At 39.7% G+C, this 72,089-nt stretch overlaps 1 protein-coding gene across 1 annotated transcript; it reads left to right on the top strand.

The window, feature by feature from the left end:
• The first annotated feature begins 25,130 nt into the window (after nt 1-25,130).
• Nucleotides 25,131-64,624, top strand: LOC141335119 (NACHT, LRR and PYD domains-containing protein 3-like). Its single transcript, XM_073840439.1, has 10 exons — nt 25,131-25,180; nt 26,303-26,389; nt 26,518-26,667; nt 26,818-26,931; nt 27,478-29,286; nt 29,644-29,814; nt 42,649-42,819; nt 62,028-62,198; nt 63,802-63,980; nt 64,269-64,624. Coding segments are annotated over exons 1-10 (2,904 nt in total). The 3' UTR covers nt 64,271-64,624.
• Nucleotides 64,625-72,089: the final 7,465 nt, after the last annotated feature.

Raw genomic sequence — 72,089 nt, 5'->3', positions numbered from 1 at the left:
AGGGCACTGGAATTCATCTCTGTCTGTGATCAGCCACCAGACAAGAGGGATAAATAGACCTCGGCCCTCAGGCACACGAGGATAGGGTTCTCAACCGCTGCCTGTCATATGACCAGTGCAGGGGGAGAAGTGCTCCTCGGCCCTCAGGCACGCGAGGAGAAGTGGTGGTCCTTTGTCTGCGTTACAGCCAGTACAAGAGGGACACGAGAAGTGCCTGGTGATCTTGCCAGGGCACTGGAATTCATCTCTGTCTGTCATCCACCACCAGACAGGAGGGATAAATAGACCTCGGCCCTCAGACACACGAGGATAGGGTTCTCAACCGCTGCCTGTCATATGACCAGTGCAGGGGGAGAAAGGCTCCTCGGCCCTTGGGCACACGAGGAGAGATGGTGGTCCTTTGTCTGCGTTACAGCCAGTACAAGAGGGACACGAGAAGTGCCTGGTGATCTTGCCAGGGCACTGGAATTCATCTCTGTCTGTCATCCACCACCAGACAGGAGGGATAAATAGACCTCGGCCCTCAGACACACGAGGATAGGGTTCTCAACCGCTGCCTGTCATAAGACCAGCACAGGGGGAGAAATGCTCCTCGGCCCTTAGGCACGCGAGGAGAGATAGTGGTCCTTTGTCTGCATTACAGCCAGTACAAGAGGGACGCAAGAAGTGCCTGGTGATCTTGCCAGGGCACTGGAATTCATCTCTGTCTGTGATCAGCCACCAGACAAGAGGGATAAATAGACCTCGGCCCTCAGGCACACGAGGATAGGGTTCTCAACCGCTGCCTGTCATATGACCAGTGCAGGGGGAGAAGTGCTCCTCGGCCCTCAGGCACGCGAGGAGAAGTGGTAGTCCATTGTCTGCGTTACAGCCAGTACAAGAGGGACATAGGGAGTGCCTGGTGATGTTGCCAGGGCACTGGAATTCATCTCTGTCTGTGATCAACCATCAGACACGAGGAATACAGGCCTCGGCCCTCGGGCACACGAGGCAGGATAACACACCACTTGCCTGGGAGGTGCCAGGCCAAGATGGTGGGGATACATCTCCTGTCTGGGGACCTGCCAGACCAGGAGGAACAATTATTGAGGAGAATCATACGCCTTTGTCTGGGGAGATTGCCAGAGCGAAAGGGGTAGAATCTCTTTTCCTTGTTAGAAGGAAAGCGCCTTTTTGACCTCTTGAGCCTAGCTTTTTTGCTAGGGCTGAAAGATGACTGAGCCTGGAGTGGCTCTGAGGTCTAGTTCGTAGAATCTGACGAACGTAAGAGGTGAGGACCAACCCGCCGCACTGCAGATGTCCTGGATCGGGACACCTGCCATCAGAGCTTTGGAGGCTGCGATGCCTCGAGTTGAGTGAGCCTTGACTCCCATCTGGGATGGGAGACCAGAGGACTCATATGCAGTAGAGATGGCATCAACGATCCACTTACTGATAGAAGGCTTGGAAGCCGGGCATCCCCTCTTAGGGGGGCCGAAACAGACAAACAGTTGCTCTGATTTACGCCACAGGGCAGTTCTGTGGACATAAGTGTCTAGTGCTCTTACTGGACACATTAAATTATACTTCCTCTGGTCGTGCTCCACGAATGGAGGAGGATAGAACGCTTGAAGCGTTATTGGCTGTGGTGTTGTTGATGGGACCTTGGGTACGTACCCAGCTATTGGGTAGTGAAACGCTTTGGCCAGCCCTGGGGCAAAGTCAAGGTATGAAGGGGCCACTGAAAAGGGCCTGCAGGTCCCCGACTCTCTAAAGAGAGGTTAGCGCCAGCAGCAGTGCTGTTTTTAAGGTAAGCCTCCGATCGGAGGCCTCCTCCAGAGGCTAGAAGGGAGGCTTACACAGCGCCTCCAACACCACAACTAAGTCCCATGTAGGGACTCTCGGTCTTGCACGAGGCCTCAGCCTGAGTGCACCGCGGAGGAAACGTGAGACGTAGCCAGTACGGGGCTACTAGCAGCAGCCGTACTCCGTACCGGCACACTCTTTCCAGAACTCCCGGGAGCAGAGCGATCGGGGGAAAAGCGTACAGACGAAGCCTCGGCCAGGTCTGTACCCTCGACAGGACGTCTGCTCCCACATTGAGATGTCCAGGAATGTGAACTGCTCTCAATGAGAGAAGCTTCCCTTGTGACCACAAGATGATCTGGTACGTCAGCTTGCATAAGGGACGTGAACGCAGACCTCCCTGGTGGTTTATGTAATAGACTACCGCAGTGTTGTCCGTGCGGACCAGCACGTGACGGTTTCTTAGGTCTGGAAGGAAATGCTTCAGAGCCAGGAACACAGCCAGCATTTCTAGGCAATTTATGTGCCAAGAGTGATGCTGGTCGTTCCACAGGCCACGGGCGGAGCGGCCACTCATGACCGCTCCCCACCCGGTGAGGGATGCATCTGTCGCTAGCGTGACGTGGCGGCAAGGAGCTCCCAGCACTGGACCTTGTGATAGGAACCAGGGCTTTTTCCACATGACTAAGGCACGTAGGCAGCGCCGCGTGACCTTGATCTTGCGGAATGGGTTCCCCCTCTGGGAAAACCCTTTGGTTTTGAGCCACCACTGCAGTGGTCTCATGTACAGCAGTCCAAGAGGTATCACATTGGATGCGGCTGCCATAGGACCTAACAGTATTTGGAACTGTTTGACAGTGAGTAGCAGGCCTAGCTTTGAGAGCGCTAGGCCGAACGGAAGAACTCTGTATTGGTAAGCTTTGCCCCTGAAAGCGAACCTGAGAAACTTCCGATGTTGAGGAAGGATGGAGATGTGAAAGTATGCGTCCTTCAGATCTATCGTGACAAACCAGTCCTCGGACCTGATTTGAGACACGACCTGTCTGACAGTCAATATTTTGAACTTCAGTTTTCTGACTGAGAGGTTTAGCTGTCTGAGATCAAAATGGGCCGCAGGCCCCCATCCTTCTTGGGAACAATGAAGTACCGGCTGTAGAACCCGGATTCTCTGTGTTGAGGAGGGACCACCTCGATGGCCTCCTTCCTCAGGAGAGTGTTCACTTCCTGTTCCAATACCAGAACCTGCTCGGGGCTTACGAGAGTAGGAAATACCCCGCTGAAAGGTGGCGGTTTGGCGCCGAATTGAATGCAATAGCCTTTCTCTACAGTACGCAGGACCCACGTAGAAATATTTGGCAGTAGTTTCCACGCTGCCAGAAATTCTACTAAGGGAACCAGCCTCTCGAGACTGGTTTCTGGATTTATTTGAGGAGCTAACTCGGTGACCTGTAACAGTGAACTGGCAGGATGCACCTGAAGTAAGCGCTCTAGAGACCCCCGTGGGGGTGGCGAACTCTCTGGTTCCGCTGCGTTTCCGGGCGGAGAGACCGGAGAATGATGTTCGCGGGAGACTGCCGCGCCCTGTAACACTGGCAGGGTTAGCTGACGAATCTCATGAGGGCCCTGAGGAGAGGTGGCCACCGCAAAAGACGGTGGGGCACCTGACTCCTCGAGAGGGGCTGCCCTCATTGGCCCTGTGGTACCGCCGTCAGGGCCGTTTAGCCGAGGACCTCTTAGACTGAAGCACGACCCTCAGATCGGGCTTAGTCTTTGAAGCCCCCAGTCAGGAGTGTTGCCAATCCCGCCCTCTAGGTCTCACCGGAGGGAAACGGGCTGCAATGCTCCTAATATGAGCCTCTTATGTGAGGAGCTGGTACACGGCTGGGGTTTCTATGCTCCCGTCCAGCAACCCCGACACGTGTACAACTTGCCCATCAAGCCTGAAGTTATTTTAGGCGGCCTGGAAAGCAAGGACGGAACTTTTAAGGATGATGCCAGGCTGGGTGACAGATAGCTGACTAGCGTCTGTTCAACCCGCGGCATCATCTTTTCTTTCTAGTTTTTCCCCTGATCTAGACAGCTCAGTGTGCAGATCGGGGAAGAACAGAAAGCTCCGATTTGGAAGTGCTAACTTAGCTACTGCATAGTCAGCACATCCAACAACTCCTCATACCGAGGCGATCAGGGGGGGCGGTTGAATACTTTTGACACGTTCTCCACATCAACCTCCTCGGAGGAAGATAGGGGAAATGTTGAAAACTCTTTCTGGATGGAAGTAGCCGCATTGCGGGCTTCCTTATCCAGTAGGGGGTTTACCGATCCACCAGATAGGGAAGGAGATAGGGGATCACCCGTCTCAACTCCCTCCAGCAGATATAGCTGCGAACCCCATGAGTGCAGCTGCCGCTCCGCCTCGACGGAAGCGGGGCCAGACCCGCAGGGAACGCTGACGAAAAGCCCCCTCCTCAAAGAGGGCTTTCCGGGAACGGAGCAACCGCAGCGGCATTCGCTCGCACTGCGGGCAGCCAGCCCCTTCAAGGGCTGACCTAGCGTGCTCCGCTCCCAGCAGACCATACATAGATCGTGTGTATCCCCACCAACAATGAAACGTTGGCAGGGAGGGACACACTTTCTATGTGGCTGCTGAACCGCCTTTCTTCTTTCGTTCTAAAAAGAACGTTTTTCCCCCAGGCATACTGCTCAAATAAAAGTAGTGCAAACTGGCACTGAAAAACAGCAGTATGGGACAGACAGACAATAGACATAGAGCGCTCTCGCTGAATGACAAAAGCTGACGCCGGCTCCAAACGCACGTGCTTTTATACTTCCTGGTCGATGCCTGTGACGTCACTCCCGTTTCTCATTGGACGTTGGACTATGACTCAGAGTGCGGCCCGCCAATGGCGTTCCCCATAGCATTTCAGGACGCAGTGTAGAGTTCCCGGAAGGGAACCCTAGAGAGATACAAGTGTAAAACACAGATAAACCCAATGCAAAAACACATAGCTAACATGTAACACATGATTCTGGGTATGGACATGACATCTAAAGTTCAGTAGTTTTGAATAAACAAAGATTTTCTGTTTCTGCTTCAGGACCAGCAAAGATGGAAACTTCTACTCAGAATCTGACAGAGGAGATGATCATGGAACTGGTGTAGAAAGGGACTATGGCAGAGCGGAAGACCCTCATGGAAGGTGGAAGAACAAAGAATGAAGGACGACAATGTGGATTTATTAAGAAGTTTGTAAAGAATGTGTTAACAGGAGCCAGAGACGGGACACAATAAAAACAGATGCAAAGAGGACAAAACAACATTTCTTCTTCTTTCTTTGATAGCATTTAATGCATATTTTTGTATTAATAAGTGCAGCACTGCTCTGTTTACAGCGGTCATAAGCGCCACCTGCTGTCAGAGAGAGAATTTGTATTTTTAGAATCATCACTGAGACTGTTTGCTCTAAATCTTAAAATTAAAAATAAAATAAAGCAAATAAACATCTTGTTCATTCATAATGTTTTGTCTCTTGCTTAAAGATTAAAGAAAAAAATTGCGCCAATTTGCGTGTCTAGTTTGATACACATTGAAAAAAACAGATGAAATTGTTAGTAAATGCAGAAAATCCTGTCTTATTGTAATGCGCCATTAACATACAGTAGTAGAAGAATCAGTGTCGCAATCAGTGAGGAATGCAGGTGACTTCCGCGTTCATATTTCTCCTGAAGGACGTGTGCTCTTTAATGTGTTTGATATTTTTAACCAAATGGTTTCGATTCTTTTCGTGTTGTCTGTGGTTGATTTGATCATTTGTGTTAACATAAGACTGAGTGTCGTTCTGCTGTTTCTCCGACTCTCAGGATCCGTTCAACTCAATTATTTGTTTGTCATTTCCACCCAGAGTAAGTGTTGGAGATTCATCATTCTCTTCTGTCTGTTCAGCTTCATCATGGATGACACACAAACACCCCGAAATCAAGATTTGTCTCCTGGATGCAGGTACGAACTATATTACCACTTTGTAATAAAAATGCCTGTTTTGCAGTGTGTCACAACATTTTAGCTACATTTTAAAAACATTTTATTGTCTCATAACTTAAAGTAAACATTTGTTTTAATATTGTGTTAGGCAATACTTATAACGTGAAAGTAACGTGTGTCCCATATTTGTTATTAGTGTTCTGCATTTCTCTCATCAAGTGCACACACAGAGCAGACTGACTCTCTAACCATTAGACCACGACTGCCCTCCATTTAGCTCTGTTTATTAATATATTAGCTGTATAATTTCAAAACACATAGGGTTTCTAGGGTCCATGAATAATTAACATGATCAAAACTTTGCTGAAATCTATTGTATGCAACTTCATGTTTTTTTTTAAGTATTTTGCTGTGAAATCTTTCATCATTTATTCTAATGCAAATGTAGTAATAACGTTTATATTGTTAGTAATGATTCTTTTTTTGTCATGTTAAACGTGTTGTGATCTGCTGAGATACAAACATTTACAGGCAGATTATTTCAACATTTCAACATACACATAATAATGCTTTACAACATTTTAAACATGGATGTCAGATTTATTTAAATACATGTCATTAAATTTGTTCAACAGAAGAGATCAGAGCCAGAGCTGTTTTGTTTATATTTTTATTGTTTTTTTATTATTGTTTTTTATTATTATTATTTGTATTATATTAATTTTATTAGGGTATTTGTATTCAAATGAGTTGTTATGGCAGAGAGTCTATGAAAGAACTTTAGTTTATGGATTGTGTATCAACATAGTAAACATGAAAGGTGATTTTTTTTTTTTTTTTTATCCAAATATTAATACAGTAATTCGAAGGATTCTCTGTTATAGCCAGGCACGGACTGGCCAGAACCGGAAGGGCACTGCCTGCCCTGTTTTTTAAATTATTTATTTATTTATTTTTTTATTTTATATTATTGCTATATTTCTATATAATTACCTGCTGAATGTACTAAAGCGATTATTTCCAAATTTGCCATTCAATAATAAATCTCTAGTAATAAGTCATGAATCAGAGCAGGGTGGAAGACCTATATTATTTTCTATTGTAAAGTTACAGTAGTAATTTAGCAGACAAAATAAATCATACCATTTTATTAATATAGGTTTAGAGAGAGCTAGGGCAGACAACAACACAACCCTTACGAAAATTAACAATCATTTTACTATAACCCAAAAGACAATGGTTACTATTGCAGTGTTTCCCCTAGGTTTACAGCTTCGCCACTTTTTTCCTGGTGCTTTAGCCTTCTTTGTGTAGTGGCAAAAACATTTATTTCAGTGAAAAAATAAGTCCAAAACTCTTTATTTCAACATTTTGAACAATAGGGCCTTTCTTTTCCTTTTTTCAGAAATTCTTGTGTTTTAATTTTGCTGATAATCAAATGAAAGCATAAACATTCATTTATTTTTAATCGATTGAAAAATAAACCATTTTATTTATGGCAAACAAACAGAGGTTTACTGTTAAAATTAATATATGGATTATTCAGTTAAAAAAGTTTTAATAATAATTGTAGTATTTTTTGTTCAATTAAGTGGTTAATCTAGTTGTAAAATGTATTTTTCATAATTTAATTGTTTTATTCAAATTATTTAAATAGGAATGTAATACACCCCTACGTTATACTGTACAAAAGTAAAACAAGACTAAAATAGTTCTGTTACATGTTAAACTGTACTTTTATTTTGACAGGTTGCCATAAAGTTTCTGTGTGTATGTATACAGTATGATATGATGCTAGTTTTCTCGAACGAAATGGTACAATTGACATGAAGTGACATCTAGAGATTGAGTTTATCAGTTCATGTGAGATTCAAAGGCCAAAAATTACCGGTAGCCTCTCAACAAAGCATCTCCGCCATTCATACATACAGAGGCAAACGAAACATGCAGGATTCATATTTAAATGGTCTTTTCAGTATTCACAGACACTAGTCAATATCACAATTCGAATTAAGTGACAGACCAACTTTTGATTTACTGAACCAAAAATAGCCGAATTCTGTGCCATTCACACTGCTTTTGTCTAACTGTGGTAACAAATTAACCATAGTTTTGCCATTGTTTCTACACAAACCATAGTTTAGCCATATAATATATAGTACAAATAAATACAAATGGTAATCCATTTGCCAAAAAAACATGGCTACTGTACTTTTACTATACTAAAATCATGGTTAATTTTTTTCACCTTGCTACATGTACTGTGTTAGACAAACCCAGACTTGTCATAGCATTTACATATTATTGTTTTTTTTTTTGTTGATTTTGATTTTTTATATTGTCCTCATTTGTAAGTCACTTTGATAAAAGCGTCTGCTAAATGACTAAATCATTAAATGCAAATGTAAATGTAAGGGAAAAATTCCACCCCTGGTTATAGTTCAGTTCATCAGAAGAGATCAGAACTAGAGCCCAGCTCTGTGTTCATGATGAATGACGAGTCTATAGGTGATCAACAAAATTTCACGTACAATATTTCATGAACAGATATAAATGAAATATTTGTTATGGTGTTTTATCATGTGATTATTTCAGTATTTTATCTTATATTTTAACATTTGCTCACACAAAGAGACATGTCTATGACAGTAACTAGTGTACCTTTAATCTCTCTCTGTTATAGTTCAGTTCACCAGAAGAAATCAGAACCAGAGCCCAGCTGTGTGTCTATGAGGAGTGATGAATCTTTGGGTCATCCAGTTAATTTTAAGAGCGATGATACAAGGCTTAACCTTAAGTGTTACTTTTTTTTTTTTTTTTTTAAATATATGATTATAGTAAGATGTTTTAAACTAAACTGTCATATTATACAGCACTATATTAAATAAAAATGTGCAGAAGTGTGGCTAGAAAAAGCAGTAAATCTAATGACAACAAGCAGATATAGAGCACAGAGTGAAATTATTTAAATTATATTTATGTCATTATTTCGAAGAGAGGACTCAAATGCAGAATGTTAGTGATGGTTATTTATTGAACAAAGGTCAATGACAAGAGATGGTGAGGAGGGGGTGAACACAGTCCAAAACAATAGGCAGGGAGATACTTGTAGACAGGCTGACGGTGAGGATGACAACTGAGTCCAGGCTACAGACCAGTGGTGAGCAGAGCTGGCTAGAAACTGGAAGTAGCAGCTGGGCCAGACAGGAACCTGAGTGGAAGTTACTCCCACAGGTAATGTTCACATCTAGCAGAGAGAGCGGACCAGGAGCACAGTCAGCAGGACAGGACAGGACAGGACAGGACAGGACAGGACAGGACAGGACAGGACAGGACAGGACAGGACAGGACAAAAGAAAACAAACAACTTGACAGTATTTAACTGAAAATCTAATAGCAGTCAAGCAGTAAACTAGACCGTTGAACACAGAGGTAGAATACACACAATAAACTGGCGAAGACAAGAGGGAAGGTGCACGCTTATAAAGGGGACAGGATACATGAGGACCAGGTGAGAACACTCATACAAACGAGGACCAAATGAAAGGAACAGGTGACGAGGCACAAAGTAGCTCCACACTTCATTGGTAGACTTCCAAGGGCCCTGACATTTAAAACGAGACATTGAGAACTCAGAAAAAGCACCGGTAGTTTATTTACAAGTAGATTTATACAGACATCTTCCACCAGGAACAGACCGGTCGCCGCCATCTTAAATGTAGTCACGATAAGTCGAGTGTCGAGCACGAAGGAAACTACAACCTGATCCGTTGATAACCTGATAAATTCCTTGGTGCTCGACACTCGACTTATCGTGACTAAGTTCAGGATGGCGGCGACCGGATTTTCTTTCCCAGGTACTGTCTGTATAAATCTACTTGTAAATAAACTACCGGTGCTTTTTCTGAGTTCTCAACGTCTCGTTTTAAATGTCAGGGCCCTTGGAAGTCTACCAATGAAGTGTGGAGCTACTTTGTGCCTCGTAAATGGCGTAAAACAGTGATTTATTTACATGGCTATTCCGATGCCCTGTTGACTCTCACTGACAACCTGTTGTGAGCATCGGCTAACTGACCCCAGATTTCGGACAGCTGGACACAAACCGAGATGAGATATGCAAGGTACGTTCACACTCGGTATCATGATTCAATACACTTTAGGTCAAAATCACACCGGAGTTCTCCTTTAAGGTCATGAGAGAAATATCACCAATGTTTGATTTGTTTCTTGATTTAAGGTCAGTCCTGCCACCAAAACCTGTCTTTAAAAAATATGATCGGTCTATGAATCAACCACAGGACAACACATATCCTGGGGTCCATTCTTCGTACCTCGCTAACTAAGTTAGCTGTATTTGATTGTTGACGATTTTGCGTGAACTTGGATCGCTCGGTTCTTCGAAGCTCATCCGGGACTTGCTGTCATAGCAACAGGTGCGCAAGCTTAAACCTGCTCTGGAGCAGGTTTATTTCATGTAAACAGGATTTAGGCTGCGCTCTTGGCGGGTTATGATTGGTTGAAATGGCGAGGTCATATCTGATTGGTTAAAGAGCACGACTGACGCGGACTGACTCATGTGGGAGAAGAAAAGTATCTTGCAAGAAAGTGTAAGAAACAAATATATATATACATACTACCGTTCAAAAGTTTGGGGTCAGTACATTTTTTTTTTTTTTTTAAGAAATTAATACTTTTATTCACCAAGGATGTATTAAGTTAATAATTAAAAATGTATTAAAAGTTAATAATAAATAATTTACATTGTTATATATATATATATATTTGCGGGGAAATCACAGGTTCCAAAAATATTTGGCAGCACAACTGTTGATATTATGATAATCCAACATTGATCATTCTAATAATAAATCAGCATATTAGAATGATTTCTGAAGGATCATGTGACACTTAAGACTGGAGTAACAGCTGATAAAAATTCAGCTTTTCATCACAGGAATAAATTCTATTTTAAAGTATGTAAAAAAAAAAAAAACATATCAAGGAAAAAACATGTAACATGGGCAGCATTAACGCATTTAATTTGTTCACTACTTTTTGCCAGCCCTCTCTCCTTACTTTTCCAGCCTTTGCAGTTTTCCCTTGCGTTTTAATTAAACTCTGAAACTCCTGAAATCCCTCAATCAAGAGTTCTTCCTCTAGAAAAATACTGAGCGCGCTCCTTCGTCATGTTCGCCGACCAATCAAAGAGTTGCCGATCAATGTTTCTACTATCGATACGTAGCCCCTTTTAAGCCACCCAGTGATCTCAAATAACTTCATCCAGCTATACTAATCATCAACAACAGGTGCGTTCGGAGAACCGGAATAGCGAGCTCATAGTTAGCGCGATGATTTGATCTTGGATGTGTCATTTGATCTTGGATGTAGTAAGCGAGGTACGAAGAACGGACCCCTGGTGTCAGGTAAGCAGTGGTATTTTTTTTAATGCAACACATTACTCAAATACATCATTAATAATGGACGTATTTATGGACCCCATGATATGTTCAGAAAACAAAAAAGACATTTGCTCTGTACTTTACCTCTGTAACTCATGTAATGTGATATTTTAATTTTACAGACATGAAGTTTTACCACGAATGCAGACACGCAACAACACCATCAAACGCAATTTATGCCTGCTACCCTACATGTTTGTTTAACAGATTATTAAAACAACATGACAGCACTGACAACTGTGACTAATCATCAAACTCTTTAAATCACGAGCAAAATATTTAATCATACCTTTAGCCTCAGTAAAGCTGCAATCTTCTCTCCTCAGCAGTAACTCTTTCCATTCTTTTCTGAACTTTCTACTAAGGTCATTTTCGAATGCCAACTTGATCAGATGCGCTTTTCGTCTATGCAACATGTTGCGTCGGTGCTCAGAAAATACATTCTTCAACGTTGAGAAAGAGTTCTCGCACATAGCAGTCGAGGCCCCAAATGTTAGTGCGTGTTTTAGGGCAGTCAGCACCACTGGCATGGCTTGGAAAACGCCAGAGTAATTTGAAAGAAGTTTGACCAAAGTAATGTTTTCATGTAACCTTATGCTATTGCAGATTAAAATCCTTAGCCTCATTAAAATAGTTATTGCATTCATAGGAAGCTGCCATTCGAGGATTGTTAAAACCTTGATCTGTGGCGTTATTGGGTTTTATTTGTTGCAATTCTGCAGCAGTCCTTTGCGATTAAGACCGGTCGCACCTTCTGAAAAGCTCATTATCATCCAATGCTTCTAAAATGTTTCTGTTCCGACCGAGGCAGACAGCCATTTTAGGATAGTTTTAGGACTTGATCTTAGTGACTTAGGAGTCCTCTCCACTACTCCTAACATTTCGCAGATTTAGGAGCTAGTTTTAGTGCTAAAACGCTTTGTGAAATACTCTTAGAGCAAAAATTAGGAGTCCTAAATTTAGGATTGTTTTAAGCATTACTTTTAAGATTTTCTCCTAAATCGCTAAGTTATGAGGCTACTTTTATCCTTAAGATCTTTTAGGAACAGGGGCCAGAATTTGGTGATGTGCATGCGCAGGCAGCACAGGCTTGCGGTGCAGAAGAACGAGTCAAGTATAAATCGGCCTAAATAATTTTTAAATCACAAAATCCTAACCTTCCTAAAATTGATGTTGCTGGCGATCGCCTCGGAACTTAAACGTTTTAGAAACACTCTGCATGTATATGCACGCATATTCATACACAATTTTTTTTAGTCATGGAGGTTATTCCAGCTCCAAATTTTCATTGTATTATATTCTACTTTGGGCAAGAAGTAACAGCCGTCCAGTTTGGTTTTGTTTTACGTATCTCGCTATCAGCCATGATTATTCAATAATGAATAGAAAAAAGCCTTATATGTCGGCACCGATAGCCTAGCGGTTAGTGCGTCAGTATATAGCGTAACTCTGCTCGAAGCTCCCTAAGTTCAATTCCCCTTTCGAAATGTTTTGCTGCTCACCCCTTCTCTTCACCAAATTATTTTGTGTTAGTTCTCCGTTATTCTCTGTCATTAAAAGCATAAAAAGCTCTTTAAAAAAGTCTGTTTACATGCGGGGTGTAACGGTACGCTAAAATCGTATTCGGTTCGGTACAGTGTCTTGGAGAGCTCGGTTCGGTTCATTTTCGGTACAAAAAAATAACTTACAAAATCTTTATTTTGAAAAGCTGCCAATACACAATAGAATTCTTGCATAAAATAAATAAAAGCGACACATTTGGGTGATATTTTACATAATATTTTTTTAAGGCTCTGAAATGAAGCGGTTGCAATAAATGTTGTTATCATTATACAAATTAGAGTGTTTATAAATGGTTATGGCGATTCATGTTACATTTGCATATTGTATTTTATGAATGAAAGCAAAACTGGCAAGTTGAATCTCTGTCTTGTTTTATTTAATGTTATCACAGGATAGTTAAATATAGGCTGTGTGTGGGGAAAAAAAGTGCGTGAAATAAGACCACAAAAATCTGTTAATGTGTTAATGGTCTAAACATATAAATTTGGACTATATTTTTTTAGATACATACGTTTATAAGTATTTTATATGTATTTAAATTTGAAAGTAAAATAAATTACAATATTTATTTATGTTAAATCATAATCTGCGTGACGCTGCCGTTAATTTGCTTTGATGACGTTCCAGGGCATTCCAAATGAGCGATTATTTTCAGCGAAGGCCAGCGAAGGGAGCAGTGAACACTGCGTAGGGACCCAGTCGATCGGAACGCACCCAAAGAGTATAGAATGTCAGTATTTGTTCTTTGACGCACCTTAACCAAAGTCCTTTTAAGACAAGTCATGTCACTCGGCGGCCATCTTTGAAACGCCTCTCGGGCATACAAGTGCAGCTCCTATCTCTTTGAATGGGGAAACATCTAATTCTCCAAAACTGTTCGCTAAACTTACGATTAAATTTCATATTTGAAATCTCCAAAGAAATCCAACAAGAACAGCCTCATAAATATAGTTCCTTGTGCTTGAATAGCGTTAAAAAAACGCTTATTTTTCCGGCTAGATGAGCCAGTGCGCATGCGCAGTACTGAACGCACGTCTTAGAGCACCGGCTGTTTCTATAGCAACCAGGACTTCTAACGGCAGATGCAGTGACGCGCTGACTTTACTAATCAACGATTGGCTCTTTCACTAAGAAGGCGGAGCTTCACGGCCATGATGACCGTTTCATTCTTCCCCATTCAAAACTACACGAGTGACATGTCTTTGGTATTCTATAGTCTTTGCCTTAACCAAAGTGCGAGTTTTACTGTTCGTCACTCAATAGCGTCCATGCGGGAACTCGCCTAGGAACATTGTTCCGCTGCGCTTAATATCACGCTAGTAATAAATGTATATTATTTAATGAAAAAAAATATACCGAAACGGTACGCAAGTGGACCGAACCGAACAGGCCGTACCGAAACGGTTCAATACATCCCCGTGAACCGTTACACCCCTAATATGAGCTAATTGTTTATTATAAGAAGCACACAGGTAAAAGGCTGTCAATCATTTGAACACTTGTTTAATATGTGACACTTGCCCTGTATTTTAAATTCTTTATTTGAATGTGGCAACATTTTTGCTAACTTTTTAAAACTTTATTTGAATATGGCAACATTTACAACAATATTTCTATGAATAAATGTCTGACAGAGACTCCTCCCCTATCAGCCAATCACTGTAAGCATAGTTAGTGAGCATGCTGACATCATCCATAGTAACAAGGTCAACCCCGCCCTTACTCTTAGCTGAAGACTTCTCTCTCTACCAGTGTGGCCAGATTGGGCTTCTTTTGATCGGCTTGGACCGGAGAATAACGCATTGGGCGGGTAGACTAAATTTGGGCTGCTTTAAAAAAATAAAAGCCGCCCAATGAGCTGCTTTTTTTCTTCGCTTTTATCATTAGTCATTGTTATTTTAATACCTTCGAGCTCAAAGTATCACAGTAATATAATGTGTAGTGCAGTCATCAACTCATTTTTCCTTAACGCAACCCTTACTGGTTTAGTTTAACAGAGACCTGTCAATCAACTTACGTCTTTAACGTTAGTGAGATGTGATGACTTGTGAGTGACGGGGTTTTGGCCCTATAATGGGCAAGATTTTGATTATGCAGCTTATTCATATATTCATTTTAAGTAATTGCATGGCAAAGTGGCCTAAATATAAGTTACACGATAAAAAGTCTTAAGTGGATTACACGTGATGAGATTTGGGGTCCGAAACGCCCCCGCTACTTTCCAGCGCCTTGTAAATAGGGTGTTGTCTGGATTATCTGGCTGTGAGGCCTATTTGGATGACATGGTTTTGTATAGCTCGTCCTGGGCAGATCATCTAGTTAAAATCAGGGAATTATTTGTCCGTTTGACTAAGGCTTCTTTAACTTTAAATCTGGCAAAATGTGAGTTTGGGAAAGCTACTGTTACTTACTTAGGTAAAGTAGTGGGTAGTGGACAGGTTCGACCAATTGAAGCCTAGATTGAATCAATTTGTGCCTTCCCAGTACCTGCAAATCGTCGAGAATTGCGTAGGTTTCTGGGAATGGCTGGTTATTATCGTGGATTTTGTCCAAATTTTGCATCTATTGTAGCACCCCTGACCGACCTTGTAAGTACCAAAGTGCCTTTTGAATGGACCACCGTTTCTCAGCAGGCCTTCGATGGAGCAAAAGCCTTGTTGGCTAGCGCTCCTGTGCTTGTTACACCAGACTTTTCCCAACCTTTTTGTTTGGCTGTAGATGCCAGTGAAACAGGAGTTGGGGCTGTACTCCTTCAGAAGAGCCAGGAAGGTATAGAGCATCCAATTTGTTATTTTTCAAAAAAGTTTAATCCTCATCAGAGGGTTTATTCTGTAGTAGAGAAGGAAGCACTCGCCCTTGTTCTGGCTGTGCAACATTTCGAAGTCTATTTGGGATCGTCCGCCAGCCCCATTATTGTTTATACGGACCATAATCCTCTAGTGTTTTTACATCGGATGAAAAATCTTAATCAAAGAATAATGAGATGGAGTCTCATCTCGCAACCATTCACACTTGACATTAAACACATCCGGGGTAGTGATAATATAATTGCGGATGCCCTATCCCGAGCATGAGTTTTTTTGTCTATTTTTCCCTATTCGTTCCTCTTTCTATCCTGTTTCCTAGGGCCCAGGAAGCGGAAATTGAAGTGGAAGTGAATCGGGATCTGTTGAAGATCCCCCCCATCCCCATTTCTCATATACTGTATTCCTTTGGGGAATATTTTTGTGGGGGAGGTGTTACGCCTGCCTATTGCCCCCTTCTGGCTTTGCTGTAAGTGCAATCGCTAGCTGGGCAACAGGTGACATTAATCACTGATTAAGCCTCTGGGAGAGTCACGATGATAAAAGCCTGGTATGTCTTTTGGTTGGGCTCTCTCAGGTGTTGCGTTTGTTTTGTGTTTTTGTCCTCCCTTTTCTTAGTTTTCCCATTAAATACTCGCGCGTGTATAATTTATTTTACAACCCCTAGACGTTTAGTTTTGTTATGTAACTTTTTTTCCCCATTTTGGTAAATAAATGGAGTTTTCCCCAAAAATGTGGTGTTGTGCCTGTTTTGTGTTGCGGCTCATGAGCCAGCCGTAACAACTTCTAAATATAATTGTAACTGAAATAAGAAAACGTGGGTGTGTGCATGAACGTAAATGTCAGCTACATTACATTTGTTTCTCATCACTTTATTGTGCACTTTTTGCACAGAAATTAGCATATTTTTACTGTGGACATTGAAAATGATGCGTTTTTCCCAGGGTTAAAGTCATCGGTTAATTTCCATCTATCTATCTATCTATCTATCTATCTATCTATCTATCTATCTATCTATCTATCTATCTATCTATCTTCAAACCTTATCTATCTATCTATCTATCTATCTATCTATCTATCTATCTATCTATCGTCAAACCTTATCTATCTATCTATCTATCTATCTATCTATCTATCTATCTATCTATCTATCTATCTTCAAACCTTATCTATCTATCTATCTATCTATCTATCGTCAAACCTTATCTATCTATCTATCTATCTATCTATCTATCTATCTATCTATCTATCTATCTATCTATCTATCTTTCTATCTATCTATCTATCTATCTATCTATCTATCTATCTTCAAACCTTATCTATCTATCTATCTATCTATCTATCTATCTATCTATCTATCTATCTATCTATCTTCAAACCTTATCTATCTATCTATCTATCTATCTATCTATCTATCTATCTATCTATCTATCTATCTATCTATCTATCTATCTATCTATCTATCTATCTATCTATATATCTATCTTCAAACCTTATCTATCTATCTATCTATCTATCTATCTATCTATCTATCTTCAAACCTTATCTATCTATCTATCTATCTATCTATCTATCTATCTTCAAACCTTATCTATCTATCTATCTATCTATCTATCTATCTATCTATCTATCTATCTATCTATCTATCTATCTATCTATTTATCTTCAAACCTTATCTATCTATCTATCTATCTATCTATCTATCTATCTATCTATCTATCTATCTATCTATCTATCTATCTATCTTCAAACCTTATCTATCTATCTATCTATCTATCTATCTATCTATCTATCTATCTATCTATCTATCTATCTATCTTCAAACCTTATCTATCTATCTATCTATCTATCTATCTATCTATCTATCTATCTATCTATCTATCTATCTATCTATCTATCTATCTATCTATCTATTGTGACGGGCGTCCCGAGGAGCTATCAGCGTCGCCCTGGCAACACACGAGCACCAGCTGGAACCACTCACCGTGAGCCAATCGGTCACGGCCCCACCGGCTTTATAAGCAGACTCACAGAACAAGAGGATTGAGAATCATCTCCGATGCAGCGTGAGACTTACCTGATCTTGTGTCATTCTTCCCACAGACTCGCCGTGACCGCTTGGCTCCCCACTTCCGGGTTGCACGCACCGGGGTTACAGCACTCTCTCTTGCACAAACCCCTTCACTGGCCACCGTCACTGGGAAGCTCACCTACCAGGAGGAACTCACCGCACTGCCACAAAGACGACGACATCACCGCACCTTCCACCCGTATTATTCATTCTTGTTGCACCTATCTAATAAATCCACCCTCCGGGGCTCACCAAACTCTTGTCTTGTTGTTGTTGTTCCCCGCCCGGCCACACTATCTATCTTCAAACCTTATCTATCTATCTATCTATCTATTAGTGATGCACGGATGGCGGTTATATCCGCGGGCGCTGCGGATAATCCGCGGGTCGGGTGGGTCGGGTAATAAAAAAATGCATTCTGATTATTTGCGGGTGGGTCGCGGGTGGATGAGATAAATCAATAATGATGCAAATATTAACGTGTTTTAAACGTTAACGTGTTTTAAATATGTTTTTCATCAGGCAGAGACGATTTCATTTGTGTGCGTGTGTGTGTTTGCTTGTTCTAAGTTTTTGGTGACAGAAATGTTGACATTCCATATAAAGTTTGAAGGGAGTTATGCCTGTGCTAATGCTATTGAGCACGGTAATGCAGCGGTGTAGTGCATTGGTCGCTTTGCGTTTACCCACGTCTCTGATGCGCATCATTCAGAAGTGTCCTGCATTAGCCAAAATCATGACAGTCCAACACATGAATAGCTAATTCAGTCGCATGTTAATAAATTGAAATATTCCCTAAAAACACCCAGTAAAGACAGTGATGTGGTCAGGACCGTGGCGCCGGCTTCTTTTGAAATATATTTGACGATTTTGCCTGATGCGTCCATGCTGCCTGTTCATTCTTACGCGAAAGCATGTCAGGCTAGGCGCGCAGTGGTAGGCTATAATTATTATTGATTACTTATTTGAATCAGTAGATTATAATGAAAACAATACCTTACAAATGAAAAGAAGCAGATTTTTACGCTCAGACCTTTCTTAAACTGGTGAACCCCTGCAAACTTCAGTCCAAGCATGCGTTCAAATACTAAGTTCAGAGCGGCTCTAATAGAGAGAAAACCCGACCGATTTTGTCAGAGATTGCGGAGAGTCGCATCCAGATGTCAGTTAACGTTATTCTTTTCTGCATGGATTTGGCTTAAAATCATGAGTGATAAACGTACAAGTGTGCAGCGATTTGCAGATCAGCTGAATCAATCTGCTGTTAACATGAACCATCAATTTATCATATCATCATGCAAAACTAAGAATTACAATAAGTGTAATATGACGATCGGGTGCGGGTCGGGTGCGGTTATCTAAATCAGAGAAAAATATAGGTGCGGGTGGGTGGCGGGCGGATAATTTATTTGAAGCTGCGGATTCGGGTGACGATTGAGCCCATCCGCGCATCTCTACTATCTATCTATCTATCTATCTTGAAACCTTATCTATCTATCTATCTATCTATCTATCTATCTATCTATCTATCTATCTATCTATCTATCTTCAAACCTTATCTATCTATCTATCTATCTATCTATCTATCTTCAAACCTTATCTATCTATCTATCTATCTATCTATCTATCTATCTATCTATCTGCTAAAATCATGCTAGCGACTTGCTAGTACTGCTAAAATCATGCTAGCGACTTGCTAGTCATGCTAAAATCATGTTAGCGACTTGCTAGTCATGCTAAATAATGCTAAAATCATGCTAGCGACTTGGTAGTCATGCTAAAATAATGCTAAAATCATGCTAGCGACTTGCTAGTCGTGCTAAAATCATGCTAGAGACTTGCTAGTCGTGCTAAAATCATGCTAGCGACTTGCTAGTAATGCTAAAATCATGCTAACGACTTGCTAGTCTTGCTAAAATCATGCTAGCGACTTCCTAGTCTTACTAAAATCATGCTAGCGACTTGCTAGTCATGCTAAAATCATGCTAGCGACTTGCTAGTCATGGTAAAATAATGCTAGCGACTTGCTAGTAATGCTAAAATCATGCTAACGACTTGCTAGTCATGGTAAAATAATGCTAGCGATTTGCTAGTAATGCTAAAATCATGCTAGAGACTTGCTAGTCATGGTAAAATAATGCTAGCGACTTGCTAGTCATGGTAAAATAATGCTAACGACTTGCTAGTAATGCTAAAATCATGCTAGAGACTTGCTAGTCGTGCTAAAATCATGCTAACGACTTGCTAGTCTTACTAAAATCATGCTAGCGACTTGCTAGTCATGCTAAAATCATGCTAGCGACTTGCTAGTCATGCTAAAATAATGCTAAAATCATGCTAGCGACTTGCTAGTCATGCTAAAATCATGCTAGCGACTTGTTAGTCATGCTAAATAATGCTAAAATCATGCTAGCAATTTGCTAGTCATGCTAAAGTAATGCTAGCGACTTGCTAGTCATGTTAAAATAATGTTAAAATCATGCTAGCGACTTGCTAGTCTTGCTTAAATAATGCTAGCAACCGCATAGCAACCGTATAGCAACACCTTAGCAACCACCCTGGGTACCTTAGCAACCGCATAGCAACACCTTAGCATCTATTCACATTCAAACTATTTATATATTCTAACTATTTATATCTATAAATCTATCTATTTTCAAACTATTTATATCTATCTAGCCTATCTATCTTCAAACTTTATTAATCAAACTAAAACTATTTCAAACTGAAAACCTTTAAACTTTCTTTAAACTAAAAGCTTTTAAAACTACTTAAAACTTACTGGCTAGGCTTTCTCAAGCCAACTTAAAGTTTGCTAACAAACTTTTTATCTAGTTTTGTCATTATTCCTTTTTCAAAGAGATAAAAATGGTCCTTATCAACCTTGACATGGCAATAAAATTCTCATTGTTTTGGCAGTTAAAATTTGGGCTGGTTTTTGTTGAAGTGGGCGGGTTTTGGTGAGCTTTTGGGCTGGAAATCGTCAAGCTGATCTGGCAACACTGCTCTCTACTGCTTAGTAAAAGTTTGTCTCAGCAGCTTTGTTAAAAGGTTTTAAGAGAAAACTCTTAGCTAAAAACTTTTACTGCTATTTATGAGAACTCTTAGTGGTAAGATAAAATGTTTTGTGAATGCGGGCCCAGATGTGCTAATACATTAGCCACATTTAAATGCAGACTCAAAACTCATCTGTTCAGTTGTGCATTTATTGAATGAGCACTGTGCTGCATCCGAACAGATTGCATTATTTTATGTATAATCATTTTACTGTATTAATTAATTTTAAATCATTTTTTTAAATCATCTTAAATGTTCTTAAATTTTGTTTTTATTGTTGTGATTATTATAAATATGTATGATTTTTATGCTATTATGGTTTTAATTATTTTTATGTACAGCACTTTGAATTACCATTGTGTATGAAATGTGCTATTTAAATAAACTTGCCTTGCCTTTAACCATTTTATGTATTATTTATTTATGTTTGTATTAGCACTGTATAAAGAAAAGACTAAGAGAGATTATATTTTTTACAAGGCAATAAGGTTAGATATAAGATAAAGTTCAAACAGAAAGAGAATTTAAATAAATGTCTTTTGCGAGCAGTGCACATTTGGAGAGAGTGGTTATGGGCTAAGCACCAATCAATGAAAGCGATTTTGAACCTAAAAAAGCTGATTGGTCGAAAATATGTTGAGGACCAATGCATATCCTCCAAATGCATCTAAACCGAGAAGCCCCTGTCTGCAGCCTGCAGATCGAGGCGGGGCTGAATCTGGGGCGGGGCTGCACGTGTCGCCCCGCCCACATGCCTTCTCATTGGTTGTAGATATATTAATAATGTCGAGATAACGTTACTCCCACAACTCATCTCATTTAACATTACTCCCACAACTCATCTCATTGGTGGCAAAGTAATGACGTTGAATACATTATGAAGTTAAGGGAAATGAAATAGCAGATAAAATAGCAAAAGAAGTTATTAAAAATAATCAAATTGATTTTACAGTTATTATTAGAGGAACAAAATTATTATAAAAAATAAATTAAAGAAACAATGGCAACAACAATGGAAAGAAAATAGGAAAGGACGATGGTTTCATAAGATTCAAAGGAGAGTGGGAGAAATAAGGTGTACAGAGAGGAATAGGCGAGAAGAGACAAAAATATCAAGGCTTCGGTTTGGACACACGGGATTAAATGGAACATTACTGAAAATAGGTAAACATGGCACAGGGAAATGTCAATATTGCGGGCATGAAGAAAGAGTGGAATACCTCATATTAGAGTGCAGGAAATATGAAACTGAAAGAAGACATTGACTTTGGAGCATAATATGGAATTACCCAATATAACCAAAAGATGGCAGCACAGGATTATTTATTATGCAGCTGCCTTTTAAACTCCCTTAATTTTTCAAGACGTCTTGCTTTTCGATTTATTATAAAATTACTAGTATAATAAATTGTAGTACTTTTACCGTCCTTAAGTATATAGTATAGGAAGTGCAGAAAATCATTAAGCTCACACACAAACAGCCTATACTAATATATAGTTCACTACAAATACATTAAATAATTATGGTATAATAATTAAATAATGCACTCAATCAGTGTGCGAATTATACCTTGACAATCGGGGGGGTCAGCTTTTTATAGTTGTTTTTGTACAAGCGTGTACAAAATAGATATTGTGTGCAAAACTAATATATATGCGATATGTTAAATACTAGACATGCAGTTTGCTTTTCCAACGAGCATTATCCAGGGTTCAACGCTAAGGATTTTTTCTACTGGCCCAATCGGGCCAGTGGTTCAGATTTTTACTTGCCCTGCCAAAATTTTCACTGGCCCAACCAACCAACCAACCAACCAAAAAAAAAAAAAGAAAGTTAGTAGTTATTTTTAGCCACATTTTAAATAATGTGTCAAAAGCCAAATATAACTGTATATTTCCTTAAATACAGCTGACCCCCCTAATTAATGCTTTATCCCCCCTGAAGGACATAAACACAAGATGTAGGAGGGGTCTTCCTTGTAAATAGTGGTAAATTGTTCGCACTGATCTGTATCTTAAATATTACTCATAGTAAAAATTGTAAATTAATATAAATATAAAATTAACCTGTGACCACCCCTATAAGGGTTCATACCAATCGCCCCAGCAGCCTAAGCGGGAAAATTTAGTCTGCTGAATAGGAAGCCTACCGATAGACACGGTGAGTGTTCAAGACGCCTTTTCTTGTTATACGAACTTATATACTATACTTTTCAAACATTGCCTAAAAGTAAAGTAAAATTAGACCACCCATCACTCATGTTTTATATTTGTAATAGACGTCTATGCTCGGAAGTTAAACAGTGACAGAGTAAACGCGATCTTTCATAATCATCAATTTATCAGTCAAATAGGGATGTGAACTTCTTACCCAGCGTTTCCCATACATAGACTTTACTTGGGCAAAAACGAGGCAGCTGCCCTCTCTAGCGGCTTGTTCCGTTGTTCGATCGCTCTGGTTTCACTCTCTCCCCCTGTCTCTATCATCACTGCACGGCGACACACCCGCTCAATATTCCCCTCTATGTGCATTCTGCCTATATACGTTACTGATAATCAGGGCTCGACAATGTGAATCGATAGGAATATTAAATATTTTATAAAATGTAATAACATCTTTTAAGTTTTATCTTGAACTCTAAAATCTATTGATCTATTAACCATACTTGTTCCCGCTGTAGTTTTGTTACTCTAAATTTAGTCTGAATCATTTAAGCTCTTTTTTGCCATCAGCTTGTCAGATGTTTGGTCCAGTTATTGTCAATCATAGCAATGAATCGCGCATATTTAGCCGAATTACTCTATTTTTTTAAACTGGCATCTGTCATTCTTGAAACGGTATACATGGACATTTGATCCTCTTAGACAAACAACACTTTTCTTCGATTGTGAATGGATTATGTAGAGAAAACGAACAAAGTACGCTCATATTACGGCACAGTACAGTTGACCAGAAATGCCTTAGCTGGCTTGACTAAACAAGGAAGTAATCCGATATGGTCAATTAATAGCGAAATTAGAAGAAATTAAAATGTTTCATTTTAGTAGATATACTTCGGGAAGGGTCAACATATTGTTATAGGGTGTTATTTCAATTTCTTAGAGAAATTAATGTATTTGAGCACAGAGGACCCAGACTGCTGTTTCGCATGTCACTAAGATCGGGAGTGAGAATCAGAAATAACTGTGAACATTATTATCTTAAATAAATAACAGTGAACTTCATTTATGTGTCGTCATAATTCATTCATGTGTCATTAATGTTTGTATTTATAAACAACTCTGATGTTTAACAACACTTTTCTATTTATTAATTTAATAACATAAGGATAGTGGACACTCTTGCTGATAATTTTCCACATTTATGTATCTTATTAACAATTAAGACAATAATAAAAAAAAAGCTGTAAATAAACACCACTGGTTTACATTGCATAACATGCTTGTAAATGTATGTAACCTTGGACCACAAACCAGTCATAAGCGTACGTTTTAATTGAGATTTGTACACATCTGAAAGCTGAATAAATAAGCAAAGGATTCAGCGTTTATATTAAACGTATAATTCATAAGTATAGTTTCCAACTGCATTTGGCGTCATTCCATTTCACTAACCAATGAGATGAGTTGTGGGAGGGATGTTGCGTCGACGTCATTAATTTACCTCCTACCAATGAGAAGGCATGTGGGCGGGGCGACACGTGCAGCCCCACCCCAAATTCAGCCCCGCCTCAATCTGCAGGCTGCAGACAGGTGCACTTGTCTAAACCCAGGCGTGCCGTAGGTGGCCTGAAAAGTGAAGCCAAAAGTTTTCGATCGCCCCCCGGTGGCTGGCTGCAGTATAGGTCATAAACCCCGCCCTCTCCATGTAATCTAATGGGACGAGAGCCAAACTAAATAAGCGAATTACACAGCAAATAATTTTTTTCCAAAGGTGATTTCCATCGTGTGAGGTAGTTCTTATAATGCTGATTTCTGCTCAGGTGTTCGTTTTTCTAATAAGTTTGCTTTTAAGTAGTTATTTGATGCTATAAAAACGGGGTGTGGTGTCATGATTGTGATCGTGCGATTGGGTCTGCGGGAGTTTGGGCGGGACTTTGACACCGCGGCTCCGCCTCACGACTCTACTGCGCATGCTCTGGCTCCAAATGACGTAACTTCCCCCAAGATGGTAGCGGCCATATTGAGCTGTTTAGGCTTCACTTTTCTATAGTGGAAAGAAGCGGAAACGCGTTGTCCATATTTTTTTACAGTCTATGGTCTAAACCTGCGCTTGCTATGACGCACTGTCACGATTTAATGCACTTGTTAATGCCGGATCTTTAAACACAAATACCGGAACAGAATCTGGCAGGCTTTGGCTCAAAAAGAGTAAGTGTTGGAGATCTCACTTCTGTCTGTTCAGCTTCATCATGGATGACACACAAACACCCCGAAATCAACATTTGTCTCCAGGATGCAGGTACTTTGAAAACAAACTATTACCCCTTTGTGATAAAAATGCTTGTTTTGCAGTGTGTTACAACATTTTAGCTATATTTTAAAAACCTCTTATTTTCTCATAACTTACAGTAAACACGTTTGTTTTAATAATCATAATGTGAAAGTGAAAGTGACGTGTGGCCATTAACTGTTAGACCACGACTGCCCTCCATTTAGCTCTGTTTATATTAACTGTATTATATTTGATACGCAAATGTCTAGGGTCTATAAATTATCAATATGATCAAAATGTTGCTGTATAAACCTGTTGGACGCAACCTACTTCATGTGTTCTGATAATTCAAGTTCAAGTAAAGCATTTTTGCTGTGAAATCTTTCATGATTTTTATAATGTAAATTTAAGAATAACGTGTATGTTGTTAGTAATATTTCAAGATGAACATGTACTGGACTGAACAAGGTTGGGATTTCTTAATTATGCATTCATCATTTTTAATGTTAAAGTTTTTTAAATATATTTTTTCATGTTAAAAAGTAGATGTTAAAATTTCCACAACAGACTTTTGAGGGAGGTTTATTTGTGTATCTCTCAATAATCACTGAATTGCAGTCAACTGCATTATGAGCCATAAAAACCTCATGTATGAAATACTAAATAATACTAAACAAAACTAAGTATATATATTTTGTAAGTTTTTATCATAAGTTTGGAAAAAAATCCATGTATTGGATTGTGAACCAAAACTAAATTCAGTATTGTTAACTGAATGATTAATGATTAAATGATTGACAATAAATTATCTTTTAAGAGTTTCAAGTATTGAACTGATCTCTGAAATAAGCTTCACAGTCTAAAGCAGACTGCTGAGTCTATATGTAAAATAATATATAATATATCTTGATTTATACCCCTAAAAGGGCAATACAAACATTTAATAACAAAAAATATAAAAATTAAATTCATAACATTTCAACATAAACATAATAAGCTAACGATTAACAACAGCTTTTTAAACATGGAAGTCCCCTACACATGTTGTAATTTTATTTTTAAAATAAAATAAATGTCATCATTAAATCTGTTCAACATACAAGATCAGAGCCATATATATACAGTAATTTAAAGGTTTCTTTCTTATAGTTCAGTTCATCAGAAGAGATCAGAACCAGAGTCCAGCTGTGTATCACTGAAGAGTGATGAGTCTATTGGTCAACAACAAAATCTCAGGTACAATATTTCATTAAAAGATATGATTGAAATATTTGTTATTGTGTTTTATCAAGTTGTTATTAATTATTTCATCTGATATTTTAACATTTGTTCACACAGAGAGACACGTCTATGACAGTAACTAGTGTACCTTTAATCTCTCTCTGTTATAGTTCAGTTCACCAGAAGAAATCAGAACCAGAGTCCAGCTGTGTGTCTATCAGGAGTGACGCTTCTTTGGAACATCCAGTTCATTTTAAGAGTGATGAGTCTATTGGTCAACAACAAAATCTCAGGTACAATATTTCAATAACAGATTAAAATATTTGTTATAGTGTTTTATCAAGTGATTATTTCTCCATTTCATCTGATATTTTAACATTTGTTCAAACAGAGAGACATGTCTATAACAGTAACAGTGTACCTTTTATCTCTCTCTGTTATAGTTCAGTTCACCAGAAGAAATCAGAACCAGAGCCCAGCTGTGTGTCTATGAGGAGTGACGCTTCTATGGATCATCCGCTTGATTTTAAGAGTGATGACACAAGACTTAACCTCAAGTATTATTATTATTATTATTATATATATATATTTTTAAAGATAAGATTATAGTAAGATATTTTAAATTTAACTGTCATACTTTTACAGCACTGTAAGGAATAAAAATGTGCAGAAGTGTGTTTAGGAAATGCAGTAAATCTAATGGCAGATATATAGCACACAGTAGAATTCTTTATTTATTTACTTTTATTTAAATGGTATTTGTTTTTACTTAATGTTATTAAGGTCATGAGAAAAGTGTCACAATTGTCAGTGTTTGTTTCTTGATTCAAGGTCAATCCTGCCACCAAAACCTGTCTGTAAAAAATATGATCAGTCTATGAATCAACCACAAGACATCACAGATCCTGGTGTCAGGTAAACTGTGGCATTTTTTTATGTAATGCATCATCACACATTACTCAAATACATCATTAATAACTGATACATTTCATTAATGCCAATATATGTTAAGTGTCTCATAACACAGAAAATAAAAAAAGACATTTTGCTCTGTAAATTCACCTCTGTAACTCGTGTAATAATGTGAGATTTTAATTTTACAGTCATGAAGTCCTCAACATGTTTATATCAAATCTGATGAAGAAGTTTGGGCGTCTGTATGAGGGAACAGTGACGCAGGGAAACCCAACACTCCTGAATGAGATCTACACAGAGCTCTACATCACAGAGAGTGAGAGTGGAGAGATCAGTAATGAACATGAGGTCAGACAGATTGAGACACAATCCAGGAGAACAGCAACAGAGGACACAGCCATCAAATGCAATCACATCTTTAGACCTTTACCTGGACAAGACAAAGCCATCAGAACTGTGCTGACAAAGGGAGTCGCTGGCATTGGAAAAACAGTCTCTGTGCAGAAGTTCATCCTGGACTGGGCTGAAGGGAAAGAGAATCAGGACATCCAGCTCATATTTCCACTTCCTTTCAGAGAAATCAACTTGATGAAGGACAAAACACTCAGTCTTTCAGATCTTCTTCATGTCTTTTTCCCTGAAACTAAAGAAAAGGAAATATCCAGTGATGACTATAAAGTGTTGTTCATCTTTGATGGTCTGGATGAGTGTCGTCTGTCTCTGGACTTTAAGAGTAAAGTGAAACTGTGTAATATATCTGAATCAGCCTCAGTGGACGTGCTGCTGATGAACCTCATTGAGGGGAATCTGCTTCCCTCTGCTCTCATCTGGATCACCTCCAGACCAGCAGCAGCTGATCTCATCCCCTCTGAGTGTGTCCATCGAGTGACAGAGGTACGAGGATTCAATGAGCCACAGAAGGAGGAATACTTCAGGAAGAGAATCAGTGATCAGAGTCTGGCCGACAGGATCATCTCACACCTGAAGTCATCCAGGAGCCTCTACATCATGTGCCACATCCCAGTGTTCTGCTGGATCTCAGCCGCTGTTCTAGAGAAGATGTTGAGTCCAGCAGAGAGTGGAGAGATTCCCAAGACTCTCACTCAAATGTACACACACTTCCTGATCCTTCAGACCAACATCAAACATGAGAAGGACTATGAGAAGAAGGTGACAGATGAAGACATGATCCTCAAACTGGGGAAACTGGCTTTTCAGCAGCTTGTTAAAGAAAACCTGATCTTCTATGAGGAAGACCTGAGAGAGTGTGGCATTGATGAGACAGAAGCATCAGTTTACTCAGGATTGTGCACTCAGATCTTCAGAGAGGAGTTGGGCTTGTATCAGGGGAAAGTCTTCTGCTTTGTTCATCTGAGCATTCAGGAACATCTAGCAGCTCTATATGTGCACCTCTCCTGGACAAACAACAACAGAAATGTGTTTGACCAAATCACCAAACAGAGTTTGTGGTCTAAAGTGAAGGACTGGTTTCAACTAAATTCATCAGAACATGTTTCATTATCTGAGCTTCATCAGAGAGCTGTGGATGAAGCTCTAAAGAGTAAAAATGGACATCTGGATCTTTTCCTGCGGTTTCTTCTGGGTTTGTCAGTGGAGTCTCATCAGATTCTCCTACAACGAATAATGAAGATGAAAAGAAGCAGCTCTGACAGCAATGAGAAAACAGCTGAGTACATCAAGAAGAAGATCAGGACCATTGACTCTCCAGAGAAATCCATCAATCTGTTCCACTGTCTGAATGAACTGGGTGACCGTTCACTAGTGGAGGAAATACAACAGTATCTGAAATCTGGAAGAATAAAGGAAGCCGAACTCTCTTCATCTCAGTGGTCAGCTGTAGTTTTTGTGTTGTTGACATCAGAAGAGGACCTCAGTGAGTTTCATCTTGATAAATTTGTTAAAGAAAGGAATAATCCTGAAAATATGAAAGTTCTTCAGAAACTGCTGCCTGTGATTAAAGAATCCAGATCAGTTCAGTAAGTATCACTGAGAAAAATCACTTCACTGTTATAACAAGAAAAGCAAAGTTAAAAGCTTGTAAATCTTAAGTGTTGTAGCTGTTATTTTATTGGTCAGCGTTTTTATGTGTTTTCAATATAGTGATACTGTGAAAGATTTCTTTGGACATTCAAACAAAGTCAGAGAAGTTGCATATGAATAATTAATGTTTTCAATTAACAAAAAAGAATTGAAATATTTCTCATCTGGCATAAAGGACCAAGCAGAATTCATTTAGTTATATTAGAATTGCAAGTTTTTTATTGCATAAAGTTGGTTGATTGCTTTTTGGAGCTGTTTGATAGTGTTTCACTATGATTGTCCTCTCACTACAGTTTGAGATATTGTGGTGTCACAGATGAAGGTTGTGCTGCTCTGGCTTCAGCTCTGAGATCAAACCCCTCACACCTGAGAGAACTGGATCTGTCATTGAATAAACTTGGAGATTCAGTGAAGCTGCTTTTTGATGTACTACAAAATCCTCACTGTAAACTAAAGAAACTGTGGTAAGATCATATGTGACACACTGTTAAGTATTATGTAAGTGCAAAACAAATTATGAAAAAAAGAAAATACAAATAATAAGCACAATAGCAAAGCACAAAGGCAGAAAACACAATGACAAGCTAGGTATTGTTTGCTAATGAAGTGCTTATCACTGATTTGATGAGACATCTGTCAATCAAAATGTAAAAGATTATGTGACCAACTTTTTCTCAAACATGCATTCACTGTTACCCTTTTTGCAAAAAAAAAAAAAAATGGATTATCTGTTTACACAAAGTGCAAAAATGAAACCAGTCAACCTGTAAGTGTGTGAGTAAGGACAGTTGTCTTAGCCCTCATACAACCCTCATTCATATCTACCTACTTTCTAATTATAGTAATGCAGGTGTGAAAAAATAAAGGCAAGAATTACTGTTTCAAAGTTCCTCAGAGAGAGTTGCGGGGTAGCACCTCGGTCAACCTTGTTAAATTTCAGTTCTACTGATGGACAAATATGGACATTGATTCTGGCTAGAGAATCAGGCAAGGGAGAAGTAAATCCTCTTTAACTTCTCATCAATTGCACTTGTCAGGCAGTTAATGATATCCATTTGGACATTGTTAGGATTTATCACAATCAGGTGGCAGTGTTTGAATAACAACTGTGTTATGTTGTGGTCGGTAGGAAAATAAAAGAATACAATATGATTACAATATGTCTGTACATATTCATTATAAAGGACCACATTAAGTGTCAATAACTGATTGAATTAGTCACCACAAATAAATGCTCAACTGTAAGATAATATATAAACAATGTATAATAAGGTAAACATGGCATGATGCAGCATGAAATTCCAACAGCACGTGTCAGCTTAACGTGATCACACTAACAAGGCTAACAAGATTAGCGTCTATCCACAATCACATCGCGATCATCAACAATATTTACATGATAACTCACATTTGTTGCATGAACGCACAACATTGAACAATAGTAGAGAGAGTGACTGGAGCTGGCTCTCACATCTGTCTGCTGGAAGTAGCAACTATTATATTGGTCTGTCAAGAACCATTGCTTATTTTCCGTTCGGGGTGGATTTTCTGACATTGCCTGATCAGCAGGATAATTGTAAACCTTAAGAAAGGCCATCTGGAGGTTCTTTGTCGTCGTCCATCATTTGCAGAACCAGAATCAGTTTTACAACAGGGCGCATGTATTTCTTGCCCTTGACTTTGGCTGTCCAAATCCTCCCGTCGGCTCCTGCATAGGTCTCTGTCACGGTACCCACAGTGCTTGTGGGAGTTGATGATCAATTAGGAAGACCACTCGTCCTACTGTCAACCCTTTGCCATCCGATCTCCATTTCGGTCTGCCCTGTAGTTCAGGTAAGTAGCTGTGTATGAACGCGGTCCAGAACCGGTCTGCCAATACCTTGCTATGTCACCACCTATGTCTCCCCAAGAGCATGTTGGAGTTGTAAAGGACTTGATAAAGAAGCTTCATGGTGTTCCATCAGCAACATGTGCTCTGTTAGCACTCGCTCTGCACCAGTTAATCAGTTCAGTTGTTGATCCATGTTTTGGATAAGTAACTTTGTGACCTGATATTGAGGGTCTAGGATGATAGGGTTGATGACACCGAAAGGCAGGGTTTCAACATGACGAAGTCATCCTCCCACTCTGATAAGACCAATATCTTTGTCGTATTCTGGGGTGAGAGAACTCCAACGGCTGTCTGTCTGGATTGGTTGTCAAGCTTTTAAAACTCTGAATTCCTCTGGGAATGAATCAAGCTGTGCCTCAAGTATATCCCTGTATATACTTTGAGGCTTCAGAAGAGTTGTCAGTGTTGGCCACCCCATCACAAGACTCCACAGTCGCTTGAAGAAGCTCCTTCCAGGTTCTTAATCGACTGAGGTCTGAAGGCACCTGACTCGAAGCAGCAGTAATAGCTTCAACAAAGGATGCTCTTTTCATTTCGCTCAGACTCCGCACTGGGTATCACTGGCCATGTATCCTGTGGTTGAATCAGGAAGAAGGGTCCAGATCTCCATTGGTGAGGGCCTGCTAGCTCTGCTAAGGTAAGCTCTGCCTGGTGATGTGGTCAGCTGGGTTTCTGAATCTCGGCTATTCTAGAGCCCACAAAGACTTTACATCGGCATGACCGGTTAAGGAATGGTCATGAGTGGCCACTCAGCCCAGTATCTGGAAACATTATGTGTAAGGAAGAATCCTGGCACCTGTAGCCCAGGACTTTTGAGGGCAAGCCCCTCTGGGGAAGAGCGGTGTACACCTCATTATACAGTGTCCTTCTCTCTTTAGTGCCCCCAGGAGACCGGTCTGTCAACCCTGCCACCCTTGGTGCTTCAGGGCACAGCGGTCTCCAGCGAGGATACCAGAGCAGCCAGCGCGGTCATTCCCTGCTGGTCCTCCGCTCCAGGTCACCAAGCTGGCCACTTGGAATACGCCAGAGGTCAGTTTCGAGAGACTAATCCCCTAAATAGCTTCTACCAAAAGTGTTTCATTGGGTGCTGCACACTGTAGATGAGGCTCAGTGGGTTCCCTTCCGGAGGGAACTCTACGCTGCGTCCTGGTGGACACTATGGGAACTGCCTCCAGCGTGACCGGCTCTGAAGCTCTTATAGAACAACGACAATGAACTTTGACATTGGCCGGCGCCAGCCTATGACATCATCACAAGGCGCCTACCAGTATAAAGGTGTGCTTGTGAATACATCAACCATCTTTTCGTCCTTCAGACTGACCTTGTTCTAAGCGTGAGTAGAATGATGATTAAACAGTTCGGGAAATGTACGAAATCCGTGTCAGAGAAATCTGACACCAGATGACGTGCACAACCTGTTTGTTATGTGTTTGGGTGAAGAGCACGTGCGCTCTGTTCTTGAGAGTGCAGAGCGCGTTCATTGTGAGAGTTTCTCTCTAAGGAAACTCCGCTCTCGTTGTCCCTTTTCCCGAGGGAATTGGGACATTTATCTGCCCCGCGCGGCTCGGGTCCAAGAACAAGCTCGCGGCGGTTACAGATGAAGCACGGTCACGAGCTGAGGGACGTGTAATCTCTCACGCTCGTCAGCCGTGGATGAGGGCGAGCTGCGGGCGAAGGATGTATTGTTTTCTGACATCCTTTGATACAGCAGCGAGTGCTCTACTGGTTTTAAGCCAGGTGAGCAGGATGTGGCTGTTAAGGGCGAAAAAGTTATTTTCTGAGCTCTCACAGCCTGCCTGCCCTGCGTATGATAAGCTGTTGTCTGTTATGAACCGCGCTGCGGCCTGCTTTGATCTGCGTTCAAAGCACGGGCAGGGGGAGATGGCTCATAGCAGTTTTTATGAGTAATTTTCCCTGGCCATGACAGACCAGTCCCCATGTGCATCCCATTCCTTCCTGATCTATATAATAAGATCGGGAGGGCATGGGATAAACCATATTCAGCCCGCACTCATCTATATCAGCATGTTAGTTATGCTGATGCAGAGTGAGTGCGTGAGTATGGTGGGGCGTCGATGCCATCGCCTGAGGATATGCTTGCTGTCTCTCGGCGGGAGTGGCGTCGACGCTGAGGGCATACGCGGCAGCGGGTCAGGCTGGTGCTGCCTGCACACAGTGGCAGTGTTGCGGGCATACCAGGCTGATCTGCTGGAGGATAAAGACCCGGTCTTCATCCCCACCCAAAACACGGGGGAGCCTGGCCCCTCCTGGCCTGCGGGCCGGAGGCAGGACCAGGCGGTTTGTGTGGCCACTCGAGACTGTCCTCCTGGGAGGAGTACTGTAGGTCTCAGAGGAGACGTGATGTGCGATTTAGGAGAGGGGATCGTAGGGAAACGATCCTCTCCCTTCTCCCTCACTATCGTTCGGCCACCTGTCCTTTTCTCCCCCATAAGACTCTGGGGCTGGGCTGACGTTAGATTGATAAACTCAATCCGTTGGCCTGGTACATGAACTGACATATATGTGGGTAAGTATATATGTATAGGTATGTATTGTTGTCTACCAGCTCCGCTTGGGTGAGACTTATTGTAGTATTCGAGCCCCCTATTGGGCTCTACTGCCCCCAAGTGTCGTGTAGCCAGGTCTCCCCTCGTGTTTATCCAGTGTGTCGAGACCTCCACTTGTAATACTCCCATATGGGGTGAAGCGTTGTTAGGCTTCCTCGTTTCTCGAGTATCCTGAAGCCTCCGCTATGTTGAGCTCGGCTTAGACATTATTTATACATATGTATACATAGTTGAAGTGTTCTAGAAAGCCCTGTGAGCATTGTTAGGCCTCTTCGAGCTGCAGGAGATAGCTCTGCTGAAGCCTCCGCTCCCTGAAACCCGGCTAAGTTCGTTACCCTTAGGTATGAGTGTAGTCAGGTCTCTTCCCTGTGTATCTTTGTATCATATAAGTGAGACCTCCACTCCTGAGAGTTTCGGTTCTAGGGCGAACAGAGCATTGCTAGGCTTCCTCTCTGTGCAAGAGATGCTTTCTGCTGAAGCCTCCGCTCTCATCAGAGCTTGAGTGTCGTTAGGTTAACACCTCCACTCCATATAGCTTTCTCAGTGGTCGAGTGTCGCAGGCTCCCTCTATTTGAGTGTTCTGTCTAGCCTCCGCTCCCCAGAGATACAGGCCGCATACAGCTAGTAGGCACTTTCTATGCCTCGCTAATTATTTTGGTAGAGTGCTATCTAACCACTCACCAAGACCAGGTGTTGTAGGCTCGTTTACCTAGAAACAATTAAGAAGCCTCCACTGTGCATAGCTCTGCTTCTAGCATGGAGCTTTCTGTGAGCCTTGTCACTTTCAAGCGTGGGGTGTAGTCAGGTCTCCCCTCCTCTAGAGGGTTCTCAGTTTGAGACCTCCACTCTGAAGAGCTTCCTTAAGGTTGAGCGTCGTTAGGCTGCTACGCGCTCTAGAGAGCCGTCTTGCTGAAGCCTCCCCTCTCCAAAAGCTCCGCTTCTGGGCTGTGCTATCACCCGAAAAACATGTGGTGTTTCCCTCGCTATGCTCGGGCACCCCCTCAAACCCACGAGAGTGGTGATTACTCACACAAATTCTTGAGTATTCCTTAAAATCCACATGAGTGGTAAGTGCACTACTTAGGCACTTTTCTGAAATCCATACTTATGGTAAAGCCCCCCTCTGTGTGCCGGGGCCTTTTCTGAAATCCTATACGGTGTGGGTCACGCAGGGAAATCCTCCGTTCCCATCTTTTGAGTTGGTTCCAAAACCTCTAGTTTTTTCAACTCCATTTGATAGCACAGTGTAACAGGTCTCCTCTCTGTCAGAGCCACAGTACTAAGACCTTCACTCTCACAGTTATGGCAGCTGGTAGGCCCCAGTGTGCCTCGCTGACCGTTTTTGGGGGAGTGCCAATTCTCCACTCACCGAAAACCTAGTGTCGTAGGCTTCTCTCTCCAGAGATGCAATCTCGGAGCCTCCACTATACAGCTCTGCTTTCAGCATTAGAGCTCATCTGTGAGTCTTATAACATTACCTCAAGAGTGTAGTCAGGTCTCTCTTCCTTATAGGGTATGAATGAGACCTCCACTCTAAGATTTTTTTTGTAGGATTGAGCGTCGTAGGCTTCCTCTCGCTCGACAGAGCCTTTCTGCTGAAGCCTCCCCTCTCCAAAAGCTCCGCTTTTCAGGCCCTGCTACCGCCTAGAGATTGCAAGATGGTGATTTCCCTCGCTATACCTGGGCACCTCCTCAAACCCACAATAGTGGTGATTGCTCACGCACGTCTTTGAGCACTCCTTAAAATCCACATGAGTGGTAAGTGCACTACCTAGGCACTTTTCTGAAATCCATATTTATGGTAAAGGTCCCCCCTGTGTGTCGGGTCCTTTTCTGAAATCCTATACGGTGTGGGTTACGCAGCGAAATCCTTCGTTCCCATCCTCGAGTTGGTTCTTTAAAAAACCCTTCTGTTTTTCCAACTCCCCACCCAGGTAGCACTGCTAGCAGGATCGAGTGTAGTAGGCTCCCGGTTGCCTCCACTCTCCAGAGACGCCACTCAGGTAGTTTCGTTGGCTAGGCTTTTGAGCCTCACTGATTACCTCCGGTGTTGAGTGTAGCTAGGTCATGAGACCTCCACTCTTAGAGTCGTCCTCTGCTAAGCACAGAGTGTCGCCAGGCTCCCTCTCATTCGAGAGTTGACTAAAAGCCTCCACTCTCTAGACTCCACTCAGGGAGTTCCGTCGGATAGGCTATTCAGCCTCACGGGACACCTCCAGTGTTGAGTGTAGCTAGGTCATGAGACCTCCACTCTTAGAGTCGTCCTCTGCTAAGCACAGAGTGTCGCCAGGCTTCCTCTTATTTGAAAGTTTGGCTAAGCCTCCGCTCTCCATAGTCTCCACTTAGGTGGTTCTATTGCTTAGGTTCTTGGAGCCTCATGAATCACCTCCAGTGTTGAGTGTAGTTAGGTCTCCGACCTCCACTCCCAGAGTTCCCCCGCAAGCACAGAGTGTCGCCAGGCTTCCTCTCGTTTAGAGAGTCTTTCTGGAGCCTCCGCTCTTCAGAACCCCCGATTAGTATGAAGGCTTAGTGATAAGCTTCACTACTTTCTGTAGCGGTGAGTGTAGTTAGGCCTACTCTCGCTTAGAAGAATCAGGCCTCCACTCCTTGGAGTTCCGTGCTTGGGTAGCCGAGCTATTCATGACGTCGGCCCAAGCGATTCTCGCTGGTAGTTGGGAGTGATGTTCCTTCTTGACTCCTCAATCAGTCAGTTGTTCACTTACTCCTCAGCATGGCAGCGTTGGTATAGACCAGGGGTCGGCAATTATGTTTGGCCTCGGGCCAGATTTTTTCCAAGCCATTACATGGTGGGCCACAACCAAAACAATGGCTAATTTATTGAACTAATAGGGGAGGATGAAAATGGTAGGCGCTCGTGAAATGACAGACGTACTGAGACATTCAAGCTGAATGATGTAGTAGGTTAAATTTGCTGACTGGGCATTGTACGCGCTATTAATTATCTGCATGTTTGTTAACCCTCTGAGCGGTACGGTCCCACATGGGATTCTAATTTTTGTGCCCCTGGGAGTACGGTCCCACATATGGGATTTAGAACGTTCGGTGACGTCACGCAACTGACAAATTCAAACTGCGCTTTGGCGCGCTGGCTAGCGCTGAGCCAGGGATGGACGAGCTCTGCGCTTGTCATATAATCACAACTGCAGTGTTTTTAACCAAATAACGCTTATTTTAGGTTTCATACATTTAAATGCACATAAGTACTAGTAAAACGAGACATTAGGAGTTTGTAAAATACACATATGTATATGGAAGCAGCAAACAGCAATGTATTCAAATATAATTTGCCGATGTGTTGTATTCATATCACATACACATAGTCTAAGTAACTAAAAGGTTCACTCTATTCCTCTTCCAGTTTACCAGCCACTTACTTTCATGTATTTCGGGAGAAACGGATGAATTTACGTGCTTTAAATCCGGCTGACAGGACTCTCTGAACTGCAGCGCGAACAAACATGGCCGCGCCCATCTGAGGTTACGTCTGCTCTGTCGTTTCAGGGGCCGAGCCCGGCAGCCCATGGTCGAGTGGATTCAGCCTATTTGCTCTGATTTGCTCCGATTTGCTTCCGACAGTGCCACGCATTATTATTGGTTCATATTTGTTGTGCCATCACAGTCATATAAAGGCCTTAATAACACGCACGCTGTTTGAAACTCGTGCTACTCACATTTCTGTTATGCCGATATGGTTGATGTCTGGCCTGTTTGAAAGAAGTGTTTTAATTTTCACAAATGTTCGATGTCTGGCCTGTTTGAAAGAAGTGTTTTAATTTTCACAATAATATGACGCCTATGTCCGTTGTTTGAGTGACAACTTGTGTTTTGGAATTTCAGCACCAGACGCTCTCCGCTTTTTTTTTTCTCCGTTTTTGCATATTGAGATAGATGACGAAAAGAAAAATAAATGATACTTTATTAAAAATTGGACTGACCAACCTTTTATGTACCGTGGACCGGTTTGATTCCCTTTTTTTTTTCAGAAATCCGCGTTCAAGCGCACACAATAGGCTGAAACTTGCCACAAAACACCCGCAAAAATAAATAACAATGAATGTGTCTGGGGGAAAGAGTTAGGACATGTTTGAATTATTTATTAATAAACTAGTGTATTCTGAGTCAGTGTCGCAAAGATCTCTTTTTGGACGCGCCTTTAAAGAGAAATTAATCTTTATGGATTGCATAATGAAAGAGTTTTTGTTTTCGATTTGTTTTATTTCGTTAAGTAATAATTTAAAGCTTTCTATAGACATATTTATCATGTCTGTGAGGCATGAATTTCTCTTTATTTTTGTTAAGCGCTCCTGTTCAAGAACGAGACGGAAGAAAGCGCATCATTTTTGTTTTCTGTATTTCATAAAAACGCTGTAACGCTTTTTTGATGTATTACTCTTACCTTTGTGAGCAAAAATGACGGATAACTTTAAAAACTGCAAGTGATTGCGCTGTCGCCTCATGTCCAGCAAAGCGGCTTACAAAAACCATGCGCCTGATATTTAACGTTTAAACTAACATTGTTTTATACTTGAACTGTTTTATATCTATAGATTTTATTTTAGGCAAGTCGAGATGATTTGAGAAGGCAAACTGATCAAACAGACGACCAGTCTTCCGCTGGGCGCTGTTCGTTAAAAAAAAAAAAAAAATTATATTCAACGAACAAAATATGCTCCAACAGTATAATTACTAAATAAAAAAAAACTAAACTAAATATAATCAGTTTGCCATTAAATACAAACCTGAACTATTTTAATAGCTGAAACGGTAAGTTGTTTTGGGAGAAGAAAAATAGAAAAATACGTTTTTGTCCCATCCATTGCTTCACTGCTATTTCTAGAATGAACCCAGCATAAATATGTAGATGTCATTCCCAAAACATAGCAGCATTCATGTGTCCGAAAAACAAAAGTTTCATACAAATTCTGAATGGATTATAGCCTGGAAAGTGCAAGCATGCTCCCCTTATTATCACTAAAAGCGTCACTAATCTTAGAGATCTCACAAAGTTCTGTTATAATTAATAAAGCTCTCTAAACTACACAATGAATCTTGTATTTACATGGCGTCTACACTTAGTCATGAGATAATTCACGAGCCCGCAAAATGGCACTTAATAAAAAATATACTTTTAGGTCGTTTGCTTTTTGCAGTTTCGAATGCGCTGTAATTTAAAATAGCGCCGTCTCTCTCGCTTCGGCGAACGGCCCATAACTCCACCGGCCCAACGGGAATGTCCCGGTACTCCCGATGGCCAGTACATCCCTGCATACCACACAAAGGACTTGGTGCATGCGAGTCACCGGTCTTTGCAAACCCATATTTTAAATATGACTCGTCATATTTCCGATTGAATGGCCCCTTCTTTTTCTTTGAGGTATCTGGCTCACTACCATCGTCAGTGGGTCTTTATTCAGCTCTACCCCTTCCAAAGAAATTCTCTAAAGATGTTTGCTTTTTGTTGCTCATTCTAGCAGTTTAGCTAGCTTCGTGTGACACTACAGTTCGCCAAGAACTGATCAAGTGAAGTGAGTTGAGCTGAGGCTGCGCAGCGCTGAAGCCAATATGCAAAGCATAAAGACGGGACAGACAGACGTAAGGAAAAAGACCTTGCAAAATGCAAACATGCGTGCAATCAAACAACTGCATATATGCCTGTGTCATGTAAAAACGTTTTTAAAACGACATTAAAACGACATTATTGCGAATTAAATTGAGTTTATTTAGTTTGCATGCATTTTTTTAAAACTCATGTTGTAAGCTACGGCCCGGTTAGGAATGTCCCGCGGCCCGTGGTTGGGGACAGCTGCTCTATAGTTCAAAGAATCTCACGGGCCAGATATTTTTGCTTGCGGGCCACATGTGGCCCGCGGGCCGCTAATTGCCGACCAGTGGTATAGACGTTCCCATAGTGTCCACCAGGACGCAGCGTAGAGTTCCCTCCGGAAGGGAACGTCTAGGTTACGTATGTAACCCCGGTTCCCTGAGGACAGGGAACGAGACGCTGCGTCTTGTAGCCATGCTTCAGGCCCCATTTACGTCTTCATCAGACAAAAAGATGGTTGATGTATTCACAAGCACACCTTTATACTGGTAGGCGCCTTGTGATGATGTCATATGCTGGTGCCAGCCAATGTCAAAGTTCATTGTCGTTGTTCTATAAGAGCTTCAGAGCCGGTCACGCTGGAGGCAGTTCCCATAGTGTCCACCAGGACGCAGCGTCTCGTTCCCTATCCTCAGGGAACCGGGGTTACATACGTAACCTAGACGATTCTTCTCCGTCTCTATGCAACAGGGTTTTTCCCACTCCGGTGGGCCCTGAGCAGGCTCTGGTCATGGAACAAGGAGAAACACTCTCTCGAGAAAGTAGACCATCGAGGTGGTCCCTCCTCTAGACAGAGAATCAGGGTTCTACAGCCGGTACTCCTCCTTCCTCAACACAGGAAGTTCCTGAGGTTTGCTCTGGAGGCAAAGCTTACCGATACTGGGTTCTTCTTTTTTGGCCTTGCACTCTCACCCCGCATTTTCACCAAGTATGTGGATGCTGCTCTGGCTTCGCTGTGACTACAGGCCATCTGCATACTGAATTATATTGATGTTTCATCGATATTAGCTCATTCAGAGCAGTTGGCGGCTCTGCATCGAGATGTCGTTCTCGCCCACATGAGAGCGTTGGGGTTGAGACTGAATGCCAAGAAGAGTGTGCTGTCTCCATTACAGAGAACCACTTATCTAGGCGTGGTGTGGGGTTCGACCATGATGCAGACACGTATGACCTCTGCTCGGATCGAGTTGATTCTCACTGCAGTCGTGAGAGTCAAAGAAGTCCGGTCACCCACTGTAAAGCAGTTTCAAAAACTGCTGGGTCTGATGGCAGCAGCCAATGTGATACCTCTTGCCATCTTGCTTGGCACATCAACTGCCTTGAGATGCTGGCCGTGTTTCAGGCACAGAAGCACTTCCTCCCAGACCTATGAGATTTCCATGTGTTGGTGCACACCAACAACACAGTGGGGGTCTCTTACATCAACCACCAGGGAGGTCTGCATTTGCGCCCCCTTTACAGGCTGGCACACCAGATTATCGTGTGGTGCCAGGGGAAACTCCTCTCGCTGAGAGCAGTGCAAATCCCTGGGCATCTCTATATGGGAGCAGACATCCTGTCGAGGCAGGGGGCAAGGCCCGGGGAATGGAGAGTGCAGACATGGCCAAGGCTTTGTCTGTATGCCTTTCCCCGATCACTCTGCTCCTGGGAGTCTACCTCCACCTGGAGCTGTGAAAGCTGGGGGTGTGGCCCCTAAGGGGGCACAACTCATAGCCTCCAGTCTCGAAACCAAGGTTGTTGAGACCATCCTCCAGTAAAGAGCTCCCTCTTCAAGGAAACTGTACACTTGAAGTGGAAGCTTTTTCACTTTTTGGTGCAGAGACTGCCAACTCGACACAGTTAACTGCCCGGTTGGCACAATGCTGGAGTTCCTGCAGGCCCGTCTCTCTGCAGGGTTGACCCACTCCATCCTAAAGGCCTAAGTGGCGACCATTGCGGCCTACCATGCTCCTCTCGGTGGTCTTTCCATGGGCAGAGACCCCCTTCTATAAGTTTCCTCTGCGGTGTGCTGAGGCCTCTGGCCAGGAGTAGCTATGAAGTGGTGTACGGGATACTTTCCATAACCTCGAGACTTTTGATCTACCCCTCTCCTCGGGGGTCAAGACTCATTCTCTACAGTTGGCTCAGCATGCTGCGGGATGGTCCTCAATGGTTTTACTGCACATGCTTTATAGCTTTCTGGCCTCTACGTCTCCCCGCCCGTGACGTCTCGCTTCTCTATTGGATTTTACACAGTATTTCAGAGCGAGGTTACGCTGGAGGTGTTCCCCATAGTGTTTTCGGACGCAGCGTCACTTTCCTTTTGGGGAACCAGGGTTACATACATAACCTGAGATGTTTTTAGCACAAGAAGTAACAAATGAAGATCAGTTCCTGTAAACAAGCTAGCAATGCCTCGCTGGAACATTTATCATTGTGTTTTAATGGAGGGTACAATCTGTAGCTAACAAGATGTTGTTTGTAGTTTTCAGAAGGGCACTGCTCAATTGAAGTTCCATTCTCACTGCACTGTCCCAACATCAATTCTCCCGGCATCCCTCCACCTCCTTAAAAGTTCATAGGACATCTGCAGCCTGTCCTTGTGCTATTTGCATTCTGCCCTTCTGCATATTCATCTGAGTGAACAAACAGAATTGTTAATCCTGCATGCAAATTTTTGATTGGAACACTTGATCTTCAAAGGATTGAAGGGTTTACATTTTTTATGGGGACATTCCATAGGCGTAATGGTTTTTATACTGTACAAACCATACTTTCTATCACCCTACACCTACCCTACACCTAAACCTAGCCCTCACAGGAGATTGTGCACACTTTTACTTCCTCAAAAAAACTTATTGTGCATGATTTATAAGCCTGTTTCCTCATGGGGACCTGAGAAATGTCCCCACAAGGTCCAAATCTACTGGTATTCCTATCCTTGTGGGGACATTTGGTCCCCACAACGTGATGAATACCAGGTACACACACACACACACACACACACAGACAATCACTTCTCCACACATACTAGTACAGATCTAAGTAGTGAATAGTATTATTAATAAAAAATAATTTTTTGAATGAGACTTTAAATGTTGATCTGTGATATTTTTGACCCAAGTCCAATGATCCAACAAACATTTTGATTTGTGCTTTAAGTTTTTACTTAATAATAGATTTATAGATAAACTGATCTAATCTGAGAGAGTAAAGAGTGTGTCATTGTTCTCAATAGGTTGAGTTATTCTGGTGTCACAGATGAAGGTTGTACTGCTCTGGCTTCAGCTCTGAGATCAAACCCCTCACACTTGAGAGAACTGCATCTCTCTGGAAATAAACTACGAGATTCAGTGAAGCTACTTTCTGATGTCCTACAGAATCCTCACTGTAAACTGGAGAAACTGTGGTAAGATCTCCCTGATAGTCACACATGTATTTGTCATCTTTGTGTAAAATATCCTTTAATGTCAGTTCTAAGAATAAAATCAGCAATGTTCAGTAAACACACTAAATCTCAGCAGAAATGCAAAAATATTTCAAATTATGCACTTGGTGATTATTCATGTAAACTCTTGTCAGTTATGTCTTAAATGATCATAAACAGTTGAGAATGAAAATACGTGTGTAACAGTATATTGGATCTGTGTGGTTAAAGCGGCAACACATAATATTCCTTCTGTCGTCTCTGTGCCTAATATGAATAAAACGTAAAAATACAAGAGAAAAATGACTTACTGTTACGCTGGAGATGAGGAACGGACAAACAACGACGTAATATAAACGAAAAGACTTTAATAATCCAAGGAGCAGAACATGAAACACAGGGTAGCAACAACAACAATGTCCGGCAAACATCAGGGTAAAGACACACACTTAAAAAGACACACTGATTAGCACACACAGGTGTAGGGAATGAGGGAAGAACCAAAACACACAGAGCAGCAAGGGGAGATGATGGGAGAAACCACCTAGATAGTCCAGGGGTGTGACATTACCTCCCCCTCCTGGTAGGCGCATCCTCGCACCGACAAACAGGGAAAACAACTGTACAAAGTCTTAGGAGGGGGCTTCGGCGGAGGACGGACTCCCGGGAGGAGGGCAATAGACAGAATCCAGGGTGCTGACAGAACAGTCCAGGGAGGTGATGACGGAAGGAGGAGCCAAGGAGGAGGAAAGGCTGACGACTCCAGGGGGCCGACCGATGGAGGCGGAGCAGGTGGCGGTAGAGCCCGAGGCGGAGATGGAGAGCTGATGATCCTGGGGGACTCATGTACCCTGGAAATCCAGAGGTCTCGCAAGAGCACAATTTGAATTGTCTCTGCAAGACATTCTGGCATCGAGCAATGATGCATGTTACTGCAATACGTAAGCAGTTCTGGGAACCAATCAAATCGGTGTATCTGATGTAGGCGGGCCAGAGGCGAGCTAAGCTGATAACGACAGCGCTGCGACGTCAGGAATCAATTAGTAAACATTTAGATCTACAGAAGAACACCAGTTGTTTGAAACGGCTTTGGCTGCTACAATGAATGAGTTAGACTCGGCTTTTCATATAAAACCGCGCTCGAATCGTTCCTTTGCAAGAAGGACGTTTTTTTTGTTTTGCCGACTTGATACGGCAAGAGTTTAATCCATCAGTTAGCTCCGCTGGTACTTAAGCGTATGGGGCTTAGTGAAAACCCACTGGTGGTTGCGGTCTCGCTGTCGATCGCCTTAATGGAGGACCAGGTGAAAGAGGTGAGGAAATACGGTCTTTCGGCTCTGCAACTTGGTGACCACGAAGAGGAACAGATCCGAAGCGGGCAATGCCAGATAGCATTCGGCAGAAAAAAGAAGTGGCGAGAAATGTTATTGATCTACCGGGACAACCTGATCGGGATTGTGGTGGGTGAGGTCCATCTCATTTACAAATGGTAAGAGTCACTTGGTAAACTTACTGTAACGAAAAACTGAACTATTTAATAGTAATACAGTAGCCTAACTTGAACAGGACGATATGTCTCACTGCTGAATGAAACGCTAGCGTCCATCCACATATTTGTTGATAGTTAATGAATAGTTTGATCGGACCTAATTGTTTTATGAGGTTGATTTGGCTGTCGTAATTATTATAATTATTATAGTTACTAATCTTGTCACATTGTTTATGTTATAACATTGAAATCCACTCTTATATGTTTACCGTCCCTCTGGATACATCACACCGTGTATTGTTGTGATTGGTCGTGGCGTTATCCAATTGCGTGCACTGAGAGTTTCAAATGCACACTTGGTGCCGCCCCTCGAGTTAGGCCCTTTTCATTGCTCGATGCCAGACCCTTAATCTTAATAGATTAGGGTCTGGATTTTTCCCAGGCTAGGATTCATGGTGACACACTACGGAAACAAAAGACTGAGAAAAAGAACGAGAAACAAAAAGGGGGGGAAAACGCTGCAAAACTGTTGACGTCACGCTGGAGACGAGGAATGGACAACAACAACGTCTGGCCAACATCATGGTAAAGACACACACTGATAAGAGCACACACAGGTATAGGGAATGAGGGAGGAACTAAAACACACAGAGCAGCGGGGGGAGATGTATTGCTATCTTTAAATTAATCACTATATAACGTTTTGGACCCTGTCATAATTGTTTAAATAATCGTGAATACAATATTGACAAATAATGATTATGATTTTTGCCAAAATCGAGCAGCCCTAATACCTAACCAATTTACTGTTAAGCATTATCACTGATAAAAAGGAAAGACCCTCAATTAAATGAAGGTTTTTGTTTGTATTTAATTATTTATTTTTGCTGCTCTTATCAGTATTTTTTCATGTTCCTCTTATATCTGGGATAGAAAGACTTGGTCCTGGAGGGCCAAAGCTCTGTAAAGTTTTGCTGCAACTCCAATTAAACACACCTGAACCAGCTTATCAGTGTCTTCAGGATAACTAGAAAGTTACAGGCAGGTGAGTTTTACCAGGGTTGGAGCTAAACTCTGCAGGATAGTGGTCCTCTAGGACTGATCCCATCCCTTGCTCATCCCTGTCTTATATCATGAGCATTATTTAAGAAAAGAAAGTTAATAAAAGTCGAATATAAACAGCAAAGACAGTAAAGCTCAAGAAATACTCATAAACATAATCTCATTGCATGTGTAGGCAGTAGTGTTTTTTTTTTTTTTTTTGAACATTAAGAATTTGAGTGTCTCAAAAGCACTTTACAATATGATGGGGGATCTCTTCAACCACCACCATTTTGCAGCATCCACCTGAATGATGCGAAGGCAGCCGTATTGCACCAGAATACTGGTGCTTTTTGATAGTATAGTATCCCCATCACTATACTGGGGGGTTAGGAACCACACAGACCACAGGATGAGCACCCCCTGCTGGCCTCACTAACACCTTTTCCAGCAGCATCCTACTTTTTCCAAGGAGGTCTTCCATCCAGGTACTGACCAGGCTCAACCCTGCTTTGTTGAGTTCAACACCATTTCTATTCAGTTTTAAGCTGCCAGATGAGACCAATGATGTGATCACAAGAGGTAATAAATGAGAAGTAATGCAGAACATGTGGCCCAAGTGAAGCAAATGTGGGTGTTTATTAGGGATTAGAAATTAGTTTCTCAAGACAGATCCGTCCTTATATCACTATGAAACAATATCTCACATTCGGTTCTGTGTGTCTGTTCAGTCCTGAAGCACATGAAAGTTTCTAACAGCACCATTGAGCCTCAACATGCATAAATCTCATTCTTTCAGCAGCTGTGTGTGGCAATGCTTGTCATTATATCTCCTCTCCTGATCTGAGACCACAGTCAATAACAAACACAGACACTTGAAGTAGATTTCAAATCCTGCCATTTTTCTCTACAGGTTGAGTAAGTGTGGCGTCACAGATGAAGGTTGTGCTGCTCTGGTTTCAGCTCTGAGATCAAACCCCTCACACCTGAGAGAACTGGATCTGTCATGGAATAAACTAGGAATATCAGGAGTAAAGTTACTCACTAATCTGAAGGAAGATCCACATTATAAACTGGAGAAATTTGACTATTGTGAGTCTATTGTTTATTTAAAGCTTTTAATTGTAATTGTAGAAAATAAGAAAATTCAGCTCCACTTTAGTCTCCATACTTTAAACTGCATTTAATTGTAAATGATGATCACTTACTGTTGATCAGTAAGTGTAAGTTGATCAGATCTGTCTGATCATTTGTTAATTTATATCTCTGGCTTTAATATAAATATACTGTGTTTTTCGGATATGGATCTGCTGATGTGACAGCAGTAATGTCTCATACTCATATGTGTCTGTCTGTGTGTTTTATTGTAGACTCTGAGTATTGAGACATCGTCCAGTTTCCATAGGATCAGCTGATGGTGAATAAGGAGCCGCTACAGAGACGTCACAGTCACACAATCAACACAGACTGAAGAAACAGAGACACAGCATCACATGGTCTCAAGCGCGTGTGACTTTAAATAATTTTCTCTTTTTATACTGGCCCATTAAATTAGTGAGATAAACGTGAACAGTATTAGCTCACCGCTGCAACAGTGTATGCCATATAGAATACTGTAAAATAATATATTTTCTGCCTCATTGTCTGACAAGCCATACCAGTTCACAGAAGTTCATTTTTATTTCTCTTTACGTTTATTGGTGTTAGGAGGATAACCCCTTGAGATGACACATCTCGTTTTCGAGGGGGTCCTCAAGACATAGGACAGAGACAATACTACACATGTACATTCACACTCGCTCAACCTCTCCCTCATCCCTCCTCAACCGCCCCGCCCGCCCCACATACTCATTATTGAGAACAAATACATGTAAACAAGAAAAAACTAAAAGTATTACTGTAGGAGGCATGACAACATATAGCCCATACACATATGTATATACACATATTCACACAATATACATACACAAACCTACACCCATACTAACATATACACATAAGTAATAATAAAGTAATAAATAGATAAATCCAATTACACATCAGGAAAACATTCACAACAATACTTTGCTTGCAAGTAGGTGAAAAGCGATGTTTTAAAGAAATACAAGGAAGTAATAGATCTTAGAGACCCAGGCAGGCTATTCCAGTCTGAAGGGGCTTTAAATTTAAAGGTATATCTACCAGCCTCTTTAGAAATGTTTAGCACAGTGAAAAAGGGATACTCAGTATGTCTCAATCTGTATCTAGGTCTATATGGAATTAAATATTCCTACAGGTAAGAAGGATAATCATAGCACACACATTTAAAAAGAACCTGGTACCAATGATACTGGCTTCTGGTGATAAGTTCAATGAATCATACAATACACAGTGGTGAGTAGTGAAAGGACATCTCAGGACAAATCTACAAATATTATTAAAAACAACAGTTAGAGGTTTCAAGTTTGATTCTGAGGTGTTTTGATAGACAACATCTGCATAGTCTATTAAAGGAAATATTAACTGTGACACAATTCTCAACCTAATAAGTTGAGTGAAACAATTAATAGAGCGATACAGTATTCGTAGGTTACAATTAATCTTTTTCACAACAGAATTAATGTGACACCTGAAAGAAAGCTGTGAGTCAAGCCAGAGGCCCAGATATTTAAATTCATCGACTTGTTCAAGTGGAGTGTCATCTAAGAATTTGAGTGAAAGATTATTACTTTGGTTCAAGAAGGCTGATCTGGTAGTGAACCGCATGCTATATGACTCTTTCATATTTAGTAGTAAGAGTCATGATCTGGGCTGTGGGGTTTCCCTCAGCCACCTGAGGTCGCTATTTCCCCTTTCCCTTGCACTGCACTTCCCTGATTGTATACACCTGTCTGTGATCGTTAGCACTCATCTACCTACACCTGTTCACTATTATATGGACTATAAGAACTCTCATTCCCCACTAATCATCTGGGCTGCGTTGTCTTCTTATGTCTGTCTCTGTGTTTCTGGCTCCTGGTTCCTGGATCTTTGACCGTGTTTTCAGTTCTGTTTATTTTGTATTGTTTCAAGTTGTGTTGTGCCGTGTTGGCCTTTTGTTCTGTTTATTTGTGTTTATTTAATTAAAACTTCACTTACCTGCATTTGGACCCTGACCTCATCTCTCAGCATCTCTCCCGTGACAGAATGTAGCCAGCACTTATGGGTCCAGCGGGGAAGTTTTTTTCTGAAGCGGCGATGGCCGCCCACTCTGTTTTGAATTAATGCATAAAACAACGATTACTGCTACATTATTTTCAATATTTTTATTATGCTAATTTAATTTTTATACTGTTGAAAAAAATAAATAAATAATGGATTGACATTGCCAATAAAAAATATTTAAAACAATTCAAGTTTGTACTGTCGGGTTACTTTTGAAATATTTTATTTAAAACTAAAATTTAAAATGAAAATGTAATTTGTTAATTTTTGCAAAGATACAGGACAAAATATGTTTGCAGGTCATAGTCAGGTATATTTAATAAAACAAGAGTAACAAAAAAATCTAGCTTGTATTATTGTTACTTTCAACCAGTAAAGCTCCCCAACTTTTGAATCTCTACTTTTCATTTTTAGGAACAAGGTGTTTTAGAAGTAAGTTAACTTTTAGCTTACTTCAAAAACACCTTGTTCCTAAAAATGAAAAGTAGAGATTCAAAAGTTGAAGAGTGAAGAGTTCTGATTGATTGCTTCTTTGGATAGGTGTCCTAATCTCAGCTTGTTAACTGTATAAAAGACACCTGTCCAAAGAAGCAATCAATCAGAACTCTTCACCGTGGCCAAGACCAAAGAGCTGTCCAAGGATGTCAGGGACAAGATTGTAGACCTACACAAGGCTGGAATGGGCTACAAGACCATCGCCAAGCAGCTTGGTGAGAAGGTGAGAACAGTTAGTGCGATTATTAGCAAACAAAAGAAACACAAAATAACTGTTAATCTCCCTCGGTCTTGGGCTCCATTCAAAATCTCACTTCGGGGAGTTTCAGTGATCATGAGAATGGTGAGGAAACAGCCCAGAACTACACAGGAGGATCATATCAATGATCTCAAGGCAGTTGGGACCATAGTCACCAAGAAAAATTTGGTAACACACTGCGCCGTGAAGGACTGAAATCCTGCAGCGCCCGCAAGGTCCCCCTGCTCAAGAAAGCACATCAAAGGGACTGGGACAGGGCCATGTACCGCCAAATCTTGGGTGAGAACCTCAGCCAGGGTGTTATAAATGGGTGGATGGGTATTCCAGCATGACAATGACCCAAAACACACGGCCAAGGCAACAAAGGGATGGCTCAAGAAGAAGCACATTGCGGTCCTGGAGTGGCCTAGCCAGTGTCCAGACCTTAATACCATAGAAAATCTGTGGAGGGAGCTGAAGGTTCGAGTTGCCAAACGACAGCCTCAAAACCATAATGGCTTGCAGAGGATCCCTCCTGAGATGTGTGCAAACCTGGTAGCCAAGTACAAGAAACGTCTGACCTCTGACAACAATGGTTTTGCCACCAAAGTACTAGGGCTCAATCCCAATTCTACCCCTTACCCCTACACTTAGCCCTACCCCTCCATTTGGCGCGTTCACGTGAAGGGGTAGGGGTGTCTCATTTCTCTTTTGGTTGGAGGGGTAGGGGTAAGGGCAAGGGCCAGATAGCCCTCCAAACGAAGATTTTTCAGGACCTCACTTCAAACGAAGGGCTAAGAGAAATTTCCAACATGGCTGCTCACTCGAGCAAGCAGACTCGTAAATATAAGTAATTTTTGCCTTTAATAAGGATTTTCATGACAATGTTTCATTATATGTATATTACCTTCAATCTTGTGTTTGTGTTTATGGTGTTGTTTTGTAAATAAACGTTTGCAAAAAAATCGCTAAAGTTTGCTAGCAGATAGCACTGATTGCACGATATTACAAAATATATTTTTATGTCATATACACTTGACTGCATGTTAGAAACATGAAAGACCAGTGGCACGGCAATTTGCAACGGTGGTGTAGTGGAGGGTGTACGCAGGTATACGGTGTACACACTTCCACTTTTTAAATCCCCTCTAATGCGCATTATTCAGTAGTGTCCTGCATTCGCCAAAATCATGGCAGTCCACCACATCCAGTCATGTGAATAAATGTAAATATTCGCTAAAAACACCCAATAAAGGCAGTGATGATGCAGTCAGGACCGTGGCGCCGGCTTGCTTTGAAATGTATTTGATGATTGCGCCTAATGCACCTGCGTCCGTTCCGTCTACCGCACCAGTAATTTAAATCAGTACATAATAATAAAAACGATACCTTACAAATAAAAAGAAGCTGATTTTTACGATCAGAAATTTCTTAAACAAGTGAACCCCTGTAAACATTTTAGTCCAAGGATCCAGAAAACTAATGCGTTCAAATAGAAAGTTCAAAACGAAATTCACAAATGAAGCATATATACTTCTCCAGGCACCACTACACTGATTAGCAATTTGCCGCGCATGTGATAATGCGTTGTTTGTTTTGCTTACGGCCACATGTGAATGAACGGTGCGTACACCTTACATTTGTACTTTTTGCAACATGACAACATTTTGACATCTTGGAATGAGTGATAAACATCTGCGCATGTCCTCTGACGTAACATTAGGAACTAGCGACAACGTATGATGACGTATAACAGTGTTGTAGTGGTGTCCCATTTCTTAGGGGAAATATTTTAGCCCTTCCCCTTTACACTTTGTTTCAAGGCACAAGGGGAAGGGGCGAGGGGTAGGCGAAGGGGTAGAAAATAGAATTGGGATTGGGCCTAAGTCATGTTTTGCAAAAGGGGTCAAATACTTATTTCACTCATCTGGATTTTTATGTTGTTATTCTGTCTCTCACTGTTATAGACCTTATAGACTGATCATTTGTCAGTGGGAAAATGTACAAAATCAGCAGGGGATCATTTTTTTTCCCTCACTGTAAACAATCAAAAATATTTTTACCATAATGTGGAATAAGATAAGCCAGAAGTCCAATCTTAATTTGCCTGTCCAGTCTGGTTTAAACCAAGAATACTGACATGAATTGGGATTTAAATCTCTCTAGGGGTCAAAAAGGCAAAATGAACTACAAAAATTACACAATATGTAGTGAAGACCTTTAAATTTAGATGAAAAGTGGTCTAGCCAGTCTGCACCATGTTGAAATCCCCTCCTAATATAATATTTTCTGTAGAATGTAAAAGTTTCAGGCCCATTATAACTTGAGAAATTTCCAATAGCAGTTCCCTGTTTTGAGTAATGTTATTAGAGCCATACATATTTTTTCTTTTATAATGAACAGATCATCAATGGTACGTGTATAAAATGAGCCAGTGACCATTATCGCTGGATTTATGTACGATTACTTTTCCAGGGTAATTATGAATCAAAATGGCAACTCCAGCTGAACAATTTATTTCATGACAAAATAAAATTTTGTCCCCCCACTGATTAGTCCAAAAGTTCTCATTTTAATAATTAAAGTTTCTTGTAACGTATAACAGTGCGCCTTTTTACCTTTACAAAACAAGGCATAAGGTAGGGTGCGAATGCTGCTTCAGATGTACAGTACACTTAATTTTCCTGCAAAATGGATGGCGCATTTGAAGTCGCTTTCAACCTGCGGCATCCTTCACCTCGCCGCGATTGACCTTAGAATGCGGCTTTCAGAGGGTGCATCCTGAATTGGGACAGCTTGCGTCATGCCACTGTGAGGCAATCACACTTCAAATGCGGCCTTCGAAGTGCACACCCTTAACTTTAAGATGCAGCAACTGTGATGTGAAAATAAAAGCTTCTTCTTGTGATTTAAAGCCACAGTGCTTATTTCCGGTACACATCACGTTATATTAAACTTTGGGTCATTTATCTCCAAAATTAATTTATGATCTGTGGGTACACTGACAGGATTGTACTTCTGTAAAACAGGCAGCATATCTACAGAACCAGAGTTGCAGATGCAAAACTAAATCAATGACCAATTAAAAAAAAAAAAAAATCAAAGACGCCACATCCAAACCTAAAATACATATTTTATTCAGTTATGCAACATTTTAAATGTATAGAACAATGCTGCTGGAAAACCTCAGGCTTGGCAACACAAGACAGAATCGATGTTTAGGTAAAAGGCGATGTTGCTGTATTGATTCATTAACCTTGCAGTAGAAATTTTTATTTAGTTGAATTTATTAACTTTCAGGAGGGTTGTACTCATTTTTGCAACATAAGATTTGATCACTTTGATATTAGTTTTTTCTACATTCTTCAATTAAAAAAACTAAAATTATATATATATATATATATATATATATAAAATTATTATAATTTTTTTGGCAGCGTAACAATAATAAATCTAAAGAGTACAAACAAGAAAGCGAAACTTTTACTGTTACCAAGCAAATTTAATCACAACAAATTTACACCAAAATTAAAAAATGTTTGAGTCTTCAAACAGTAGCTTTTTTCAAAACTTTCTAAAATTTCTTGCACTTTCATGGCTTTGCTTTCTTGTCATTTTATAATTATTGTCATAATATTTTATTAATTGTTTTGTGTTATATATACCTAGCAATGATTTAAAAATGTCTATTTAATGTGTTTTCACATTATGTCATCAATTTCAGAAGTCAGACATTGTGGCGGCACTAAATGTAAACAAAAGTAATTCACTATGTCGGGATAAGAAATAGAAGGAAGAATTGTCCTGCTTACTAAGTCCTTTTCTATATGATTAACAGCTTCCACAAATTTTTCGGTGGTTTTGAAATTAAATTAGTAGAACAAGGTCTTCAGTAATATATTAACTGTGCAATCCATGCTGTTGTTTACATCCAAGTATCGCCACAATGGCCCCGTATCTGGCTGAAAAGAGGAGCGTATTTGGATTCTTATAGGCTGTCAAGTGTAATATGTGTTTTTCTTTCTTTCTTTCTTTCTTTCTTTCTTTCTTTCTTTCTTTCTTTCAAATCTAATGTTGTCTATCTATCTATCTATCTATCTATCTATCTATCTATCTATCTATCTATCTATCTATCTATCTATCTATCTATCTGTCTATCTATCTATCTATCTATCTATCTATCTATCTATCTATCTATCTATCTATCTGTCTATCTATCTATCTATCTATCTATCTATCTATCTATCTATCTATCTGTCTATCTATCTATCTATCTATAAATAAACATTCAAGCTTCAAGGCCTTCAAAGCTTTTGTAAAGTCAATATTCAAAGCCAGTTTTAAATTTACTTAGTTATATATACTTTATATATTACAGTAATATAAAATTTATTTTCATTTAAAAAAAAAATTAATTAAAATTAAAATAATAAAATAATTGTTTAATAATTAAATTTACCATAGATGTCACGAGTCGGGGCTGCAGTGTTTTCCCTTCCCCACCAGAGGTCACTGTCTCCCTTCCTCCCGAACCCCACTCCTCTAAATTGATCACTCCTGTCTTGTTGCACACACTTGTCACACACTTTACACCCACAGCTGTTCCCCATTAGTACGGACTATATAGACCATTTCAAGCGCTATTCGGCGGCTTAAGGAAGTGACGTCGTTGGTCCCAGGACGTTTCCGGTTAGTGATCCAGCGAATTCAAAACAATGGCGAGAAGCGCTTTATGAACAGTGGGATTGTGGTCATATATATACAGTCCTCCTGCTTAAATGTCTAAATTAAAATTAGATCCTTGTCGTTCGGTGGTTGGGTGCTCCCTCTGGGCCGGAACTAACATTCTGAGACGCGTTTAATGGTAGATTTCCGCGAAACGTACCCGAGTTGCGGCAGTGAAGGAGAAGGCTGGATAACAAGTAGCAACTCTGGGATATTACAGCGGACATTTCGATTCAGGCAAGTAAATGTCGTTTTTAATTAATCTGATTATATGTATATCTTTACGTTAACTTTTTAAGTATGATGCTGGATATTTTAATGTAGCATTTGGTCGTTGTTTACATATGCATCTAGCATTTTGATTATTGTGTAACATTAATGAAAAAAGGCAAGTTTTTTATTTCTGTTTTATTGCTAAGTGTTATGTGGGCTAAGTTCATATAAGTCGTCTAGTTATCTTGTCAGTTGACAAATGCAGTGAGTAAAATTAAAGTAACGTGAATATCGTATTGTGTAACAGTTAACGGCAGTAGTTTACAAAACATAATGTTAATGGTAAATATTGCTTGAGCACCTGCCCTTTTGGCTCCTAGCGATCAAAGTGCCCTTTTGTTAAGATTTTTTTTTATGTAATAATATAAAAATAAAATGTTTATAAAAATATCGAATTTGCGACAGCCTGCCCAATCGAACTTTTAGTCAAATTAATTAACAATGTTTTAGCTGTAATAGAATGACCCTCGTCACGTGACGACCCCACCCGGAAGTTCAGGACGATCCGAACATGTTTATTCATAGGGACCATGTGACGTCACTGTGCTTTATCGCCGCCATTTTTGTGTCCGCGCTACCTGTTTTAGTCTATGGTCACAGCAGCCACAACTACCAGAGGAAGATCAACAAAACTCCCAGAATGTTCACAACATGGATACAATATGCCCGGGATATGTTGTTCTGTTAGCTGTAACAACAGTCATCAGAAAAAAACCTAACTACAGATTTATTCGATCTCAGCAGTGCTTGAAGTGGGTCGGTATGCATATAGCCTTTAGTGTACCGGTGTCATTCACGCAGGTGCTTTTCACAACAGGGTGTTTTTTCGGCACAACAAGAGTAGTGCAATAATAATTAATTATTGACTAAGATTGTAAATAAGTAGATGATAACGAAAATAATGCCTTAAAATGAAAAGAATCAGTTAATTACATTTTGAACCGATCAACTCGTACGTCAAAAGATTTAGTAAACGAGAATGCATTCAAACAGTAAGTTCAAAACAGTGCTAATGCAGAGAATAGTGACTTACAGTACACCCAGATGCCGTAAATCATTTGTTTCAGTGTGTATTAGGCTTAAGAGCAAGAGTGTTTACAGTTGAAGGCATTGAACATGCGGTGTTTAGTGAATTATGAAAATTAAATAATAAACGCTAAACTATTGTACTACATAGCGTTCGTCATTGCAACGCCTGCAGTAAAGTATATACATGTAAAAAAGGTTCTTAAAATAATCATATTTGTTTTGCTAAAACTATTTATGTACAATTACCCTAAAAAATATTTGTCATACAAAAATGGCACACACACAAATCATCATCCCGAGTAAATGGTACCATTGTGAATTGTGACTGGCTGCACAAGTGATGTAATAAACTAAAGTAAACTAAAATGTTATGTGGCCATATAGTCTGGATGAATGAAAAAGCATATTTTTAAACAAAGAAATCGCATGCTTTTGGTGCTTGAATTTGAGCTTCAATAATGAGATCCGGGTTTATGAATACACAAAACGTGAAAGACGTCTTCCCTTGGCTTGCTGGATGTTGGGCTTACGCTCAATAATCACATTTTTTTGCATTCGGCAAAACTAATTTGCCGAAATCTAAGCGCGGACTGTATTAGTGCCGGTGTTACGGTTTAACTGGTTACCGTGTTATCTGGTGACCAACTTCCTGGTTCAAGTCCTCAGCGCCAGATGTGATGGACCGAACGCTGCAGATTCGACGATTCTGAAAGCACAGATTGACGTGATATTAAGCTGTCTAATAAACGCACACTTGCTCATTAGATGTTTTTGATATTCTTTTTAAGATGACAAATTATTGGTATGATAGCCCGTAGCGGCTGAAATACGAAAAAATAATAAGTCTGTTTGGCACGGGTTTCGAACAAGCGCTGAAAATAGACGCAATGTGAAGTGACAGCAATGAACGCACTGAGCTACTGAGCGGCTTTAATTCAATCACTGATTGTTGCAAACAAATCAGAATTTTGCTCTTCGGCGTGATATGCAGCTGGCTGAATCAAAGAAATGTGCCCGTGTTAACTTGTGACCTGTGTTTACTGTTATGAAAACGAATATTGTAGTGAAAGTATATTACATGTTATGGTTAATGTTAAAGTACATTTCATGGAGTCACAGACAATTGTAAATGTGAGGCTACTGTGGTTTAATTAGAAAACTCTACTGTTAAACTATATTTACTAAAAACATGATACATTTTCTTAATAGACAAGCTTATGTCTCATTTGATTAATATAAAACTTGACATTAATTCAGGTTGTTTTTGCCGTTTTTCTACTATAAATACTTTGGAAACATTAGACTTGATTTCTTGATTGTAGCGAATGAAATGTAACATAAATTCTAGTCTGCTTATAAATGTTACTTTGTAAACGTGTTAAAATTGTGCTTTGCGTTCATAGCTGTTTTTTTTAAGTAAACAATATATAAAATATAGCCTTTTCTATAGACAACAAGCTGCATGTAAATGCTGGGGTAAATGTACCCATTAAACCCACTTTCAACTTTAAAGTCAAATAAAAAAGGGAAAAACATATTTTATGCAAATTGTGATTTTAACCAATTCAGTGATTTGTGAATTCCCTGATATATTTGGCAATGTTGAGTTAGCCCCACTTGTGTAAAAAAAAATCATTAAATTCACTTTTTTTTAAAAGATAGGCTTAATTGCCACAAAACGCATGCAAGCAGTCAACACAAGCTTCTCTTGAATGGAAAAAAAAGTGAGCACAGTGAAAATTACTATGATGCTTAGTCCACAATATATTTAAGCTTCATGCATGTCTTTGTAAAGATATCTTATAATTTTTTAAAGGAAAACATTGTCTTTTTTTCACCATTACTCACTGTGGTAGCCTACCAGTTAGGCCCAAGGTATGTTTTTTTCTTTTTTCTTTTTTTTTCTTTTTTTTTATGAGAAATCCCTCTAATTACAAACTTAGATCAATTTTCGGAGTGTGCTTTTACCTTACTAACCTTTTACCTTGCCTTATGTACTACTTTAATTTACAAATATATTTAGATATTTAGGCCTACAAATAACACATTGTGTAGCACCATTATATAATGGGTGTCTGCTAATATTTGATTGCAAAAATGAAATAGCTAAAAAGCTTGACACAGGATTTTAACCTATATGTAATAGACTGCACATAGTATATAGCAGATGCAATCACAGCGAGCTATTCAAACACACTGGTATATGTACTAGCCCCTTTTTACACTTTGGCATAAGGTAGTTCAGTCTATGATTCTTTGAATTAGCCTGTGTTAACTTCTGTGTTAACTTGTGACCCTGTGTTGCCTGTGTGAACTTGTTTGCTAGCCAAAATCTAATTTTACTGTTGCAATAAATTGACGTTATTTCCAGTTAAAAAGCTGCTTACAAATATTACTTGTCACTAGAAAATCTCATTTAATTATAACAAAATCATGTCTATTTAAGTCAGAAAAATGTCAAAACCAACGTGTAAATAACGTCATTTTTTATATATTTATCAAACGAGACATAGCTAGTCTCTGAAGAAAATGTACCATGTTTTTACTATAGTAAATAGTTTAACGATAGCGTTTGTTAATTAGCAACCGTAGCCTCGAATTTACAATTGTCTGGGACTCCATGAAATGTACTTTAACATCACAAACCATAAAATGTAATATACTTTTACTATAATATTCAATTTCATAACAGTAAGCACAGGTCACAAGTTAACACGGGCACATTTCTTTGATTCAGCCAGCTGCATATCACGCCGACAGTAAAATTCTGATTTGTTTGCATCAATCAGTGATTGAATTAAAGCCGCTCGTTAGCTCAGTGCGTTCATTGCTGTCACTTCACAATGCGACTATTTTCAGCGCGTGTTCGAAACCCGTGCCAAACAGACTTATTATTATTTTTTTCGTATTTCAGCCGCTACGGGCGATCATACCAATAATTTGTCATCTTAACAAGAATATCAAAAACATCTAATGAGCAAGTGTGCGTTTATTAGACAGCTTAATATCACGTCAATTTGTGCTTTCAGAATCGGCGAATCTGCAGCGTTCGGTCCATCACATCTGGCGCTGAGGACCTGAACCAGGAAGTTGGTCACCAGATAACACGGTAACCAGAGCCGTTTCTCAATACCAAGTACGCAAAGTTCGGACTTGCGTCCTTCGTAGTTCGAACTTGGAAGTTTGACTTGGGAGTACGAACTCCCGAGGACATAAGGATGCAAGTCCTGTCATTCTGCAAATGGAACAGCAGTGTACTTGATAACGTCAGTCAGTCAGCTCGCCTTTTCTACTCCGGTTATCTTTACTGCTTCACTGTATGTATAAGACGAAATATGATATCAACCACCTCTGCCTCTTTTCGTTTTCATTTAAACATATTAATAACTGCAAAAAAGTAATTCAGGGAATGTACAACATTACAGTGAAACGAAATACTATATCAAACAGCATTGCCTCTTAAACGTTTCATTTAACCTTAAACATATTAATAGCGACAAAAATGTGGTTCATGCAACGCGTTACAAAACAATAATTACAATAAAAGTGATATCAAACACCATTGCCTCTTTGTTTTCTTCAAAATATAAACCACAACTTTTTTTTTTTAAATAATAAAACAATATGTGATTTAAGCTGTAGGTGCAGTGTGTATAATACATCTGGACTTGTAAAATGAAACATGACAAGCACACCTCTGCTTTTTTTGTTAAATGTCAGTTTTAATGAACAATATTAGTCATTATAAAAGTATAAGAGATTTATGTAATCGGAAATAAAGACAAAAGGAGACAATTCGGTCAAATGCATGCTAATAAATAATTTATGAAGAATAACTTTCTCCTCATATGACCTGGAATAAATAATAGATTCATGAGACCAAAATTAGCTATTAGATTTACCCAAAACGAATTATACCTCGTTTAACTACTACGGAGACATCAGTACAAGCGGCAAACGTCAGAAGGACAAGCCGCGATGAGGCTCTCTCTCTGCGGGATTCATGACCACTGAGCATCCGGTGTTCGCCACGAACTAGCATCTCCGAAATCGGCGAAACAAATTTTCAAATAGGCGCTGTCTTTGTAAATAAACCGCAGATTTGAGTTTAAAACAACTACATTCTCGCCTGAAAAACTCTTAAACCCACATTTCATGACACAATAACAGTAATATTTTAAAATTATGCGGGGTTTCTCCTCCACCATTAACGCTCGCTGATTGGTGCGAAATGCATTCTGGGATATATGGCTGCCTCAAGTCCGCACAAGTCTCCTCTTGATGCATCCTTGATATGAGGGGCGGATCAAGAACACATCCGGGGATTTGAACTGTACTTGCTAGATGTGAACTTTGAATTGGAACAGTACTTGGGCGACAACTGATGACGTTTCACAAGTCCACAAGAACACAAGTCCAGACAAGAACGCATATTGAGAAACGGCCCAGTTAAACCGTAACACCGTCAGCGCGAGTCCCGTTCGCTGTGAAGTAGTGACCAGCCGGCAAAGGATTCTTCCAGGTCTTAAAGCCTTCACCGAGCGACTACGTTCACAATAATTTACACAATCTGTCCTAAACATACAATCAAGTCAAATACACAGTGTGGGAAGTAGTGATAATTTCTTGTTTCAATTTATTAATAAATCTCATTTAGATGCGCTGTGCCTGTTATCATATCGGACACAAATATGGCGGCGAGCATAGCGGACGTGACGTCTTTGGTATCCATGGGTACCAAAGACGTCACTTCCGCTATGCTCGCCGCCATATTTGTGTCCAATATGACAACAGACACAGCGCATCTAAATGAGAATTAATAATAAATTGAAATAAGAAATTACTTCTTACAACTACTTCCCACACTCTGTATTTGACTTGATTGTATGTTTAGGACAAAAAGTGTAAATTATTGTGAACGTAGTCGCTCGGTGAAGGCTTTAAGACCTTGAAGAATCCTCTGCCGGCTGGTCACTCTATTTCACAGCGAACGGGACTCGCGCTGACTGCACCCTTACCGTCCGCGCTTAGATTTCGGCAAATTAGTTTTGGCGAATGCAAAAAAAATTGATTATTGAGCATAAGCCCAACGTCCAGCAATCTATATGGCTGCAATAACATTTTAGTTTAATGTAGTTTAGTTTATTTCACCACTTGTGCAGCTCACAATTCACAATGGTACCATTTACTCGGGACGATGATTTGTGTGTAACTTGTGTGCCATTTTTGTATGACAAATAATTGTACATAAATAGTTTTGGCAAAACAAATATGATTATTTTTGAGAACCTTTTTACATGTATATACTTTACTGCAGGCGTTGCAATGACGAACGCTATGCAGTACAATAGTTTAGCGTTTATTATTTAATTTTCATAATTCACTAAACACCAGGCACGTGCACACATAGACATCAAAGGGGGCTTGAGCACCTGCCCTTTATATTCCTGGAGAGAAAGTGCCCTTTTTTCTGGGGTGCTTTTTTTTTTTTTTTGAAAAATAATATATATTCCTGTTTGCGCACAGCTTCCCTGTCAAACAAATATATTTATTGAAGAATAGTTCTGAAGCGCCGCTTCATTCGCGCTATTCGCGAGTTTCGCGCCGCCGCATTCGCGCGTTTCGCGCTGCAGAATGGCTATTCGCGTCTTTGCATTGACTTAACATGTAAATCACTCGCGCTTGCCGCTTCATTCGCGTCCGGTGTGAACGCAACATACTCCGCACAGCGGTCTTTTATCAAGAAATAACAGACCGCATTCTACATTGGAATTCAACCAAGCCATCATGTAATAAAATAAGTTAGTAATAAGCATATATCATAGCATAAATTGGTGAATTTAAAAGAAATCTACAGATGCAAGCAGATGGAGGATTGATACAGTACACTCTAAAAAATGTAGTAAATCTGAGTAACTGCATCTGCTACATTAATCAATAAAACTGAGTAGAAATAAGTTAACATTAAAAATAACAATATTTATAAATTAACTTTTTATTTATGAGTAATTTAACTTTTTTTTTATTTCCTCTAAACCTTTATAAAATAGTATTCCATACAACCACAAATACATACATGACATTGGCTTTTATTGAATTTTTCTAGTAGCATAGAAAATGTTTTCAAAACATGCACATTGTGGAATGGTTTCCTTTGCTGCTCTGAATACTAAGGAGACCATGGTTTCTGTGTGAACTGATTATTTTGTAGACATCTTTTGAAAATTAAACAATTGCATGAGTTTGAGGAAAATAAAATTAACTTTTTAATTTTTTTTTATAAGGAAGTCAGTGTTGCGTTAATATATATATACTTTTTTGTTAAAAAAAAAAGAAAAAGGAAAAAAAAAAACGTAATTATGAGAAGTGCCCTTTATTTCACTTGAGCCCCTGCCCCTCAAAATGTCTGTGCACGTCCCTGGTGGTAAAGATCATATATGACACAAACATTCTATGTAGTGAATAGTTTCATCAAATAACACGTTGCATAAAATACAGATATACAGTAGTGCATATATAGAATATTATTTATTCTGCTTGAATGACCCTTTGGATTTTTTATGATAATTTATTTTCTGTGACATTTTAGATGTCAAACCAATGATCCAGCAAACATACTGATTTGTGCTTTAAGTTTGTACTTAATCTTTAATAATAGATTCACTGCTAAACTGATCTGATCTGAGAGAGTGAAGAGTGTGTCATTGTTCTCTACAGGTTGAGATATTGTGGTGTCACAGATGAAGGTTGTGCTGCTCTGGCTTCAGCTCTGAGATCAAACCCCTCACACCTGAGAGAACTGGATCTGTCATGGAATAGACTAGGAGATTCAGTGAAGCTGCTTTCTGATGTACTACAGAATCATCTCTGTAAACTGGAGAAACTGTGGTAAGATCTCTCTGAAAGTCACTTCTTTGTGTGAAACATTTTATGTCAGTTCTAGAAATAAAATCAGAAATATTTAGTAAACACTAAATCTCAGCAGAAATGACTGTGAAGTTCACTTCATTCGTCTCCATCACATGACCTGCTGCTCCTGTTTTTGACCAATTAAACATTTACTGGAGCTTTGCTTCTGGTAGTTTGATTAATAATGAACTTTCAGATAACTTGTAAAATAGTTAAAAATCCCAAATCTTTGTGATTTACTGCAGCGGATGACAATAATCTGAATGTGTTTAGTTTTAACAAAGTACTACACTGATCAATGAGGGAATGAAAGACAACCACTTTAGTGTTTAGCATCATCACTGATAAAAGGAAAGACCCTTAAGTAAAATAAGCAGCAGTTTTGTTCTTTTTGCTCAGTATTTTCATGTTCCTCTTATATCTGGGATATGCAGACTTGGTCCTGGATGGTCACAGCTCTGTAGAGTATTTCTGCAACCCTAGTTTAACACACCTGAACCAGCTAAACAGTGTCTTCAGGATTACTAGAAACTTACAGTCAGGAGAGTTTTATAAGGTTTGGAGCTAAACTCTGCAAGACAGTGGTCTTTCAGGACAGTTCCCATCCCTGTCTTATATCCTGAGAAAAGCATTAAGGCTGACGATTTACAAATCTTATACAATTTTACCATTTCAACCATTTTTTGGTCTTATAATCCTCTGAAAGCACACACTAGACGATTTGACCAGACCGTACGACCACACACTTGTTGATTGTAGGATTTCACAGTGACACAAGAACTTGCGAGATCAAATGTGACAAGAGAAGAAAACACATAGAGGATGAGGGGTGTTGTCAGTGGGCACTTCTAAAGCGAATTCTGTTTTGCTGTGAAAAACAAAATATAAATAAGAATATGGGTGATGTTCGGTATGTTTGTGGCTGCCAAGTTTCAGCTATAGGGACACGTAACATCCAGCAGGCGACGCTTACTTGCTCTCATTGGCTATCGCTGGTATCACATCAGAGCAGCCCAATCAAGAGTTGTAAATATCAAACATGTTTGATGTTTATGATTTGAGTTCAGGGATGCTCCATATAGGAGCTGTTAAATAATCGTAATGACACCATACAAATACAATAGAGGACTTTTTTTAAACCAAAAATATTTTGTTCGAGGGTGCAAATCACAGTTCAGCTGTTGAGTTCAGCACATTTCTGTTCTGTTCCAGATGAGACCAATTATGTGTTAGAATCCAAGAGTTAATAAATGAAATGTAATGGGGAACATGTGGCTCCTGTGAAGCAAATGTCCTCCTGTAGGTGTTTATTAGAGCGGCAGGTGACTGTTTCTCCAGATAGATCTGTCCATATATCACTATGAAACAATATTTCATATTCAGCTGTGTGTGTCTGTTCAGTCCTGAAGCACATGAGGGTTTCTAACAGCACCATTGAGCATCAACATGCATAAATCTCATTCTATCAGCAGCAGTATGTGGCAATGATTGTTATTACCACTTCTCCTGATCAGAAACCAGAGTGAATGACAAACTACGGACACTTTAACTACAATTCACAGTGTGTCATTGTTCTCTACAGGTTGAGAGGTTGTGGTGTCACAGATGAAGGTTGTGCTGCTCTGGCTTCAGCTCTGAGATCAAACCCCTCACACCTGAGACACCTGGATCTGTCTGGGAATAAACTAGGAGATTCAGGAGTAAAGTTACTTTCTGATCTGAAGGATGATCCACATTATAAACTGGAGAGATTATACTATTGTGAGTGTTTGATTATTTAAAGCTTTTAAAATGACCCAAGTTCAGTAACAGACCTCCTGTGTGTGTAACTGAAGAATAAAAGATAATTGAGCTCCACTTTACTCTCTGTACTTTAAACTGCATTTAATTGTAAATGTAGATCACTTACTGTTATTAATCTTTGATCATTTGTTCATTCATATCTCTGGCTGTAATATGAATATACTGTGTTTTTCTGAAATGGATCTGCTGATGTGACAGCAGTAATGTCTCATACTCATATGTGTCTGTCTGTGTGTTTTATTGTAGGACTCTCAGTATTGAGACATCAGTCCAGTTTCCACAGGATCAGCTGATGGTGAATAAGGAGCCGCTACAGAGACGTCACAGTCACACAATCAACACAGACTGAAGAAACAGAGACACAGCATCACACTGTCTTAAGTCTTAAGTGTGTGTGATTTTACAAAACTTTCTTGCTTTATACTGGCCCATGAAAATGAGTGCTGAAAATTAGTGAGAGAAACGTGAAGAGTATTAGCTCACCACTGCAACAGTGTATGGTTTATCAGTGTTCTTCAAGCCATCTCAGGTAGTTTTCATAAGGATAATGTATATAATGCAATGCTAATTGACATAGTCTTTTTCACTGTATAGAATACTACAATATATGTTCTGCCTCATTCTGTGATAAGAAACCAGTTCACAGAAAGAAGTTATTTATTTCAAACACTCAATTAATGCTATGAATCAAGCTTGGAATAAACAATATGTTGTCATTCTCTTATATTGATGTACTTTGATGCTGTATTAAGTACTGATAGGAGAAACAAAATTTGCCCCCTTCAAAATCATATCCAAAAGAGGAGAGGGGTGTGTGTGTAGCAATTGCAAAATCACATTTGCACTAACAGCAAACAAAGAACGTTCCTCCAGTGTTCACATCATTCCCTTTTGGTTATTTTTTGGGGAACCAAATAAGAACATTACAGAATTTTTCTATAGATTCTTTTTTGTAACTAAAACCTAACCTTCCCACAACATTGCAGGGAGTTTGGAAAGCAGTTTTCAAGTACAATAATTACAAAGTTGTGTTTGTCGTTTCATGTGTCACAGTAATGATCAATCTACACGTTATTTAGTGCTTTAACACATCCTTCAAGTTTGCCTTGTCAGAGTTTTTCATTATAAAAGTAAATCAGGTTTAAATGTAAGAAGTTCCTGTTGGGACAGAAGTAACACTTGTCACCTTTGTCCCGCTACAGTGACAAGTGTTTCAGTAACAATTTACAATAAGGTTCGGTAACACTTTAGAATAGGGAACACTTATCTATTAACTACTACTTTTCCCTCAATAAATTCTTAATTTGCTGCTTATTAATAAATAGTAAGCTAGGTGTTAAGTTTAGGTATTGGGTAGGATTAGGGATGTAGAATAAGGCATTAATATGTGCTTAATTAGTACTAATAAATGGCTAAAATTCTAGTAATATGCATGCTAATAAGCAACTAGTTAAGAAACCGTAAAATAAAGTGTTACCTAAGGTTCATTAATTAAACATTAGTTAATGTATTAAATAATGTATCAAAATTCAAAGTTTGTTTAATAATTATTGATCTACAGAGTCCAGGGAGTTGCACTGCAGTGGTTTGATCGAGATTGAGCAAAAACCCTAGGACTAGTTTGCAAAAGTAGGTTTTTAACATATTTGTAAACGATTTGATCGACCGCAATGGTTCTTGAGGCAAAGTTGGTTATGAGGAAATCTATCAAATTAAATGCATATTGTGTGGATGTGTAAAACACCAGATTACAGAGGCAAAAAATCTTTTTAGCGCCAACTAGTGGCCGATTTCTTTTCAAAATTCGTAGACCTTTAGGGCCATGAGTCGAACATGCCTACCGATTTACACTCCAATAATATAAGGCCTCCGTTAACCTTGTCTAATAGGTGCTCAAATTTTATTGGCTGATGGCGGCCATGTGTTTTTCATATACACCAATGTTCTCATAGGCCCTTATGGCACATTGGACAAAAACACTGCATACCAATTTTCAGGCCAGTTGGACTAACATTTGCACAGTTATAGCTGTTTTTATGTTTTTCTCTGTCTTACAGGATCACAGAGTAGTGGCAGAGCTGCACATTTTTTATTTTACCAAAGATTGAGCTCATAAACGTGTACCAAGTTTGGTAAAGATATCTCATTCTGTTTAAGAGTTATAGCCATTTTAGTAAAAAAAAAAAAAAAAATTTAAAAGGTTATTTGGAATGGGGTTTGATTTCAGGCTGTATGACAAATAAAGTAACTATTTCAAAGTTGTATGATGATTTTCTATAGGCACTGTATGCTTGTTCTGTTGCTCAGCGGTCTTATTCTGCATGCTTTCTTATATGGCCAATCTTTCCACAATTATGGGATCTAGAATAATTAACTAACATTCCTAAGCATTATGATTTTTCCTTTACAATGATAGCATGCATATCTTTGGTGGTGAGCAGTTTTTTTTTTTATTTACCTTATGCACAGTTGCCACTGAATCCTCTGTTTTTGAAGCAACTAGGCTCACAATGTCAGAGTCTCTCTCTCTCTTGTTCTCTCTCTCTCTCTCTCTCTCTCTCAAAATGGCTATATTTAAGAAAACATTTGAGAAAACATTTGACTAATAAATGATTTGCAGCTTCCATCTTACCTTGCTCTTTCAATGTTAAACTGACGCCTCGAGCTGAAATTCCCGCTTTGCTTCTGTGAACCATAAACCCTGCCAACTTTTATTTGATTGGCCAGTTTAATTATTTTCACATTGACAAGTGCTAAGACAGACGAGGCTTGAAATACTATTTTGTCATCCTAATAAGCAAATAACAAGGGTACTGTAACTGTTCTGTACTTAAATGTTATGTATAATACATTTTTAATCTTTCAAAAATCTAAATATTTATTTATTTATTATTTATCAAACTGCTTTTGATGTTTTGTATGTTCAGCTATTCATATGGAACATAGAAATACACTTAAAGAATGAAGTAAAGTTCACTTAAAGAAAACTTACGAGTATACTTCCAGTACAAAACTACTAAACTAGTAGTTTACTGCAGACTATTCTTCAAAGTATACTAAAAGCATTTAATCAGTAAACTATCAGTATACCTATAAGTTCATTTTTAGTATGCTTGCAGTACAAACTAAAAACATAGATCCAAACTAGTTGTGTACTCAAAGTTTACTACTGTTATACTTAAAGTATAGGGGAGAGCGGGGTAAGTTGTCACACTGTTCATAACTCCAATAAAAAAGCTCTATCTCAAAAATGAAATAGCCACTTTGTGTGACTTCTTCTATAGTCAACCTCCTGTTCACATGTGGTCAAGACTGCTCTAATCTGAGGTGAGCACAATTTTTTTATTTTTTGACCTGAAAAGTAAAAAAAAAATCTCTTTAAATTTTCTTCAGTACAACTTTGTTAGGTATAGATGTTAAATGCACAAAATAGAGGAGACAGTAATGTGTCTATTGATACTTTAGCTGACATGCTATGTTGAGCTAACCCTGACATTTAGCCAACATTAGCATATATGTCAGTTTGGGGCAAGTTGTCTCATTGACTTGGGGGCAAGTCGTCACATGTGACAACTTGCCCCTATACAAATACATGCTCAAAAAAACAAATGGGCCCATGATGCTTGCACCTCAGGCCAGGTAATTTATGTGTGCCAGAATTGTGACTCTGAAGATGAGTCTGATAAATCAGAAGACTTCCTTCTTTCATTTGGTAAGGCATTTATTGCATTGTGATGTATGGTGCTCAGTAAAAGTTAGACAGTGTGACAACTTACCCCGCTCTCCCCTACGTTTTATATACTTGAAAGTGGGCCAATTTAGTCCCAAGGAGTATTGAAATAGTACACTTAAAAGTACTAGTACACTACATAAAGTATACTTAAAATATACTTGAACCTTAAGTATACTTAATAAAATAAACTTGAAGTATAGGCTATTTCTTTTTGGTAAGGGAAATCATTAAGCACTGCAACATTAATTATAAAACGTAATAACTGTAATAATGCAACGTTTGAAAATTCAACATTTGACTTTCATTTGCCATTCAAAGCGTTATCTTTGTGACGTTCATTCTAGCCATCATTTGCATACGTAACACAGCGCGGTCTTTATTTATATTTCGAGTCGAGAACAGAAAAAAAAGATGCTCGCTGATTGTCATGACAACGGCAAAGCGTTCTCATGCGGCATTTAATTTACACCGAAAACAAACCTGAAACCAATGCTAAATGCCAAACCTAAACCTTTAACCTTTCGGCTGCACCTCAATCTCTGGTGCAAATGCAAATATAATCTATATCCATAGCGGAGCTTCAGCGCAAACCCATGTGACAAGAGCGTTACGTCCGCGGTGATTAAATCTCTGACGAAAGCAATGCCAGCAGCCCTGCTGCAATAAGTGGACGAAACAGAGCAGCAGATCTGAAGGACAGCACAGTGACCGTTCGCGTCTGTCATTGACAGCATGCGCTGCGGTTTGCTAGGCGAAACCAATTCACGTCGAAGAACATCCGCAGATGACATGCACTTGCCTTCAGCGACCCATTTTCTCCTTTCGCTAAACCTCAAGGTCCTTCGCCGTTAATGTAACAGGAAGAACAGGCGCTGATGTGACACATTGGATCTGTCTATTGGGTGAACGCGCTTTCACAATCATCAGCTCGGACAATATTGTCGCATAATGATGAGCGTTTTTAATGCCTGCGAAGCTGTCTGAACACAAATATATTTATCTGTAAGTCTGGTTTCCAGCGGTGCACATCCGATTTCCTGTCAGCATACCACCAGTTCTCTTCAGTCTGTCTTGATCGAGGAAACTGGGTAAGAAATAGACTGATGCACACACTGATTGCTTAAAACTGTGGTATGTAATAGAGCACAAGTGCAGACATGCAGAGTGCTTGCACAAATATGATATGCTTGATCAATCTTACATCATTTAATAATATAATAAGAATGCAATGTTATTATTATTACAACAACTGTGTTTATATGCATTTAGAATTGACCCACTGTGTATCTTTCTCATTGCTTCAGTGGTGTTTAAGTGATACTGGATTGTTTACATGCCTAACTTTTATTTTGTAGTTATAATTTTTTACAATATGTTTTTATAAACGTATAGGTGTGGTATCTATATGTGTTTTGTGCATCTTTGGCTTTATTCAGAGGCTGAAAGGCCAGCCTCGCAATGCAATTAGCACTATCATATATCCAATGATTCAAAAGCTTCTTCATTCGTCCTTGATTGAAACACACACAGAGACAGAAGTAGGTCATAATGCACATTATTATAAGGTGACCTTCAGCATTTTCTCCCTCTCCAACCTCTGGTGTGTAACCATGATTGAAAAGTATGAGAATATTTACACTGCACATATCTATAACCATGGATAAAACAACAATGCATCATTGTATTTAACTAATTTGCAATGATTTTACTTATACTTTACCATGGACAAAAGTAGATCTACAGTTCACTCAATTGCTATGCAATGAACTTTTCTACACTCTATGCATGCATAATAAACATCTATCTATCTATCTATCTGTCTATCTATAGCTAGCTAGCTATTTATATACAAACAGACATTCAAATGCATACACAATGATTCACTTTTGGAATTTTGCATGCATCCATTCATGTGGCTGTATGTGTGTATATGCATGTTCAAAAGTGTACACAGTGACTCATTGCATTCAGGGTCATTGCTAGGTGGAGTCTATATTTTTGTCTCTTTTCATTTCCTGCTGGTCACATGCTTTGCGTTATTCCACACTGATAAGCAAATACCTCCAGACGTGTGCTTGACTGTAACAATCTTGTCAATACAGAGAAAGCCGGTCAGGCAGGCAGAGCACAGCACAGCACAGTGAGGAGAAGAGCAGAAACACAGTAAACACATGACTGTGTCTAAATATTTGAAATCCTGTTTTGGATTATTTTTTCATTTGTTTGGGCTTAATTGTGTTTGTTTTCCATTTGTACAGCAATTGCAAAGTAGTACATCGCCACACTGCCTCAATGTGCCTATAGGTTCACACTAATGGTCTTGGATAATGGTGTTTGGATTGTCGAGAGCGGTAGTGGAGGGTTTTAGTGCTTTTAACCCTTTAAAGCCTGACAGATTAAATAAATACCTCTCTTTTTTTAACAGAACAGAATTGGACCCTTAGTAAATATATTTTTTGTAAAATATAAATAGGTTTGCATGTATTTCATTTTTGATACATCAGGATTTTATGGCTCATAAAACACCTAATTTTTATGCAAAGGCCCAAACTGAGCAAAATATGCAATAGCACAGGTATATTTGTAGTAAGCGCCAAAATACATTGTAGAGATCAAAGCGATAAATTTTTCTTGCATGCCTAAAACCATTAAGATATTAAGTAAAGATCATGTCCCATAAATATATTTAGTCAATTTCCTACTGTAAATATATCAAAACTTAATTTTTGATTAGTAAAATGCATTGCTAAGAACTTCATTTGGACAACTTTAAAGGCAATTTTCTCAACGTTTTGATTTTTTACATCCTCAGATTACAGATTTTCAAATAGTTGCATCTCTCCCAAATATTGTCCTATACATCAATGGAAAGCCTTTTATTCTGCTTTCAGATGATGTATAAATCTCAATTTCAAAGAATTGACCTTTATGACTGGTTTTGTGGTCCAGGGTCACATATGCATATGACCAAAAAGTAGTAAATCAATGAGATCTTTATAACAGACTGCTTACATAAAATGCATTTAAATATCAGTTGTCATTCTATATCTCCCAATAATGTGTCTTAGAACGTTGATATTTTAATGATTACTCCACTTCCAGAATAAAAAAAAAATCCTGATAATTTATTTACCCCCATGTCATTCAAGATATTCATGTCTTTCTTTCTTCAGTCGCAAAGAAATTAAGTTTTTTTTTTGAGAAAAACATTAATTTTCTCCATATAGTGGACTTTAATGGTGCTCAACGGATTGAAGATTAAAATGCAGTTTTAGTGCAGCTTCACAGAGCTAGACGAGATAAGCATTTAAGGTTAAAAAGTATATAAATTGTGCATTTTTTAAGAAAATAACAGATTGTTTCGCTAGATAAGACTTATTCCTTGACTGGGATTGTTTAGAGCCTTTTGAAGGTGCATTAAAGCTGCATTTTTAACCTTTAATCCATTGAGCACCATTGAAGTCCAATACATGGAGAAAAATCCTGAAATGTTTTCCTCAAAAAAAAAAAAAAGATTTTCATTGCAACTGAAGAAAGAAAGAGATGAACATCTTGGATGACATAGGGGTAAGTAGATTATCAGGAAGTTTTTATTTTGGAATTGGAGTAATCCTTTAAATTTTGTAGTTCTATAATCAAAATATATAATGCAATACAATACAATAATGATTGAGAACTGAACAAGTAAAAGTTACACAAAAGCCTGATGATCATATTTGATACTTTTCAGTACAACAGGTTTTTCGAGTTTTGATCATGCTGATAATCATACAGTGCTGTTTTTCACTTCTAGTATACAACAGTAATTTTCCTTATTAACATAACTAGAGTCTGTGGAGATACTGTAGTAAACAGTTGCATTTTGTCATTTTTGGTATTTGCATCACATCCCAGAAGTGTTTTGAAATGAATGACCCAATCATAAGCAGTGTTTCCTGTGGGTGTGGAACTTTCACAGCTGTGTCTGTTGTCTGGTCTAGTTTTTTTTTCAGCCTGTCAGCTGTCATTTCAGAGAGAGTCATTTCAAACTAGAATAGTCTCCCCTCAAGCTAGAGATGAAACCCATCACCTTGGAAGAGCTTCTGTAGCATGTTTAACCCTTCAGCTATCGTCCAATCAAATATTAACTGAGTCTATGTGTTTTTAGTGTAATCATATCAAAATAAAAATAATTAAAACAAACAAACAAACCAACCTGTCACACCCTCTGCACGTTCCCTCAGCCCCAATCACCACGATCCTCCACCAACCAGCCAATCACCACCACAGCACACCCGTGAACCATCACCAGAATACTAATCACCGTCACCTGCACCGGCAATCACCACACCCTT

This window comes from Garra rufa, chromosome 5 (assembly GCF_049309525.1).
Source record: "Garra rufa chromosome 5, GarRuf1.0, whole genome shotgun sequence".
NCBI lineage: Eukaryota > Metazoa > Chordata > Actinopteri > Cypriniformes > Cyprinidae > Garra > Garra rufa.
Note: the sequence above shows the minus strand (reverse complement) of the source record. Positions and strands in the feature narration are given on the sequence as shown.

Coding starts and splice junctions, on each gene's coding strand:
- LOC141335119 (XM_073840439.1), top strand. CDS start 25,131: ATGGATGACACACAAACACCCCGAAATCAACATTTGTCTCCAGGATGC. Junction 26,668..26,817: donor GGTCAACAACAAAATCTCAG/GTACAATATTTC, acceptor TCTCTGTTATAG/TTCAGTTCACCAGAAGAAAT. Junction 29,287..29,643: donor AAAGAATCCAGATCAGTTCA/GTAAGTATCACT, acceptor CTCTCACTACAG/TTTGAGATATTGTGGTGTCA.